The sequence below is a fragment of the Silurus meridionalis genome, chromosome 22, assembly GCF_014805685.1.
Source record: "Silurus meridionalis isolate SWU-2019-XX chromosome 22, ASM1480568v1, whole genome shotgun sequence".
Lineage (NCBI taxonomy): Eukaryota > Metazoa > Chordata > Actinopteri > Siluriformes > Siluridae > Silurus > Silurus meridionalis.
Window position 1 is genome coordinate 6,489,308 of NC_060905.1, and position 69,532 is coordinate 6,558,839.

At 37.4% G+C, this 69,532-nt stretch overlaps 2 protein-coding genes across 2 annotated transcripts in view; both read right to left on the reverse strand.

Moving 5' to 3' along the window:
- Positions 1 to 12,488: 12,488 nt before the first annotated feature.
- On the reverse strand, positions 12,489 to 60,035 carry baiap3 (BAI1 associated protein 3). The gene is made up of 34 exons (XM_046835334.1): positions 59,721 to 60,035; positions 47,708 to 47,861; positions 37,488 to 37,575; positions 33,398 to 33,475; positions 31,787 to 31,894; positions 30,751 to 30,810; positions 29,273 to 29,339; positions 27,713 to 27,926; positions 27,487 to 27,531; positions 27,286 to 27,363; positions 27,087 to 27,192; positions 26,548 to 26,655; positions 25,452 to 25,544; positions 25,230 to 25,333; positions 24,934 to 25,051; positions 24,601 to 24,725; positions 23,922 to 24,012; positions 23,759 to 23,815; positions 22,811 to 22,908; positions 22,463 to 22,514; positions 22,220 to 22,371; positions 21,837 to 21,960; positions 20,587 to 20,730; positions 20,376 to 20,471; positions 19,889 to 20,104; positions 18,926 to 18,994; positions 18,735 to 18,814; positions 18,430 to 18,538; positions 14,729 to 14,800; positions 14,564 to 14,647; positions 14,152 to 14,272; positions 13,825 to 13,948; positions 13,524 to 13,729; positions 12,489 to 12,733 (listed from the first exon to the last, which is right to left on the reverse strand). Exons 2-34 carry the CDS (start codon positions 47,845 to 47,847, stop codon positions 12,630 to 12,632), a joined length of 3,531 nt encoding a protein of 1,176 aa, XP_046691290.1. The 5' UTR covers positions 47,848 to 47,861; positions 59,721 to 60,035; the 3' UTR covers positions 12,489 to 12,629.
- Positions 60,036 to 67,956: 7,921 nt separating this feature from the next.
- ube2ia (ubiquitin-conjugating enzyme E2Ia) overlaps positions 67,957 to 69,532 on the reverse strand; it is an 18,393-nt gene continuing 16,817 nt past the window's right edge. The window contains exon 7 of the mRNA XM_046835129.1: positions 67,957 to 69,532. This exon is cut by the window's right edge and continues 965 nt beyond it. The gene's annotated coding sequence lies outside the window, so the exon portion shown is untranslated.

Below are 69,532 nucleotides of genomic sequence, written 5' to 3' on the forward strand. Positions count from 1 at the left end.
CAGATACATTCCTGATCATCATCCTTTCTCTGCTTGTGTTCTATATGGTGGATGTTCAGCCTGGATACATTCATTAGGTAACAACATTGGAATTTCCTTTGTATTACAGTTTTTTCAGTTGCTGTCTGTTTGTCATTGTTCACAAACAAGATCATCAAAATGCTTAGTCATGTTGTCAGTATGATGGTACACAATTCCAGTATTTCTTGATATAAACTACGGTTTGGATCACAGTGACTGAAAATGATTAAAGTTAAATTTCTTCTGTTTGGCATTTATGAATTTCAGCAGCAGTAATGTATTTATTTGATTGCATATTTGATTTATATCGATTGCAAGAGACCGGACAGGATTCAGACTTTTACTCTACTGTATTAGTGTCTGTCTGTTTCTTGGTTGTTCATCCATTTTCAGAAATTGTTATTCTGTGTTTTGCACAAGATTCACCTTTGACCTGTTTTAGAGAACTAGTTGATTATTGGTTGATCTGATAGCGTTCACTCCCCTTCATTAGTGACATTCAAGATTCAACTGCACAATTCATTAATTCAAGAAACATTTACATAAAAAAAGTTTATTAGAAATTTTAGATGACAGATTCTGACAACTGGTTTAAACATTTTGAATGCAATGACTTTTACAACGAACTGATTCTAAAATGTTTTGGGGGTTAAAACTATTCAGGTAAAACCAGTATAATATATTTTGATCAACATGAACATAAACAACTGACAATGAATGAACACAATCAATTGAATGAATGTACAAAAGCATTCACGATTTGATCGAAGCAACAATAAATGTTTTTATGATGAGCACAAGTGACTAAATGATGTGGAGGTTGAACGAGTAGTTCTGAGAATTTCATTCCTGATCTGAGAAATGCTCCAAAACAACTTCTGACATCTCTGCTATGATCACATAATGAAAAGAGTTTCTGTGCAAGAGGGCTTCTGTAGTTGTTCTCGGAAAGAAAGTTTCAAAACAAAAACCAAAAAAAAAGATTGTATAAGCATATATGAGTTGCTTATTTGAAAAATAACATGATATCCTTCATCTTTCAGTGGGAAATGAGAAAGCTGAGCAGGATCATTACTGAAACATTGTGTTTCTGTGTGTTTTGAGATCATGCTAAACATTTGGACAGCTTCTCAACTTTCATCAGAAGTCTTCCATTAGCTTCTTCCAGTAACTCTGGTTGCACAAATGCCCCCTGGAGGCCAGCTAAGGAAGGGACAGTTCAGAGATAATGGTGCCCTCTGGCTTTCGAAAGTAAAAGGAGATCTTTTCATCTAGGATGTTTTTATTATTATTACTAGTAGTAGTAGTAGTAGTAGTAGTAGAAGTATTTCATCTAACCTCTAAATCAGACCTTTCTGAACTTGCATTATGATAACAGGTCATTAAGACCAGAGACTTATTTTCTGAACCTCACACACGAGCATCATTTCCACACTTCTATGCAACAGTCCAGGCATTAGAGTCAAGGAGAGCAGCAAGGTCATTTTATAGTGTATTGTTTGGTAATGTTTGGAAAGGATTGCTCACATAAATTTTTGCTCTGCGTTGCTTTTCTACTCCATTCAGTAGAAAAACTTCCTAATCGTTACAGAATTCAGGAGATCGCCCATGCAAAGAAGATCATTTTAACTAATGTGCAGAAATTGCAAAACCAAGAAACAACAACCAGGAAACAAAACACTAAGCAGAATCGTAAAAATAAAGCCGAGTCTGCGCTAAACCCACTATAACAATGAAAGACAAACATGAGACAAAAAGTGTGGTGAAATGTGACACATATAAAAGTGCAACTTACAAGACAATGTGATTCAGCTGTAAGTGATCAGTGAATGCAATGGGACCATCATGTGAGGGTACAGTGGCTAATGGGACTCCTAGTCCACTATACACATACGCTATATGGACAAAAGTTTGTGGACACTTGTCTATAAGATTGATTTGTGATTTTTGAATGTCCTATTACAAAATAGCCCCTTCTGCTGTTATAATAACCTCCATTATTGTTGGAAGATGAAGAGATTTTGCAGTGTGTTTGTAGAGATTTGTGCTCATTCAGTCACATGGAATTTACTAAAGTCAGTTACTGGTGTAGAGTAAGGAGGACTGGTATGTAGTCAGTTTGTTATTTTGCTTTTTTGGATTTTATTTATTTAATTGTTTATTTTTTTGTTTATTTATTGCTGGGAAAATTTTGTATACTGCAAATGGATCTTAATAGTTAAATAGCAAACTTTGTAAAAATAACAATAAAATAAAATTGATTGGCTCCTGTCTGTTTAAGCATTTCAGGTGGGTGAGCTGCAGAGACCCTTTACTATATAAGATTTTATAAGCTTCACTGATTTTTGTTTGTATTACTGTAAAAAGCAAGTACAAATTTTTTGCCTCTGTCTCATATCTCTGTATGAGGACCACTAATGTTTATCTCCTGACTCTCTGCTACCCCATAACCTGCAAACTAAGCAAAAACTAAAATGCACCATGGCCTAATTAGAATGCTTTTTGTGTAACTGTCTTTGATGCTCCAGCATGATTAGTCACACTTTAGTCGAGGATGTCTGCTGACCTCAGGGTGAACCAGGAAACTGTAACCATAGTGACCAAATGACATTCTTCCTCTTTCTGTTCTTGTGATCGTGGAGATCTTTCTGGACAAAACACCAAACATCAAAGGAAAGAAGCTATGGATCTTTAGCGACTCTGGGACTGACCACTTGACCCACAAATGCCCTGCTTGTGGAGAAGCAGGACAGGAAATGAATTCAAGATTACAGAATTACAAAAATAGGGTTCTAATTACAAGCCACTGAGAAGACAGGTGGTGAATAGGGGTGGTCCTGCACAATCAATTAAGACTTGAGTGGACCTTAGAAATGACAAGGTAAAGATTACTGAGCAGGCTTTTTGGAGTTAAACACACACACACACACACACACACACACACACACACACACACACACACACACACAATGAATTGTGGGGAAACAGTGTGACATCACTATTTAGTTTGATTGTTATGATTTGTATTACTATATAGAAAAGTAGAAAAGCTTTTGCTCCTTATATGCATCTTTATCGACAAGAGTGGCTCATCTAATATGACATACAGATCAAAGCTAAAACGTCCATCTGAGTGAGTGCAACAGTCAAATCAAATCAAATTTTATTTGTCACCCCACCTCGATTATTTAATTTAAGTGACAACTGTAAGAAACAAATGCAGCTGTAAAAAAAAGCCAGACCTTCTCCAGACCTCATGACCCTTATATACAGTTACATTTTCTGAAAATGTATTGCAACAAAGTTCAGAAAACTATTATTTATTCTTTTGAATCTAATTTATTCAAAAGTAAAATAATAATATGCGATAACTATATTTTAATCAGTGATTATCAGTGACAGTGTCTTAACTCCACATACATCATTGTAAGAAGCATTCTATTCTATATGGGTTTACATTTCTTGCCTAATACAGTTGATGTATTCACTTTGAAATAGTGAGGAATGTCATGTTTTTTTCCCTCAAAACTATACTGAGCAAATTATAAACACAAAGCTTTTGTTAATGCCCCAATTTTTTATGAGCTGAACTTAAAGATCTAAGACTTTTTCTATGTACACAAAAGGCCTATTTATCTAAAATATTCACAAATCTGTCTAAATCTCACAGGTGTGGCATATCAAGATGCTGATTAAACAACATGATTATTGCACAGGTGTGCTTTAGGATGGCCACAATTTGCCTGAGGTAGACAGATTTGTGAACAATATTTGAGAGAAATGCCTTTTGTTTACATCGAAAAAGTTTTAGATCTTTGAGTTTAGCTCATGTAAAATGGGGGCAAAAACAAAAGTGCTGTGTTTATAATTTTGTTCAGTGTTCATACATACATTATATACTGTAATTTCCGGACTATTAAGCGCACCCAAATAACCCTCTGAATTTTACAAAGATTTTTATTTTGAACATAAATAAGCCGCACCTGTCTATAAGTCTACACTGAAACTAATGAACTTTACACAGGTTTTAATGAAAGACAGTGTCTGTTACACGGCTTGTATCTAAACAGTAGCCTTCCAAGAAAGTCATTGTTCACTTTCTTCCTCCTTCCTTTCACAACTATTTCTCTCGGAAGTTTATCTTTTGATGAATCTTTTCTCCCGATGCTGTGCAGCTCAGAACACAGGTGAAGTGTTTTTTCATGCCCGGTTGTTTTCAGCGTGACGAATGATTTGCATTTCCTGTAGACAGTCCGAGTGAGTGGCAGGTCAAACATCAGAGGAACCTCATCCATATTTATGATGTGGAGCGCATCTGATTTATTATAAAGAGTTTCATTGGTTCACCTGAACCCGTTCCGCAATTTCATTGGTCTAATGTTATGGTGCTCAGTTTTTTGGTTTGAAGCTTGTGAAACTGGGAAAAAACCCAGGAAAAATCCGTGTATTAGCCACTTCATTGTTTAAGCCACGGAGTTCAAAGCGTGGGAAAAAAGTAGCGGTTTATAGACAGGAAAATATGGTGTATATATATATATATATATATATATATATATATATATATATATATATATATATATATATATATATATATATATTTACAAAAACACATTAAAATGCAGTAAGATAAGTCACCACTGTTATTGAAAGTAATTTTACATTTAACGATGGCAAAAAAAATAAACATTTTGAGTGCTTATTACCAAAACAACTCTTGACTTTTACTGTATATTTTTTTCTGCTGGATTTTAAAAGATTTTGAGACATTTTTATGCCTTTACTTCACTGTATGTCCTCTGAACTTTTTCTACCCCATTATGAAATTGTATATACAAAGTAGGAGAGGAGAAGGTGGAGTTTTTTGGTCTTTATAACCAACACTAAGCTATTTCGCAATTTCTAATTACCACCTGGATTCAGTGGCATAAATGGGTTCCTAACTTCTTTCCCTTAAAAAAGGCTAACCCTCTCTCACTGTAGCCTTTGATGACAGTGGCTATAAGCTGCTTGGTGTTAAAAAGCTGGGGGGATTCCAGTAAGAAAAAGACCAACTTCCACTGAGCAAGTTTCAACATGGCCTAAGCAAAGCAGCCTATCAGTTAATGACAGCTCAGTGAGCATAAATCTCTCGAGTAAACACATCTGCTGCAATATCATGACCATAATCCTGTGCTTGAGGGGTTTGATGCAGGTAAGAAAAGAGCAGCCTTTCGTTCACTGCAGGAATAATCCCATAGAGGAAAGAAAAGCAGCACCGAGCTGGATCACAAACAGCCTCTTTCAGTGTTCGATGTCTGTAGGAGGATTAGATTTGCTTCACAGCAGAAGAAGTGCTGGAGGATCAGAGTCTTGTTAAAAGCAGGAGCCACCCCTGAGCAGGGCACTCTGCCAATGTCCCTCCTTCTCCCTCCCTGCATGTTTAAGTTCAAGAGAAATACTATTTTAGAGATAGCTGGACTGTTAGACCTTTTGTTAAAAGATAATATGTGCATGATAATATCCCACCAGTGTTTAGCACCCATGCAGATTCTTACCACTGATATAATGAAAGCAGAATTTTCCTTTTGGTCAGAGAGCAATAGTAAACATTTTTGAAGTTTGCTTTTCAAAGTTTTCCATTAATCTATTAAATCATTTTCCATTAAATCATTATCCTCAATAATTTGATTTAAAAGTAGAATCTCTGAAATGTTTATATCGATTATTTAGTCCATCCCCTTTTTGTCCATTTTCAATGTGGTCTCAGAATTGACCCCATTGTACACTCATGTCAGGAACAACAAATGCATTGAATATATTAAAGCATGTCTTTTTTTCAATCAATTTTACATCTGCATTCTGGTTCCCATTCATCTTTTCTGCACTTTGTCCTGGTCTCTTCTGAACACTGTCAGAAAGCATCAGCTTGAGCTCTGCATCCCGACACCTAAACAGTCCCTAAAACACTTATTCAGATAGTCCCCTCCACTTGTATTTTTAATCCATAACAGACCCTGGCCATCTTTTACATACATCCTAATGTGTGCCACATGTTAAAAGTGATAATTCACTGCTCATGATCCAAGATGAAAAGGCAATAATAGCTCATCATAGCTTTCTTGTCTCAGCCTAACAGATTATAGCGATTACTTTTTCGGCATGTAGCAGACACCTTTGTCCAGAGCAACCTACAAAAGTAAGAATTAAGAACCCTGATATCTGGGCAAAACATAACTGTACCACAGGTTGTTAGTCATCGTGAGGTATCGTGAGTATGCAGTCAAGGAGCCGTGTGGTGTCCTGAAGGACCCACGTACAACTTGTAAAACCTAACAGGGCCTATCCACCAGCAGGAGCAACTTAGAAATTAATAGCCCATAGCTTACTATGAGCTGCTGCCAGTCAGCACAGAAAACATTAACATCTCAAAGAGTCTCAAAAAAACATATTCCTCACACATGTACCACACTGGACCAACCCAGAGTTCACTATATAACAAAGAATGAGAGATGAGCTGGAAATACATTTCCAAAACTTACACTATACGGACAAAAGTACTGGGACATCTGACTTTTCCAGCCACAGCAGGTTCGTCCCCAAACTTTCTCCACAAAATTGAAGGGACACAATTAAATAGCAATACCCCTGTGCATAAAGTGAGCACCATGAAGATATGCTTTACATAAGTTCTAATGGAAGATCTTGAGTGGCCTACTATAGAGCTCGGATCTCAACACCTTTAACATCTTTGGGATGAATTGGACTGCAGACTGAACCCCCGGCCTACTCACCCTACATCAGTACATGATTTTAGTAACGCCCTTGTTGCTGAATCAGCAAAAATCTCCACAAGCACACTCCAAAATCTAGTTGGACAACTTTCCAGAAGCATTGAGGTTATTCTATGAGCAAATGGGGAGTAAGTGCAGAATAAGATGTTCAAAAAAAGTACACATGAATCTTATGGTAAGGTGTCCACAAACTTTTGTCCATATAGTGTATCAACAGCGGGTTCAACAAAGGACATTTCCTTGCTGGTCAGTGTTTTTTTTTTTTTGCAAATTTACTGTAATGAGAGACTGAGCACTGCGTAGTGAATATTAAACAAGATTTTCAAATATACAGTAGATTAAGATATTAAGTAAATATACGCTTAAGTCTTTGGACAACAATATTGCTGAATCGAACTGCTGTATAGGGAGCGGCGAGCAGATGCAAGTGCGGATATTCCTTTTTTGTCAAGCGCAAACATAAAATAGCTAATACAAACACAAACCCCAAGTACCAACAAAAGATGTACATGAAAAGCATAATCTAGGCTGACAGCAGACCACTGAGAGGAACCGCAAAAACCTACTAATGACAACCATGAGACAAAGAGTGCTACAAAAAGCATGAGGTTTATATAAATGCTCATTACAAGACACTGTGATTCAGGTGGTCAGACATGTGATCAAAGTCATGTGAGGGTACAGCAGCTGATGGGAATTGTAGTCCAGGGCCATAATCTTGCTACTGACTCCATAATATAGGCATTTGGACAGAACTAGCGTTGCATTTTTCATGTATCTGTACTTGTATAAGAGTAAATGTCATTTTGGGAAACTAAAAATTATTTTTACTTCACTGGATAAACTGGGTTAAATGAAAACCTGTCACATTTTGACAAGAAAATACACATGAAAGGAAAGTTTTACAGGAGTCATAATTAACAGTGGATTTAAACTTTTACTGAAGTAAAAGAATTATGTACTTCATTCACCACCGGACAAAACAAAAATCCTGCTGTCTTATAACCGCAAGACACTGTTTACCTTCACTAGCTGTTCCAATGGATTTTGGAGTGAGTTTGTGGAGATTTGTGGTCATTCAGCCACTCGGGTGTTAGTAAAGTCAGGGTGAGGAGGCCTGGGGTGCAGTTGCAATTCATCCTGAAGGTGTTTATTAGGGATGCAGTCAGAGCATTTGTATCATGCTGCATAGTTTTTTAGCATAATTGCATTGGTGAATCAGATTTTTGGTGAAACGAGATGCGAATCGCATCAGCCTCCTTTAAGGAGATGCACATCCCTAGTGCACAGACTTGTGTCTCCCAGTTCAAGTGAAGAGAAAATCGAATGCTATCGCAATTAAAGACATTCTACACAATTGTGTGCCTCCAGCATTGTGGTAAGAGTTTGGGGAAGAACCACATATGGCTGGAAAAGTCAGGTGTCCCAATGCATTTGTCCATGTAGTGTAGCACACAGGAGAATAATTAAAACGCTTTACCTGTACAGCAACATTTTTAAATCTTGAAATATTCTTCTTTTAAAATCTAATTGGCTGCTTGGAGAAAATGTGATACAAACAACCAAAAAGGCTGCAATTGAGGGTTTTTTTCTTGGAGGTACAACAAAAGGCACTTTAGGGCACATTACGCATATCAATGATTTATTGATCTAATAAACTATACATTTTGTTATGAGGATAAATTGGTTGTTAATCAGAGCAATTAAGAAATAATGTCATTTTCTTAGTTTATCATTTTTAGTTTGTGTATGTTTTGTTATTTAAAATGTTGTCTTTAATTGAATTCAATGTACCTCAATGTGTGAGCTGCTTCTGTAAAATAATATAATGTATATAATATTTTTTCCATTAACAAACTGCAGTCCATAAGGACTGGTGTGCATGTGTAGACTGTATGGCTGATTTGTTTTGTTTCTGTTTTACTGCTTCAATATCCATTCAGTGGAAAACACCAGGGAACACGAGCACCTGAATCTGGAAAACAATTTCAGAGCCAGATTAAATTGTGTGTGTGTGTGTGTGTGTGTGTGTGTGTGTGTGTGTGTGTGTGTGTGTGTGTGTTAAATAAGCACATCTGATTATTGTGTTGATATGTAGAGTCCTCAAATTGGTGACCAAAATTGAGGATAATAACTGTGTCTGTGCTCAGTCTTAATGTGTTTTCATAATTGCAATGCAGCTCTGCGAGTCTCACACACAATGTTGTGTTGCAATCATTTTCTGGGGGGGAGCAACATGTCTGACAAGAATGTTATTAAATGTTGTATAAGACAATACAACAAATCGTTATTCACATAAATCTAGGAGGCTTCAGTTCCTGGAATCTGCTAATACCCTTGTTCTCCTCTTTATTACGCCATCTAGTTTCCAGCTAAATAAATAGGGGGTTGTCTTTTGTGGCTCTTTGAGGACACCTAGTGGTGAGTCCAGTGTCAATTCTCATGCCTGATCACGCACCTGTATGATAATACATCAAAACATTACAGCTGAAATGAGGCCTAGAACTTTCTATCAAAAGTATTGATGTCAACGATGTCATTAGTCATAATGAATCTAATAATTCATAATGTAATAAACAATTCAATACCTATCTAGTACTTTTAGAACAGCTTTTTTTGGGATATGGTATCATTTTAAAAGGGATTAGATGTTGGATGTTGAGGCTAGCATGACCTCTTTGGCATACAACTCAATTCCATTCAAGTTTAATCACAATGGGCATTGTCCTGTAGATTTTTGAGAGGGGATCTCATGTGACAACTGTTTCCTTCAAAAGACCGAGGATGCATCAGGTGGTACAGTGAAACTACTGTCAGCTCTCCTGAACACCACATTTCTCAGAGTCTGACCTGAAGAGATACGGCACACAACAGAACTGCGAACTTACAGGAACATGCAGCTCACCATCCCCAACTTAACCCCTATAACATTCCTCATTTACAACAGATTCTGCTTGAAGCTTTGCTGGTTGCCTTTTTTGTTTTAAAATTTTTATTGATACACGCACACACACACACACACACGCACACGCACACATGCGCACACATAATACAGCATTATTCAAATCACACGGGACACAGTGAAGTGCCGACAGTTTCAAGTACTACCGAAAGTGTTAAGCGCTGACAATGTGGTGAAAGCATATCTTTGCCCTTGATTGACAGGGTGGACTTCCAGGCTTGTCTGTGTTTTCAGTATATAGAAAGGAAAGCATGCTTGGGAGAAAAGGAAAAGCTGTAAAGGGAGAACAGGGATTGTGTAATATGTTTGGTATTTGGCATAGTGGATTAATATTGTAATGGTGTATCTTGGAAAGAACTCTGAAATACCAGAAGGTTACATTATACATTAATGGCTCCATGAGTGAGTGGAACAGAGCCATGCTTGGTGAGCAAAGCCATCAGCCCATGACCCCATTTGTGGAGCTTATAACAGTTTGATCCAACCCTTCTCTGCGATCCAGGTGTCCCACCACCCAATCTTAGAAACACAGTATATCCTTCCACTAAAAATAAAAAAATTGCTCAAAATATTGATACTGTTCTACAATGAGGATAAGAAACACTGCTAATACTGGCCACTATTCAGGATAACGCTTACTCTGAATCTGCTCTTTTTTTACATTTGCGGCATTGGGCAGACCTCTTTATCCAGAAGCCCTTACATTTATCTCATTCATACAAGTGAGCAGTTTTGGGGTTAAGGACCTTGCTCAAGGGCCTAAGAGTGGCAGCTTGGTGTGACTGGGATTTGATCTCATGACCTTCTGATCTGAAGTCCAATACGTTAACCACTAAGCTACACCCCTCATCCTGCACATAAGAATCACTCACTCACTACAAAGCACGTGAGCTGAAACATGGAATTTAATCTGTAAAATCCGGCTTGTTTCAAAATGTTTGCGGGTGGCAATCATTTTAGTGCTGCTTAGGAGATTGAGCGTCAGATGCCCTTTAATAAAAGAAGGTGCCCCTATACTGCACTGCAGTTAGCTATAATTGATCAGTCATGTAACAAAGCCCAAAGTGTTTTTCCTGTGCAATAATGTTGTCGACCATGTTGTCGTTTGATGTAAACATGAAGCTCTTGATATGTATCTGCTGGACATTATGCACTGTGTTACTACCAGTTCATTGGCTGACTGCATGAATGCCTATTAAAGTGAATGGCGAGTGTGTCTTCTTAAGCATGCCAACCATTAATAAATTGGTTTTGGCTGCTGCCATACTCAAAGTTTAGGTTGCATTTCCATGCAACAGCGGTGCTAAGCTGCAAGCATGACATTAGAACAAACCACACATCACCAAAATACTCAGTTGACTAAAGTCAATAAGCAGACTTTAAATTTTAGTGATGATAGACATGATGCCTCCGACCCAAAAGCACAGCCTTGAAACAAGTTCGTATTACAGACAATGATTTGATGCCTTCTGGGTCTGTGCACTAAAGACCCTTTCAGTTGCCAGTGGCAGGTGACTGTGCTTTTATCAGGCTTTAGGCAATAGTGTTTGGAGCAGCCAATTTGTTTTCTCACTTGCACGAACAATTGGAATAATCTACTACAATTCACTGCTACTGTACGTCTTCAATTGCTTGGTTAGGATTGATGACGTTTCTATTGCACAAGCATTTATTGCCATCTAATTAAGAGTCAGGAGCAACTGGATTCGACTGATGTTCACCCTTAGCATTTTAAAATTCACAAACCTGTGCCAGCTCCTTCAGTATCACTCTGGTAACCTTAATATCAGCCTGCAGCGCAAATTAATCTGCACCTGCTGTGCCAGTGCTACAATACACTGACACAAGCAACAGGCATAAAGAAGCAGAGTGGAGACCTTTTATATACTTTGCTATTTGTACTCGGCATGGAAAGGAGCACATGCAAAAATCCCACTGGTTTCGTAAGAAAATGCCTTGGCAATCTGGGGAAAAGGTAATATGCCTTGTGGTGTGCGCCAATCAAAATACTGCACAAAATCAATCAAACAAATGATTAGTGTGTTCAGTGTTGCAAGGTGGGAATAGTGAAAAGGGGGTTAATAGTGAATATTGTTAAAACAATTAACCTGCTCCACCACCTCTATAGGTTTGTCCTGCCAAAAAATAAAAAGTAAAAGGAAACCACTTGGGCCTATGTAAAACTCTTCTTTCTGCTCAGTGCAAAAAAAAAAAAAAAGGGGAAAAACATCTGAACATTGAAACCAGTACATTGAAGAACCACTTAGCATAAATAAACATTCTTTAAGAAAGACAAGATCTCACAAAAATGCTACAGTCAAATTGTCAACATAGTTCAGTGTGAGTCCAGAACAAATGTTCACAGTTCACAGTTTTTAAGACAGATTTTGTGAAAGCGGTTTCCTCACAAAAGAGTTTTTCATTCGTTACTAAGACCCTCTCAGTGATCTTACTGTACCATAAACATTTTACAGTTAATAATCTTTTCCGAGCATTAAAACCGATTTGAGCCGAACACCGTAATATCTCTTAAACTTCAAGTCACAAAACTATACCTTAATTAAATAACTTTACAAATCTAGTTTGACAGCTTACCATCTAAACATACTTAAAAATATACTATTGATAAATTATTAAATTAATATAATTCTCACAAGCTCCTCTGGTGAGCCAAATACATTAAAACACAGCACACAAAGTGCTGAACAGCGACAAAATACTGATCTTTAAACATCTTTTCATATAACTCACATATATTTCTTGGGACAACAGTTAAAAATACACATTTAAAAGAGTTTCTTTTTTAAATAGCAAACATAGTACAACAGGTATAAAAGCACATCGTTTGGCAATATTGTAAACCACGGATGAAAAAGTTACTCTTCCTCCATCGACTTTTCGATCTCCTTCAGCCTTCGGACAAACTCTTGAGCTTCTTTGTCTCCTGTTCTGGCCTCAAGCATCTTCATGATTGGTTTCTCTGGATCAGAAAACAGATTGAGTAAAGAAGGAATCTAGTCAAAGCACACATTACAATTGATAGCTCATAAAATATCTAATCATATATTGTCAGATTTTGCCATAAATACCTAAACAGAAAGCAACCAGTTCGATGTTAAGCCCTATTCAGATTGGATTTGTTTATTAGGGGGAGGTACGGAATAAATTTTTGCTTAATCTACTCAGTTATAAAAGTCACACATTTGGATAACAACAGAAGGAGGGTGTTTTTAGTGTGGTGTATTAACATTTATATATGTCTGGCTTTGTGGCCATATGATAACACTCCATTCATAACATGCCGTCCGATCAAGCAAAGAGGAAATGGAGTAGAGATAAAATGCTCTTAATCCAGTTGGAACCAAAGTCCCAGCAACAATCTAAGAACACGAGAAACATCCTTTTATTTTTCTGCGATTCTGGAAGTGTTTAATATTTGGGAAGGGAGGGGCTACATGTGCTAAAGTACGTTAACAGCAGTTAGACATCTTTTTTTTCCTCAAACATGCACATATGCCAAACTAAAAATATCATATGAGTGCTGAGGAAAATAAACAGTAGGTAAATTGGCCTGTTTTTTTCTTAGCAAAGAACAGAGAAAAACACAGACAAGGCCAAGCCAAATGCGAATAAAATCACAGAGAAGCTCCTGCAAACTGGGAAATTACCCCCCGGATCCCATGTAATTGTTTTAAAAAAAGTTCTATATAGGGATTTAGTAGTTGCTTTTTCTTATTGTCCTGCATGTTCTGTGAAAAGGGATCGCATACCGCTTGGTTTCTGACGAGACAGATGTAGAATAAAAGGCTGCAGAGTTTTCCCTGCAGCAGTCGCATTGGGTCGACCTGGCCAACAGAAGTCGCTCAGGGGGGCCACTGCTTCCCCAGCAAAATCGTTGGTTGATAGCCAGTCATAATCCATCACAGTGAAGGTGAGACAAGCGCACCTGTGTCTATACTGCTCAGGGCTTACATGACTGTTGAGAGATCATCAAGGAGAGAGAATGTCTATTCTGGAAGATGATGTGGAAGTTTTCTTTATACAACCGTGTACACTAGCAGTCCTACTTACAAATAGAAGAGCTCATCAAAAACCGGGTGCAGAGTTTTGAGCTTCACTTGTGTGCGTTGACTCCTGGAGTTAGGGAATAGGTGGTGAGGACAGAGCTCCACTATGACAAAAGGATCACTCAGACCTGAAAGAGCAAAAAAATAAAAGACATATGATAACACAACCACACACATCATGGTCACTTGGTCAGTATTAATATGGTGAGAACCATATGATTTTGTAAACCAAATGACTTGAACATGGGCCATTTTCATTGCATTTTACATGTAAATGACTGAGATGAGATCAAGCATGTTAGTGTGAAGGACAATCCAGGCAATGGTTCACCATTAGCATCCAGGGCAATGAGATCGGCTGCATGAAGTATCTCCACGGTGAGTCTTTGTTCAGGTGCATCATAGTAACATTTAACACTAATGCGCCCAAATCGACTGTGCTTCAAGATTCTCTGAAATGTAAATAGTAATGATCAACAAAAGAACTGCAGATCTAAGACAGAGTAGAAATATTGCTAACTGGATTGCAACAAAAAAAGAAAATCACAAAACTTATATCTGTTGATAAAATAAACAACTGAAAACAAATTCACTGTAATAAGTCTGGTGCAAAAGACATTCATCTAAAGAGCACATAATCAAGAGAGGAAGGAAACTCTAATCTTAACTTGTTTCAACTCTAATTAACACCTTATCTCTCTGCAGGGTGCTGGGTGTCAAACCCCAGCAGAGCTACAGCCTACCTGCTGGGATATCTTCTCCAGGAAGTACTGCTCGATCAGCTCGAAGGAGGTGCACTTGTTCAGTCGCAGCTCTTCCTCCAGGACCTGCAATGGTAAAAGGGTATCATAACTAGCTATTTAGCACTTCTTGACACCATCGTTTAAAAAAGAGATTCTAGTTTTTACCTTGTAATCCCCAGATTTCAAGTCCTCCAAGAGCAGCCCATCACCATTTGCATGGAAGAACCTCACCAAGGTCTAAAGAAAAATACAAGGTCATTTGTTTTGTCCATATATGGCCAAAGGACCTCTGCAACATTATCCGCTCTGCTACTAAATGCCACACCAGCTCTCATTAAAATTAATTAGAAACTGTTCTGCCAGTGAAGAATTTCTATCAGACCTGCACAAACACTTGTAGCAGCATGGGATTCCTGATATGCTAATAGACCAACTATATGGAGCGCAGCATGTTCACCCACGCAACCTCGCAAATCATGACTTTTCATACAAATCTGTCCTGCTTTCCTGCCAATTCCCGTCACATGGAATAGTACTACTAGCACATTGTCATTCTTGTGAGTTCTTCCTCTTAGAAAGGTGGCTGCCAGGATGACTGATAATAGGATGCCATGATGAAGAGAGAGGAAACAGTGAGTGTTAAAGGAATAGTTTGACCAAATATAAGTTAAAGAGGTTAACTCATTTGACGATTTGCCACCTGGTAATTGTCCCTATTTATTGTTGCTAGTTTAGTCTTTCTGATTTTTGATTGGCTTTTCCTCTTCCTGATTCTGACATTCCCTGCAATTCCTTGTCTGCTTTACCTTCATGAGCTCTGCTTGTTTGTTTAATTTAATGCTGCCAATTTGGAGCTAAGGGGGACATGGTGGCTTAGTGGTTAGCATGTTTGCCTTGCACCTCCACGGTTGGGGGTTAAACTCTTCTCTCTACCTTGTGTTTGTAAGGATTTCTTCCCCCAATCCTGACGTGTTGTAGGCTTATTGACCTTCCAAATTGTGCAGCAATTCATATCTTTTGCCACCTCCACCTATAAGTCTCTAGAGGGATTTAATTCTCTAATAAATGAAGTGACGTCCACAAGCATGGAATCAGATTTGTACCTCTATGCACCAATTACTAATGTGGACCCCCTATTTATCTGGCTCATTTAGACTTTTGGTATTCATTTAGCATTATTACTATATCAGATGAAGGTTATCAAAATTGCTCGTTTGGCATTAACTACAAAATTATGGAATCTTTTTTGGGATCTCTCTGCACTTTCTCCAGCTTTTCAGTTGTTTACAATATTAGGGAAATGATTGAACACTATCATTGACAGCTCGAGTTGTTTTCACTCATAAATACTAATTTAAAATGAAATAATGTTGGCTATTTTATTACAGTTTTATTTAGTATGGTGCATAAATCCTTAGACACGAGGAAAGAAATGCTGTAAAGATAGCAGGCCCTTAAAATTCATTCACGAGAAAGTAAATCTACATATAAAAATGTACTATACAGAACACTAACCTATTTGTTTTTAGAAATCCTTCAGTAGTTTTTGATACTCTATGGATATTTTTATTGAGGAATTGTACATTTTTTCCAATGCACATTGGAGAATCTGCTACAATTCTTCTAAAGATGCTGTAACACTTGGTTCTGTTTTTACTGATAGAACCTTCATTAGTTTTTTTTGAGTGATATTTTAAGTGTCTTGCAGAATAATATTTTACAACCTGAATGACAGAAATGTTTTTTTTTATTGGAATAAAATGATAACTAAAAGACTTTTAAATCACATGAGCCAATATTCTATTTACAATAGAAGAGAAATGTTACACTTAAATGCACAAAATTAGTTTATTTCTGCTACAGGTCTCAAAAAAGTTGGCAACAAAGGGCTGCAAAAGCCAGAAAACTTGATAATATTTAGCTGGAAGAACATCTAGCAACTAATTAAGTTAATTGACATCAGGTATGTAACTTGATAAACTATAAAAGGGATGTTTTAGAGAGGCAGAGTCCCTCAGAAGTAAAGATGGGCAAAGGCTCTCCAATCTGTGAACGAGTGTGTAAAAGTGGAATACTTTAAAAACCACGATCCTTAACCTCAAAAATGCTTTGCAAAAATTTAATCATCAACACTACATAACTTCATCAAAAGATTCAGAGAAACTGGAGAAATCTCAGTGCGTAAGGGACAAGGCCGAAGACCTTTTTTGGATGCCCGTGGTCTTCGGGCCCTCAGACGACACTGCTCACTCATCGGCATGATTGTGTCATTGACATTATTAAATGGAAACAGGAATACTTTCAGAAACCACTATCGGTAAACACAATCCGCTTTGCCATCTGCAGATGCTAACTAAAGCCCTATCATGCAAAAAGGAAGCCATATGTGAACATGGTCCAGAAGCGCCGTCATGTCCTGTAAGTCAAAGCTCATTTAAAATGGACTGTTTCAAAGTGGAAAAGTGTTCTATGGTCGGACGAGTCCAAATTTTCCATTCTTGTTCGCCATGTCCTCCGGGCTAAAGAAGAAGTAAACCTTCCAGCTTGTTATCAGCTTTTGGTTCAAAAGCCAGCATCTCTGGAAGGCACTACTAATTTTGAATGGTATATAAAGGTTTTAGAGCAGCATATGCTCCCCTCATGACGATGTCTATTTCAGGCAAAACCTTGTGTATTTCTGCAGGACAATGCAAAACCACCGGGTGCTGAATTGAGCTGCCTGCAGTCCAGATCTTTCACCTATAGAGAAGATTTGGCACATAAAATGTTTTATTGTGAATAAAATATTGGCTCATGTGATTTGAAAGTCTTTTAGTTTTCAATGTATTCAAATGTAAAAAAGCATCCCAACATTTCTGGAATTCGGATTGTACTTGGCTAACCAAATAAAGCAGATGTTAAACTAGATCTTTATACCTGTCTTAAGTTACTGTGGAAAGATCACTCCAGGCAATATGTTGTTTATTTAAATGTGCATCACCATATTAAAATTGGTATCAAGCAAAGCAACCTGCTTAGTGTTACTGGTTTAATCACAGAGTCTACACTGGCCAGTGTGATATAATGGTGGCTGGAATGGCAGGTCTATAGAGTCTGGAGTAAAGCAACTCAGGTGCCTGATAAAGCTCTGTATGGGAAAAGACCCCTGGATGTGGTCACAAACATCCTGTCTTGGTGCCTAGGAGGGCTTGAACCCCAAGCTATAAGGTGGGCTCCACATTTGAGCTATACTTTGTGGCTTTAGCCATAAAATAAGTGATTTTGAACCAGAGATTGAACCAAAACCAGAGTGAGCTGCTAAACAATAATGACAACACTGTATCTACCTATCTCAGCTACAGTAGAGCATTAGCTAAAATTCTAAACTAGCATCTACAGCACTCCAACTAGCAATCCATGGTTAAGTGCTGTGGCAGAGAATGAACTGGACACATTCACTGAGAAAGAGGTAGAAACAGAGAGGAAAAACCTATATATCACAGCTTGATTGGACAGAAAAACTGTAACTCTGACTGAAATCACTAGCTGCACAGGACTGCTCAAACCCAACATGTGGTCCAGCAATGGATTTGTTGGGTTGAGAAGTGACAGGGTATAAGGTATATTTATAGCTAATACTGAATCTCCGTCAGAACAGCTTTTTGAAGGTCTCAGCATGGTGCACACAAGCACAAGGGCATATTTAGAGGTGAAACAGAAACAAACCAGCAGTAGTAATAGCGATGTGCCAATTTGGTTTAGGGAGCTGGTCTAGCACACTGATACCTGAACACTGGGTACCTTCTCGTCACCATTAATTTCTGCCCTGTGTTGGCTCCTTGGACTGAAAGATATATGTTTCAACTCTGTTTTAAATGATCACTAACCTCTATAGTGTATTGGAACCGTGTGTAGAACTCAACTTGGACACCTCTGTTTTCTGCCACAGAATCCAGGATCATCCTCAGCAGCAGCTCCCAGAGACTCCAGAGAACTCTGTATTAGGTATCAGAAAACCTTTATCTATCTCAGTACACAACCATTCAAACAATACTTAGATAATACATTTCATTTTCTTAAAACATTTACTAATAGATTAAACACAACTCCTTAGTCTTGTTGTTATTCACATCATTATCACAAGCTTTATCCATCAGGAGCTGCAATTATATGGAATTTAAGAGGCAATTACCTTGACAGGTTCTCCTTCACCAATGAATCACTGAGAATGACTAAGGTGGAATCTAGATATTTCATCAGCGGAGACACAGCCTAGAGTTTACAGTAAAAGAGGACACTAATGTTTATGTTCCTGTATACATTAGCATACACTATCACATACAAATTAATCACAGGGGGAAAATATATATACATACTACTCACATCGTCATTATTTATGGTGTCTGGAGAGAGGCTGATGTGCTGAATGTATCTCCTAAGCTCAGGAAGCATCTACCATAGTAAACAGAAATGAAGAATTTTACCAAAAGCTGGCAAATAACAAATCTCTACACCAGAAGAGTCAGCAGGGATGGGCTTTGTAGGCTGAAACTTTCCCCCGCTTCAGCTCATTATAGTATTTACTGCATGCAATTACAGCAAATCTGTTTCTCACAGGAACACTTCAGATAGTCATCATGCATTCACACCGGCAGTGATTTCTTTTTTCCCCCCTCATGTCACTCTAGTCACATTAGGGTGGGTGTTCCTGTCTTGAACTGCTGCCTGTTGCCATGGCATCATGTTTAGGGCCTGGCTTGTGCAACATGAGGACATAAACTACATACTTACTTACAGAACATATTCTGGTTTCTTCCTGCTACCAAAAAATCAGGATGGAAATGGTTGAGTGTATATCGCATCAGTGTAGTGCCTACTAGTGTCAGAATTAACTAGAAACATTTGCTCTTTGTGGCTGTGGGTGTCTGTTTGCAGCAAAACCACCTTGCTGTAGTATTTTAGGAACATCCAGGACTTTAGGTCCTTGGCATTACCGTTTCTCACAACCACCGCAGAAATTTTATTTATTTCTTTGCCTTGCGAAATGTCACAGCAGAGAATTAAGCATCATTTCTGAACGTGTTTTACTTGTCGAAGTTGTTATTAAAGTAAAAGAAACAACAACAGATGTAGAGTTAAAAGTACAAACAAAGTAATGTCATGTTCACTATTAAAAGATGTGCATCATTGCATTATTATTAATAAATGGTTTTCTTATAGACAGCCCTAAAACCTATAATTCTTAAAAAAAAGTTTGTCCTAAAATGTCCTTGTCATCTCAATCAACAACTAAGAGAATAATTAAATATTCAGCTCAGGTTCTGCAGTCTGATGGTACAGACCTACCTTATCAGTGAGGTGTGTGATCAGCCTTTTAGCCTCTCTCTGCAGGTCCAGGTCAGCATTGTACAGCTGGCCATTTAGAGCCTTGTTCACTTGCTCCTTGCCTTCAGCACCACAGGACTCCTCCATAGCCTGCTCAACAGCTCGCCAATCCAGCTCCCGTGGCAAGCTGGAAAGATATGCGCGCACATGTTCTGTGTTGTTTAGTGCCACCGAGAGCTGCAAAAAAGCGGGTCGGGAAAGCAAGAAGAAGAAAAGTGGAAAAGAGTGCAAGTAAGAAAAGTTAAAATTTTAAAGGACCATATGCAGAGATCAAAAGAACTGAGAAAATAGCAATAGGACCAAAATAAAAAATACAACACATGAGCAAGCATCACAGCACTAGAATTCCACAGAGAAAGCAATGTTGCCAAGGAGATAGAATCTGTACTGACATTTACTTCCTGTGAAATGAAAGCCCATTTCCCTCTCCAATACTCAGGAGCAATACCTGCATGATAAAGGTCCGTTGATCCTGACCCAGCTGGTTCCTCTCAATTTTGCGCTTCAGAAGCTCTGAATAACATACCGCCTCGCTGCACAAATTCTGCATTGAACAACATCCGGAGATCATTTCTGTACTTCTAATACGATTCAATTAAATGTTTTTTGTTTTTTTTTAACTGTGTGTTCATGGAAAATTTTCAAAGATGTGAACTTACGTCAGTCAAGCGAGTGATGAAGATGAACGCCCCTGCTGAGTCAGGCCAAGCCAGCTGTGTCCAGAACTCTTGCACCTGGCTGAAGCATGTGGTCACGTCCACTGCCGACGCACTGTGTTTGGCATGCTGCTGGACTGGCTCGAACTGTACCATTCAAAGAATACACACACACACACACACACACACACACACACACACACACACACACTGCAGGGTGAGGAATGAATTAAAAAATGAATCCAAATGGCCACCCAAGATTTCCACTCCAAATCTTGTAATACATATATTATACAGTACATCTACATTTAGAGATATATGGCCACAAATTTGTGGAAACCACATATGGCTGGAAAATTCAGATGTCCCAATACTTTACATTTTTTATATCAAGTTTGCATTTAATCTTTATATCAAGTGATGCATAGTTTTTAAAATATTCGCATCTGTAAATTTATTTATATTAATTTTAGGTAAAAGTGCTATACTTTTATTATTTAGAAAGTGACCAATAATTTGTATCCAAAATGATATAAATATAGATTGATTTCTCCTGACAAAACACTACGGAGAACGAGGCGTGTCCTGAGTATCACACATAATACAGATTAACATGGCAGAGGTAGAAACAGAACAAGAAAAAATAATCTGGTTTATTTAATCTTTTATTTTTATTTTGCTTTACAAAGGCCTGTTTGTAAAAGGACCATACGCAAGAAGTCAGAAGGCACTTAAGTAAATTTATGATTTGCTGTCTGTCTGAACCAAAGAAACAAAATTAGATCTGTATCGAGTTTTGAGTTGCATGACATCATATCATACCATCATATATATAATTTTTTCATTGAATCATATCGCATTAAATCGTTTAGTATTGAATCGAATTCAAATCGCACTGCATCATAATAGTGGTGATGCGTATTGCGTCGCACTGTATCGCATTGCTAGCTGCTTTATATGTATCGTTAATGTATTGTATCGTTGGCTATGCATCGAGATGCGATGTTATTGAGATGCACTCCCTCAAACTCTCAAAGTGAAACTACACATACAGTGAAAAAGTGATTGTAGGTCAACACTTAAAGTTCAACACTCAGGGTTCATTGAGCTATATATGGTCTAATAAGAAGGAAACTTCAATTTTCACACTAGACGAACTGGAAATCAGAGTGATTACAGCTTATGGACTATATTTACACATCTCAAAGCTTGTGCAATCAGTCCAAAGAAATTCTGTATTTTCTCCAACTTGCCTGGTCCAGCTCCACAGCCTTGCGGATCCTGTCGATAGATTTCTCATGCACAATCTGCAGCCATTTATGAATGGAGGATTTAAACCAGTTATGAAAGCCTGTTAGTGCCAGCATCTTAGTATCTCTATAAAGCACACACACACACACACACACACACACACACACACACACACACAGATGAGATGCCAGTGTCTGAATCACCATTTATAAATAGAACTTAAGAATCGTGACCGAACATTCAGCATCAATTCAGAAGATACAAGAACTTTCCATCTATCAGCCACATATGCTCACGATGACTCATGTTCTTTCGAGTAGACTAGTTTACGAGGCAGCAAGCATCTGATCCTTAGAGATGGATCTGAAAGATTGTAGTGACTTACTTGAGAGGCAGGAACTCCCTGAATCGTTTGAGGGTCTTCAGCGATATGAAGAGCTCGAATAAGGTTTCCCCCATGGTCTGCGAGAGCCGATAATTCTCCTGTTCCAAAGTCCCGCAAACGCGCTCCATTGCAACGCTTATGTCATCCGCCACCTGAATATAGACCACAGTCTCTCTAATAAGCACATCAAATCGTGTCCATGCATTGAAAAAGAACTGTTTTTATTTGTGTATGTGCACACACCAGCTTCTCTAACTGCCGGTAGGAAATGCTGAAGAAGTCCACCTTTACAGAGCTGGAGAAAATACAATAAACTCAGTTTCCCTCTAACAAGTGGCTCGAGAGGATGCTGAAGTATTTAACCTTAGCTCTTAAGCAGTACTCTACTGTTTCTCAAGATCTATCCGCTGAACAGTTTAATTCCAACCCTAATCAAACATTCATGGCATGCATCCAGTGAGGCAAGACCTTTAGAAGTGGATTAATACTCAAATAAGACTGTTAAATTTAGATTGTAATTAAAGCACAAGCTCATGCAAACAAAGCAGTGTACGGCCGGGTCTCCAGAGCATTCGAACGGTGAGGGGTTACTTATGAAAGAGCTTGTTGTAGACGTTCTGCCCTCGTTGTACATCAACACACACTGCATCCACCACCAGGACCAGTCTCTTCAGCTGCTCTTCCACAGTCTGTATCAAAACAGCATAATCACACTGTGAACAAGGATGTCTTTATCCCTGCCATCACCACTCTCATGGCCTGGACATGATGCTATAATATGTCATTGGGATCTTTCTTTGTAATTTCTAGCATGAAAACACTAAAGATTTGTATTTCCTGAAGAATTTTGGGGTTTCACCAACAAATAATGGTATGAGCAACAGTAAAATTTAATTGAAGAGGTGAGATTACTGTGCTGACTTCATTGTTTACAGGATATGCTGCATTCTAATACTACATGAACTGAAATAATGTATGAAGCTATTATTAAAGCTTTTATATATATATATTATAGCTGTTGAAGGAGCTGGTGAAGTGTACATGGATTTGTAATTCTGAAACTTTTGTTGTGTTGTTCACTAGGTTCAGGAGATATGATCCATGCTTTTGCATTGGTCTCCTCTGTTGCCAGATCCAGCTTTTAAATGAAAGCGTCTTAACCTGCAGGTTGAGGCTAAGGCATTATGCATACTAAGATTAGATTAGTGGAGTATTAGTGTATGCCATATCTTTATAGAGGTCAGGGATACTGTCATGCTGGAACCAGTTTGGCTTTCCTAGTTTGAGTAAAGGGAAGATTAAATAATAGAATGTCCAAAAATATCTTATACAGTTTCTCTGGAAAAGAACCACATACGACTGGTACAGTCCGGTGTCCCAATACATTTGTCCTTATAGTGTATAGCTTCCCTACAAATGAATTGCCAGCGCTACAACTCTACAGTGCAGTAAATAATAACGTACTTGTACTAAATGTACTTAACTATAATATATGCCACAATACCTTCAAAATGTATACGTTTATAATTTGGAGCTTACCCCTTCATCCGGTTTAAAGTGTGAAATGGTGGCCTCATACCATTCCACTGTGCCTTTCTGTAGTGACATGGACAAATGCAAATACAGTATTTCTGAAAAATTCTCAAACTGCCCAAATACTTAACAATAATGAGTCAATGTGGTTATTGAGGTTTAATTATACCTTTATGACAGTTGCTATTTCCAGGTGTAGCTCATTGCGGTTAGAACAAACTGCCTTAAATGCTTGCTGCAGCTGGATCTGTCCAACAGTCCTGAATTCCACACAAAGCCATAGAAAGCAAAGAAATGCAGAGAAATTTAATTATTTTATTGCAGAAAATCAAATGTATTCCTTGCACACATTCCTGAGTTAAACCAAGAATGCAATACTCGCATGTGCACTCTTTTACAGACCAGACTGAACCAGCTGCCGTTTCTATCAGCGTACTTAATCAGACTGTAAAATCCTGGCACCTGCATGTCTATGCGTTTGTGTTTGTGTATGCTCGTAAAATTGACTTGTTAACAGAGACTAGTGCACTATACTACATTTAAGAGCAACCCTGGGGAAAAAAAAAGCTCCACAGGATATCAATTCTTCCAAACCCCTCTAGCCGATACAGACCCCCCTAGAGAAATATAGAGCCAGAAAATGTAAAAGGGCACAGCAACACAAACTCCACACAGACAGCTAGCTACCATATTGACAGCTGGGAAAAAAAATATTTCAATTTGTATTTGAATAGACTCCCCAGGCCAGACCTTTCAAAACTCTCTCACACACTGTGTGTGTTTGTGTTGTTTGTGTGTGTGTGTGTGTGTGTGTGTGTGTGTGTGTGTGTGTGTGTGTGTAGATTTACCTCAGCATTATCTCACATCGAGTGATGGCAGCAGGGTTGGTGCACGGGAATACATGCCTCATGCTCTTTATAAGAGACAGGCCGTAATCACAGTAGAGTTTAAAGCTCTCAGCAAGGAGGCTCTCCTGTACACATCATAATATCCGCTATTAATGCTCATGTTAGAAATATTGCATTTAGATCATAGTTAGCAGTCTCAAAAGCACTAAAAGTTCAATACACTCTCGGTATCTAAGCACGAGGGCCTTCGCGAGCATGAGCAAGAGTCTTTTTTACCTCCTTGAATGACTATTCCCTACCGTTCCGGATCAATGAGGTGTTGTGAAGACCTACCAGCTCCTTATTCACATCTCCAGCCTCCCATTCGGCCTCTACGGCCCTCAGCAGCCTGAGCAGTAGTGCGTAACACATCCTCTGAGAGAGGTGATGGCTACTGTAGCAGTGCCAGCGACTAAAATACAAAAACAAAAATTGTGAATGTTGAGCTGAATATCAGTTTGCATGTCTACAAATCCATTGAAAATTTATTACATCCAAAACACAGACCAATTTGCTGTGAATTAACATCAGAATGTGGATTATGGAGAGGTGGAATGAAGAGATTAACAGCATCAAGATTTAATACACACATGACTGCCTGTTGCAGTGGAGTAAGATCGGCCTGAACAGCGTGATGGGAAAGCACGGTCCATGCTGCTGGACACACCTGTCCATTCCAGTTATAGGGTTCTTTCTGAAAAGGTTTTAACAAAATAGCATGCAGTTACTTTCATTTTTACGTTTTTGGGGTTTTTTTTCTAAGCAGCGGGTTTATTTGTGAAAGTTGAACACTATAAATACAGAATCCAAACCTGAACTTGCTTGTGCTCATACTCCAGAATTTGGCTTAACATCTTCTGATGAATGATCACATTCGAGACCACCTTGCTCAGAGCAGTGTTCCTCTGTTGGACAAATAAAGAAAGCATAAATGTAAATGTATTGATAACAGAAGTCTGATTGCATGCTGTTGTGCTTTAATGATGGTGTTATTTCAAAATGAAAAATCCGCCTCGGATTTGTAGTACTCTGCACACTAGCAAAAACAACCAACAATGCCTAGTCACTAAATAATAAATAATTAATAAATAAAAAAATATGCTAATTTTGAATAGAGGTGGTAAAGATCTAATTCAAGACTTGGGAAAAACCAATGACATTGCTGTCTTAACTTTAGAGTTCTATTTGAACGGTCACTGTAGATTTTTCCACTCGTAAGGAACGTAACATCAAAAATCTAAATGGCTGCTCAGAGCATTAGTAAATATTACTTGTCTTAGATTAACCAACTTGCATACATTCACTTTCACATTCGATTGTTAAATCTATACCCATGCAGATAAATAATAAAAAAGAATAATACGCATTGCATATAGTGACACAACTGTGACTACTGACCCACTTCTGATGTGTCAAGAATATATTGTATGTATTGATTTTTTTTTATATTTCAATAAAAAAATTTAATTTGTAATATGCCATTGTACAGAAATACAGAACTATTTTGTTGCATAATTTGAAGCATAATTTTTTTAAACATTTTATGACATGAATGAATACAATCTTCAAATTGTATAATTTTGAGAGATGTACACACTGGTTATTGGATAATTGTCTATTATAAATATAACTATATATGAGACATGGTCCACTACTAGAACTAGTCATCTAAATGAAATTTAAATATTTTATAACAAAGTTTTGTCATCCTCAAGGTTCATTAATAACAATTTATTTTTTGTTTAATAATTTTATTTTCTTAATTTGAGCCCCAGGGACCCAATACAGAGTTCTAACTTTCTTCCTTTAGAATAAACTCAATTATTTTTCATTAAATGATTTATTACCAAACCTCAATGTGCCATTCATGCTGGGTTTTTCAGAAATGGAATAGACAGAGATCTCTACCTGGTTAGTGAAGAGTCTTAAAATGAGGTGACATTCTCCCTGCACTTTAGACGCACTGGACCTTGGCTCTAACTTGAACCACTTATCATAGCCAATAACTGGGATCTCCTGTTGAAAGATATGAAACAATGATTTTTAATGTATTTACTGCATTTTATTGTATTATTTTTGTAATGGGTTTTAATCAGTTTATTTCCTTTCTGACACAATAAAATCTATGCTGAAACAATGATAGTAGAAGGAAGGAAAATAAACGAAATAATGGTAAATACATGAATGGATGCATAAAATATAAAATGAGTGAATGAATGAATAATAAATAAACAAACAAATAAATCAAATAATCTTATAAAATAAACTTAAATAATATTAAATATAATCTAATGAACACAATATCCATAAGGAAAGAAGAACCTTAATCTAATATTATGTTCCTTATATTTTAACCAGGGCTACATTCATGGTCTTTGAAAATTACAGATGGCATCTGCACCGTTATACTCCCTGCAATATATTAGTCTGTTGCATTCGTTTCTTACGCTTAATGGGATGTTCAGACAGCCGAGAAAGTCGTCAGCGTTCTCTTCGCTTACTGAAGCTGATGCTCCATTGGCTCTCACAGATTTGGCAATTTGCTTGAAGTATCTAATCAAAAAATGCCATAATCCATGCAAACATAAGTAAATTGTAGTTAAACATTGTGTTTTTAATTGAGCATTTAAGGTCAGCATGCTGTACCTGCCCATTCCTCTGAACCCACTGATCTCATTTAGCTTACGACACGCTTCAGCCACGGACACGTCGTCATCATGATCCCTAGTTAAAACAAAAAGCTTATTTAATATTCTGAGCTAACAATCTTTAGTGAAAGTTTGTTTGCACTTTCATTTGCATTGGTTTGAGAAGTGCAGGTGTAAACAGTTTTAACAACTATCTTACCATATATCCAGATGTAGAAGATCATTTTGTACATCATCGATGTCACTGTGCGAAGAGAAAACATTAAACGGGCTCAAAAACCTATTCTTGTAAACATGCAATCATCATGTACCATCAATAATTATACAAGCATCCTCAGCAGCATGTTCAGCATTGTGCATCGCATGCTTTGTTAAGCAGACTAGAGAAAAAAATGCTGGAAAAAGAATCACATCGTTTTACTCACAAAACAAAATGTTCGTTCCACACAGGGTTCAGAGTTTCAGGTTTGACTTCAGTCACTTGGATGTCTCTTGCTGCCAGCACTTCCTTGATGCTGGAACGCTTTTCTAACTTCTCCTTCCTCTTACGGAAGCTGAACTTTCTCTCTTTTTTCTCCTCGGTCTCACGTGGGCTTTGTCCCACAAGAATACCCAGCATGCAATAGGGGTCACTGTAACCTACCGAGTCCCCAAAATAAATGTTCCAGGAACAACAGACAAAACATCATCCTCCAAAACACCATATAAAAAGTTCTTAGTATCTTAGTATTGCTTTTTTATCTAAGCAAGGTTTCTCCTAAAGAAAGGCACCTGCACAGGGATGGACAAATGACTGAGAAGTTATATTCAAACAAATGTATATGCAATGTGTCACAATCATACTATGTTGGCAATGGTACTGAAATGGTAGTGAAAGTAAAAAGTACTTTATGTATATATTTTTCAACATCTTTTTGTCTGAAAATATAATGCAAGTCATCCTTATTTACCATTAGCTACGATTTTACACTGTCAGTAAACTTAAGTATATGTTAGATGGCACATTTGTTATTTGCACTCAAACTCAGTCACATGTTAAATTAAAAAGCAAACAACTTTTTAGTCCTTTACATTTTTATTTAAACCTTCAAGGTAGTTGTAACAAATCACAAATGTCTCTTCTTTTATTCAGCTAATATGATGATCTACAACTAAATACTTTTCATAATTATTTTGGCTCAGTTTAGCATCTAGTGGTAGTGTGTAAGATGTTGGACTTCTGTTAAGAAAGTTGTGAGTTCACATCCAACACCACCAAGCTCCAATTGGATGGCTTTTGAGCAAGGCCATTAACCTGCAAATGCTCTTAAATAAGACAATTTCCAAAATGCTGTAAATGTAAACCCAATTAGGCATGTTTTTAAGACAAGGCTTTTGTCACTATTTGTCACCTATTAGATTAATTTACCTCAGGATGCTTTGATAGATGATGGAATGGAGATTATGCGTTTTAGAGCAGGAACATTTTACTGAGGTGATATCAAGGACACTAAAACTCAAGTTCCACCCAAAGTCTTGTGGATTGTCTGTATTTAATAACAAAGCATTAGCTTTAGCTACATGCAGTATCATGAGAAGGTTATGGCTGGTGATGACAAGTTACTAAGCTTGATAGTTAAAAAAAAAGAAAAAAGAAAACGAACGGGATGCTAAACTCAAAGTATTGTATTCTAAACTGAGCTAATCACATGATGCATTAGCATGCAGTTATTAGCTATATGAAAGAAGAAGAGGCCAAAATCTTTTTTTTGTTTGTTTCTTGGAACTAAGTAAGACCACAAAAAGAGTTCAGATTCATGAATACTCTGTCAAAGTACAAATATGTCAAACGAATCAAACTCAAGTATAACAATGAAATAAAGCTACTCATGTGTTGTTTATTCCTTTGCCTATGTTTATTGGAGAATTTTGTGGCATGTTCTAGAAAAACTCCCATCCTATAAATGCCACAGTAATTATAAACGTGCAAAATCAAAGTCACTCACCGTTGGCATCTTTCGCCATGAGATTCTTGCCTTTCATGACAGAGACTCGTAAAGAAAAGCCTGGTCTCTGTAGAAAGAAAGGGTCAGACATGTGGATCACAAAAGATCTGGACGAGTATCTTAAGCTCTCATCAGTAGCTTTGTGCTTGGTGGGGATTTTTCACAGTCAAAGCTACCGTTAAAGAACCAATGGGGCCAACGAACCAAACAAAGCAAGTGTTTCACCACTCACAGTAAATTTCACTGTGCTTTTACATAAAGCAATACATCATGAGCATTTCCGTGTACTATTCTCTGGCATACTGTGATAAATAAAAAGGCTGACTTCAAATGAGAAGAATGAACATTAACACTTTTCATTAACACAGCCACACAAAAAGTTCACACTTAGTATTTCTTTATGGCAGCCCAACACGATTGTCCAACCTCGTGGCGGTTTCTAATTTGTTTTTTAACACCTTTAGCCACGTGTCACAGTCCACTTTTAGCATCCTGTGGGTTTTATACAATGAAGCCATAGAGATATGGCTGTTTTAAGTGAAGACCTGGGTGGATCCAAGCATCCCACGAAAACAGTTATTCATCTGCAGAGGGAAAATTCTACTGCATGCCTCAAATTCTCTTCTCTGTCTATTGGCCAAGCAAGTAGAGACAGATTTTTTTTTTCCAGAAGTGGGCATAAATAAAAAATAAAAAAATAAAAAGATCTCTGACAGGTGTAGAGATGCAGAATTTAGATTCAAAGAGAATGTTTAAAAAAATTGTGACAGGAATAAACTTTTACTGTTCCTTTTACTCACTCTGGACAACAAGCCATGGACTTTCCCCCTACTGTCATATGCCACATTCTAACAAAGAATGAATTCTGTGAGCACATATTCAGAAACCATCATAACATAAATTACAACTGAGCCCAATTTCTCCATAATGTGCAATATTCAAATCTACACAGTACGGCTGATTCGTATCATAAAATAGAATAAAAAAATATATAATAATAAAAGAATAAAATCAAACATAAATTAAATAAAGTTGCAAAAAAATTACAAATAAAATTTACAATAAAAATAAAATGTATAATAAAAAAAACTTTAAATATATAATTTATAATAAAAAATTTAATGTACAATAAAAAGGTAACAAAACAAAAAAAATATATACAAAAAAATTAAAGTAGTTTTTACTATACAAAATGCAAATAGAGATTTCAGACATTTAATTTGCATGCAGCATTTACGTATAGAAATGTGCATTAATAAAAAATCATTGTGATTCTGATGCAAGCCAAGAAACAAAGATGTTTGTAACATATGAGATTTCAAAACACTTACAAATGACAGAGTAAGCCAAAAAAAAACATGGGGAAAAAAGCACAATCACTCTTTGAAGCCTACATTTTGCTGATGGAAAAGAAGTACATGACATGGCTGAAAATCTGCATAGATGCCTAGAGAAGAAAAATTCACCAAATGCCTCACCTTAGACTCTCTCACTCTCTGGAGAATGATTTCGTGCTCCTCTTGGCTCATATCAAATACCTGAGATAAACAGGAGGCATACTGTTATCCAGGGAATAGACATAAATGATTGTTTTAAGGCAGGCATCTGAGATGCTGCTTTGGAACAAATGTAATGGATCTGCATTTGGCCATAAAAAATATTTATTTCAGTTGCTTCAATAATGTATATGTGCAGGATTCAGGCGTTTTTTTCTTCTATGTTAGGACCCTGAAATGTCAGATAATCAGTCTTACCCATATTGGAGAAACAGATTAAAACAGATATATAGGTTGTTAGGCCAAGTAAAGACTTGGTGTTACAATTCTAGGGTGAATATAATAGTAATGCTGAACACCAATAACAGCAGAAGAAGGTTTTGTTATTTAATCATGTTTTAGAGCATCGGATACGAATCATGATACCCTAGATTAATTAAAACAGCCCATGAATCATTCCCGTGTACAGTAAAGTATGTGTGTATGTAACTCTGTGTGCATATTTGTAAGAATGTGTGTAAGTATAAAACATTAGAAACATGCTACTGAATATTTTTCCATACCAACCGCTATGCAGAAATCTAACAGAATATAACTATTTATTTCACATCACATTTGCAAAAGTAAAATTTTTAAGCATTCACTGAAAATTTGGTGAGTTTTTGTATATTATATATTACAAAAGCTTTGCACAGATGTATTTCAATCTACTGACCTAACCATTTCTTTGAGTTAATATCTAGTCAAATAACAAGTGAATATGTAAAAATATAGAGATACTAAGTCAAAAAATGCTAGATAAAAAATTCTAAATTTCAAGATACCAAGTATTTATAACAAGATTTTAAATTATAAAACAAGATAGTAAGTAAGAATAGCAAGATATTAATTCAAAATAACACAGCGATCAAAATAAAGTAAAAAAAAAAAAAAAAGAAAAGGTAAATCAATAAAATAAGATACTAATCAGAGTAATAAGATTAAAGGTAACAAAAGTTAAAAGAAATAAGGCCTCTACCTTCTGTAGGTAGTTAAACAAGTCCTCTTCATTGTTTACATATTCCGGTGATGGTACCCCGACCCGATTAACCACTGTGTAGACCACTTCCTCGTACAATAAATCAAGCTGAAAAAAAAAAAAAATGTCACATTTCATTTTATTTCATTAAGTATTCACAGTGCTTCACTTTTTCCACATTTTGCTATGCCTGTTTTCAAAATGGATTAAATTCATTATTTCCCTCAAAATTCTACAAACAATACCCCATAATGACAATGTGAAAGCAGTGTGTTTGAAATCTTTGCAAATTTATTACAAATTAAAAAACAATAAAAAACTATATGTATTTACAGGCTTTGCTCAATACTTTGTTGAAGTAACTTTGGCACCAATTACAGCCTCAAGTCTTTTTGAGAATGATTCTACAAGCTTTGCAGAACCTCTCAAGCTCCAACAGTTTGGATGGGGAGCAATAGTGCACAGCCATTTTCGGATCTCTTTATAGTTGTTAAGTCTGGGCTCTGCCTGGGCCACTTAAGGACATTCACAGAGTTGTCCCTAAGCCACTCCTTTGTTATCTTGGCTTTGTGCTTAGTGCTGTCCTCCTGTTGAAAAATGAACATTTGCCCGAGTCTGAGGTCCAAAGCACTCTGGAGCAGGTTTTCGTCAAGGATGTCTCTGTATATTGCTGCATCCATCTCTTCATCCTAACTATTCTCCCAGATCCTGCCACTGAAAAAAAAACCCACTTAGCATGATGCTGCCACCACCATGCTTCACTGTAGGGATGGTATTGGCCAGGTGATGAGAGGTGCCTGGTTTCCTCCAGACATGACACTTGGCATTCAGGCTAAAGAGTTTAATCTTTGTTTATCATGGTCTGAGAGTCCTTCAGGTGCCTTTTGGCAAACACCAGGCGGGCTATCATGTGCCTTTTACTGAGAAGTGGCTTCTGTCTGGTCACTCCACCATACAAGCCTGACTGGTGGACTGCTGCAGAGATGGATGTTCTTCTGGAAGGTTCCCCCTATTCACAGAGAATCCACACTCCTTCTCCCCCAATCACTTAGCTTGGTGGGGAGCCTGCTCTAGGAAGAGTTCTGGTGGTTCCAAACTTTTTCCATTTATGGATGATGGAGGCCACTGTGCCCATTGGGATTTTTAATGCTGCAAAACATTTTCTGTACCCTTCCCCAAATCTGTGCCTACAATCCTGTCTCGGAGGTCTACAGACAAAGTTAAACTTTTAGGCAACAGTTTGGGGGATAAAAAAAAAACACATGACTGGAAGGTCAGGTATCCCAAAACCTTAGACAATTTTTTGGGAAATCAGTTAATAAATGTACAATTATAACTATTAAACTCCTGGGAATTTCAACGTTTTGTTTTTTTTTACTTTTGGTTCCACATCAGTTGAGCATATTAGTTACTATGCATGAAGCATAGTAAATGTACAGTACATTGTAATTGTATACATTACATATGTGTGGCTTGTAAACCGTCACACAAAGGTTTAAAAAAACCCTGCAAACATTTATATCATATATACACAAAAAAATAAAAATAGTATATATGTATAGTCTTTATAGTTATTCCAGTTTTTTTCAGATGTTGGAAAATATAACTCACTTCATTCCTAGTGGTTTTCTCAGGAACCAGCAGTTGGTCTGTACACTCAGGTGGCGGTGGACCTGCGATAATCTCCTCCTTATAAAGTGTGACAAAGTAAAGTAAAAAGACAAAAACAATGATGCTGTGATGTATTGAAGGTCTCATGTGTGAAGCCCTGCAAATTTAACTGTTTTATTTTTAAATAAAACATGCATACTGCTTCACTTTACCTGCAGTGACGTCTACGCATGAACAAAATAACACACGTTATCCATTTTTTGCAGTTTCCCCATTCCCATTACTGAACTTTCCAAACTCACATTGTAGCACGATCAGCTACAACACAAATCCAGCAAGTGTCAAAATCACAGTTCAAATTGTAAAATATTTACACTGAGACCATTCTGAATATTCTGAGTATTTATAGGTGCTTGACTTTTTTAAACTAATTTTTTGTGCTGCATGTTTATATTACCCATGTGCAGTGCAGGCCTATGAGGCCCATAATAAGCTGGCATGATTATTCTTGTATAAAGCTCTCGGGACAAGAGATCTTCAGCTGTGTCTAGACTAAAAGCTTACTCTAGTCTGTATCTTAATATTCACTCATGAAACAGATTCAATATTTAACCTTAATTACAATATGTATAAAAGGAGGAGACGGCATAAAATGCAAATGAGGTAAGGAATAATTGATGGTTTGTTAAATAATTCGATAAACTATGCACACCCGAGGGTAAAATCCAGGGTGTGTGCTATTTTTTTAATAATTTGATCAACTGCAGTCAATTATTCCAAATTTACCAAAGTATACGATCTGACCATCTCCTTGCCATAGTCACCACTGGCTTGCTCATTAGGAATAAACTTACAATTATAAGGAACAAACTTATACATTCTTTTATAACCGTTTTATCTGTGTAAAGCTGCTTTGAGACAATGTCTATTGTTAAAAGCTCTATACAAATATAAATGAATTGAATTGAATATAATTAGATGAAAGCTTTGAATAATCCTCAGTGGTGTCTAATATGTGGAAATGGAAACTTGTTATGATTATAAAATTTTCACTTCCATTCATTCAATTGAATAATATATTAAGATACGAAATGTATGGAAGAAAATAGCATTCGAAACAATTCTTCCTATTATTACTTATACTTTGTATTAAGTACAGATACGAAATGCAGAAGTGACCAAACTAGTCACAAAAATATACTTTTTCTTATTTAGATAGTGAATTGGAAGCTCAATTTAATGTCTCCATTAGGTCAGGAAATCAGAATGTGCGTACGCAATGTACTTTTTCATGGTTTCCGTGTGCTATTTTGAGCTTTAGACGTGATTAATTGTACTTGTGCTCTCGGTTATTTTGCACTCTGACCAAGCAGTCATATTCTTACAGTTCATTTTGAATAGGCTTTTATAATCAATGTCTATAAGATACATTACCCATCCAAAAGTTTATGGACACCTGATAAAAATACTCATATGCCTGTTAAGATCTTAGGCTTGATTCATTCCCCATGTGTTTACTGTTATAATAACCGCCACTCTTTTGGAAATGTTTTTCACTAGATTTTGGGGCATGGCTGTGTGAGATTTGTGTTTATTCAGCTTCAAGAGAACTAGTGCGATCAGACACTGATGTTGGATGAAGAATTCTGGGGTGTTTGTCAAGTCAAATTAAGAAGATTTAATTGTCATTTCAATCATATATAGCTGACGCAGTATACAGTGAAATGAGACGATGAGAACCCTGGTGCTACATAAACACAACATAGAGCTGCATCACACAACATATAGTTACATAACCGAAAACACAGAGCTACATAACAGAACACAGAGCTACATAACAGAGCACAGAGCTACATAATAGAACACAGAGTTACATAACAGAACATAGAGCTACATAATATAACACAAAGCTACATAACAGAACACAGAGCTACATAACAGGACACAGAGCTACATAATAGAACACAGAGCTACATTACAGAACATAGAGCTACATAATAGAACACAGAGCTACATAACAGAACACAGAGCTACATAACAGAACACAGAGCTACATAACAGAACACAGAGCTACATTACAGAACATAGAGCTACATAATAGAACACAGAGCTACATAACAGAACATAGAGCTACATAATAGAACACAGAGCTAAATAACAGAAAACACAAAGCTAAATAACAGAACATATGGCTACATAACACAACACAGAGCTACATACCAGAACACAGAGCTACATAACAGAACACAGAGCTACATAACAGAACACAGAGCTACATAACAGAACATAGAGCTACATAATAGAACACAGAGCTACATAACAGAAAACACAGAGCTAAATAACAGAACATATGGCTACATAACACAACACAGAGCTACATAACAGAACACAGAGCTACATAACAGAACACAGAGCTACATAACAGAACACAGAGCTACATAACAGAACATAGAGCTACATAATAGAACACAGAGCTACATAACAGAACACAGAGCTACATAACAGAACACAGAGCTACATAACAGAACACAGAGCTACATAACAGAACACAGAGCTACATAACAGAACACAGAGCTACATAACAGAACACAGAGCTACATAACAGAACATAGAGCTACATAATAGAACACAGAGCTACATAACAGAACACAGAGCTACATAACAGAACACAGAGCTACATTACAGAACATAGAGGTACATAATAGAACATAGAGCTACATAACAGAACACAAAGCTACATAACAGAACACAGAGCTACATAACAGAACATAGAGCTACATAATAGAACACAGAGCTACATAACCAAACACAGAGCTACATAACAGAACACAGAGCTACATTACAGAACATAGAGGTACATAATAGAACATAGAGCTACATAACAGAACACAGAGCTACATAACAGAACACAGAGCTACATAACAGAACATAGAGTTACATAATAGAACACAGAGCTACATAACCGAACACAGAGCTACATAACAGAACACAGAGCTACATTACAGAACATAGAGCTACATAATAGAACACACAGCTACATAATAGAACACAGAGCTACATAACAGAACACAGAGCTACATAACAGAACACAGAGCTACATAATAGAACACAGAGCTACATAACAGAACACAGAGCTACATAATAGAACACAGAGCTACATAACAGAACATAGAGCTACATAATAGAACACAGAGCTACATAACAGAACACAGAGCTACATAACAGAACACAGAGCTACATAGAACACAGAGCTACATAACAGAACATAGAGCTGCATAATAGAACACAGAGCTACATAACAGAATACAGAGCTACATAACAAAACACAGAGCTACATAACAGAATATAGAGCTACATAACAGAACACAGAGCTACATAACAGAACACAGAGCTACATAATATAACACAGAGCTACATAACATAACACAGAGCTACATAACAGAACACAGAGCTAAGGACTAAAGTCAATTGTACTAGGTGCATCGTGTACAACCCAGTGCAAACAGACAATACAAGAGAGTGTGGGACATATACACAAAACACAAAATAGCGGCATCCAGCAAACCTACTGTATAATGTGTTATACAGTACAATGTTCATAAAGAGAACTATAAACAAGAGTGTAATTGTAAACATCTAATTTTAATTTAAGACATCTCTGACAATGATCTTTATACTATTGATTACTCCACAATATTATTTCTATATGTTTAATACTGGATTTGCATATTCCTCACTATATATGTGTAAACTTGTCTCTGATTACAGACTTTTTGTCGTAATTGTGTGTACATACATTATCTTCTTTTAGCACTTAAGAGCTGGAATAGTAAGAGAAGAGTACCGCATCCTGAACCTCTCAATCAAACAGATTAAATGAGACGTTTGCATCGTTGTTTAGGTGGAGCAAAGGCCACCAAGAGCAGTCTATCATAGCTGATTCTTTCTTCACACTGCTATTTACAGCTCTATGAGCCATCTCTTCACTGAGTTGCCTTGCCTCGCTTTAGTACGATTTGAAGGGGTGGAAACGATAGGGTCTTGCCAGGTCTCGGGGGTGTGTGCAGTGTCCTGTGGATTCCATACTCACCTCATCTTGAATGGAAGCCAAAAGACTGTCTTGCTTCTGGACAATTTTATTCATTCTCTCAAAGAACTCCCCATTCCCTTTGGCAACCCTGCAACATGTAAATTGACTTGTTTAGTAAAAAAAAGCATCTCACACTTGTAAAGAAGATCTTCGGCTCGGAATGCAATAGGAGATCAGGGCGGCACTTAAAGGTACAAGCAGGCAACCTTTAGCAGAATGTTCCCTGCAGTTGATTTGGGATTGCCAAGTTGTCAGTCATGTACAGCAATAAGGCAAGCCAGAAGCAGGGGATTTAAGTAAGGCCTTGTTTTTCAGTAACCGGAATCCCTGTGGTATTTCAGCATTGACCAAAAGGATCAGATGGAGTTGGGATATAAAACAAACAAGCCTTCCCACCACTAGAACTCTCGTAGTGAGTCTGTTTCATCTCATATATCTAGTCTTCTCCTTCTGCTTTACTGGAGAGGCAAAAGGTTCCCCATCTCTGTTCTAAAGCAGAAACAATTAACAGACAGAGGCTAATCCTGTAGAAACGGATCCCATGAGACTAGAAGATGGACATATTGTAATTCCTGTCACTACTTCTCTAAAAAGGGATTTTTTTCTTGCCTCACGACAGCAAGAACCCAGTGCTTTCCAACTCATTTTATTAGACAACCGATTCACAAGAGAGGGGGCTGATGCATTTCTCCCGTGAAGCGGGATGAACTCGTGGACCCCTGCCACTTGTTAATTTCCCAGCCTCCGTCGTCATGGTGATGATAGCACGTTCATGGCAGGATCAGTCGGCATGGTGGAGAACCTTGGGAATACCCCCACCCAACAGACCAGCTCTCCCAGCTCACTCACCCACCCCCTACCAGTCATCTAATCCCCTTCCCTCCACTCAAACACACACATGCACACACACACACACACATTCACCCCCCAGGCATCCAATCTACTGTGCCCTTCTGACTCTCTGACTCCAAGAGTAAGTGCAGGAATGAACAATTCTCTCCGTTCTTTCACTGTATCTGTCTCGCTCATTATTTACATAGACTGTCCACTGAGGCCTATGATGTTTTATTAATGTCACCACAGCAGGTGTTTGACTTATTTCCCAGTTCAAGCTGGCTGTCTCCTGAATAAGGGAAGGCGGTGATGAAAGAAACAATTTCTATTTAATACTTAGTTAAAACATGGCACTTGGAGATTTCCTCTATTTAGGACCTTTTTTTTTTTTTTTTTTTACGTATCCTTGATGAGTATATTTTCCTGCTATTGCTTGATAGAATAACAATGGGAAGTAAAGCATAAAAAAAAAAATCAATATTACAATTTGAAATGATTAATAAATGTTTACTTTATAATCTCTCTTTATTCACCAAAGTCTACAATAAAAATTGATCAGAAAACCAGCAACCTTACTTTTATACCTGGCCTTCTTTAGATGTATTATACACATCCTTTATACATAACCCTCTTTACAACTTAAATGATCAATATCATTGAGCCAGTGCTCTAGTTTCCTAAAGGAATTTTTTGAAAAAAAAAGTTAATCAAACAATAAAAATGTCTTAATGATGGCTGTTTGTTCTTCTGCTGAGCCACATGAATCCCATGGGGTTAAATGTACAAGGCTCTTACAAGGCTATTAGCTTTATAAACATATAAAAAAGCACAAGGTTAACCAACAGAAGAAAGGGAAAAATACAATTAACAAGGTTTTCTCTGTGAATTTCAGATCTCTCTGTGAGGAATTGAGCAGCAGCACCTTGCTTTTTAATCATAGATGGTTTGAAATGACATGCACAGATACATAGGAGTAAGCAGAAGACATATCTTTGAAAGAAAGTTTAGACCTAAACAGATTTAGGTCTAAACAGCAAAAAAAAAAAAAAAAAAAAAAAAAAAAAGAGAAAGAAAAACAAGAAATGCAAAAACAGCTTATACAAAGCTGCTTATACAATTTTTTCAAAGTCTTCTCTATTTGATGACCCCTATTATGTTCATTTCAAAACCAGAATAATGTATAATTAATTTTTTTTTCCCTTTCAGAGAAGTCTACTGTAGAGTCCCCACATTAACATAATAAGCCATTTAAATGTAAAGGAGACTGTGTGTGTGTGTGTGTGTGTGTGTGTGTGTGTGTGTGTGTGTGTGTGTGTGTGTGTGTGTGTTCCATTTTTTATTTCCTTGCATCAAGCCTGCAGCCAACATGGGCAAGTAAACATTTCTAAGTAACATATGTTTATTTGCCTTTTTTTAATGAACTTATTTTAAATATTAAATACTTTAAGGCACTGGAATAATTGAATTAAGAATGTTTCAAATTAAATTCTTCCAATTGCAAATGAAAGCACTATAGGCAGACCACATATTTACTGTATGTTTTACTGAATATGTCAATCTTCCAAGTGCACATGCTCTTAATAATGTACTCATTTACGCTCAGAGTGAGCACTTAATTACAGTTAAACAAAATGTAGCTTTCCATAATTTACTGTTCTTCTGTGTATATACTGTTTGTTATATTGACAAAGGTTTATGGACACCTGATATAAGATTTGTATCCTGATTTTTGGACATCCAATTCCACATTTGATAAAGTCCACTATTCTAGAAAGGAGTTCCACTACCACATTTTGAAGTGTGTTTGTGGAGATTTTTGCTCATTTAGTCACAATGGTGTTAGTAAAGTCAGGTACTGACAGTGACAAACCATGTACTTGAGTAGTAGAAAAACACTAGATAAAATATTACTCCAGCAAAAATAAAAGCTCCATTTAAAATTTCATTTGAGTTAAAGTACAATAGTATTTTTCTATCACTCAATAATAACCTAAATATCCAAAGCACTGTGATTTATTATGGCTATAATGTTCCTATTATCATTTTTTCTCTTTCTTAATCAACTCAGTTTATGTGAAAAATCTATTACTCTTAGCACACCAATTTATTAATAGAATGAAAATATTACTCAAAAACTGATTGATAGCTATTAAAAAAAATATCATAAACCCCAAAACCTTCTTTTTAACTACTAAAATATTGTGTAAATAAGGCCACGGGTGTTGTGGCAAGTTCGAGTCAGGAGTTACTTCCATCATTTATTTCTCTCAAAATGTTCTGCTTGCTGTTGAACTGATGCTGAACTGTATGTTGGATATAAGTAGATACCACCAAGAGGTAATCAAAACAATTTGAAAACAGAGCACGTGCTCGACTCTGATTGGTGGCTTGCTGCGTGTTTGACCAGTAAAGTTTTATCCACTCAAAAATAAAAAGTGACTGATTTTACAAAATGTATTTGGGTAAAAAGTAGGATATTGGACTTTAAAATGTAGTGAAGTTGAAGGTAAAGTCTTCCTAGTGGAAATACTTCAGTAAAGTACAGATATGTGAAAAAGGTACTTAAATACAGTAGTAAATTACATTTACTTTGTTATTGTCCACCACTGGGAACTGATGTAGAGTGAGGAGACTTGGGGGTGCACTCAGCATTCCAATGCACCCCAAATGTGTTTATAGGGTTAAGTTTAGCAGGCCACTCAAGATCTTCCACTCCAACTCACGTAAAACATATCTTTGTGGAACTGTTTTTGTGCACAGTGGTCACAGCTGTCATGCCCCTGCATTGGTTTTGGTCTATTAGTTAATGTGAAGTGAAAATATTCTGCCACACCAATTGTGTTCCTCCAACTTTGTAGTAACAGTTTGACAAAGAACCACATATGATGGAAAAAAATGATCTAGTACTAGAATCTCCTTAAAATTTATATTATAGAATTTCTGTATCAAAAACACAACTCTCTGATACTTGTGTTTTTGTTGTTCAATAAACCCCCAGTGCATATTCACTTCACATTTACACACATAATGTCTTTTGACTTTGTAGCTATAAGGATGAACTGAACTGAATACTATGCATTTACAAACATAAACAAAGATATGTTTACACAACTAAATAGAAAATTAGGATTAAAAAATCATACTTTTTTTTGTCAACATTAGTGCTAGTACGCAAAGGTATTATTGGCTATTACAACTTCTTCTTAGTAAGTTGCCTTCAGTTCCTCAAGGTTACAAGACATTTGACTGAATCTCAATTTAAAAAATTCCTAAAATTGTCAATGAGATTAAAAAAGATCACATTTCCTTCTATGATGTGTAATTATGTGCTGTTTTCACGGATGTAGGCCCGAAGCTCCCACCACCATGTTTCACCATGTTCTTGGGATTATATAATCCTGTCTGCTACTGTTTAAAGATTTTTTTTCCTACATGCTTTTAGATTTTCATGTTGTTTTATTATTGTCCTTTGTGTATATGCTGTTTCTGCTGCTTTCAGATCAGCCTTGCAAGAATCTTTCAGTAACTGCTGGCTTCTTTTCTTACTTTCATTAGTTCACAGATGAATGTTCATGGCTCCATGAACTCTCCACTGCTATATTATCGAGCCAATTGTACAGAAAGAGATGTTGAAGGTCTTTGCTAGCTCTGTAGCTCTGAGGTTTTTTTCCCTTTGCCATGATTGCTACTTCTAGCTTTAAATCTTTCCACCTGTAGGCGACGTCTTTTATAACCACACCAGGTGCAATTTGTATGTGAATTTTCTGCCGCAATTATATCTTGAACTCCAAAGTGTTATTTAATCACTGCATATATATATTCTTCCCGACTTTTTTTTCTTATTACGCTGTGTGAATGTGAACATGAATGTGTTTTTGTTCATATCTCTATGTACTGTACAAAGTACTTTGTAAAGTTTTAAAGTTTTAAAGTGGATATATTCACTGGACGTACATGAACTAATCATCATTTCTTTACAAATTAATCCATGTGGAATGTATGGATGGATTGGTGCTGCTGGTTCATACACACTAAGTCACACAAGTGACCAACACATGCACACACATGCACACTTTCGAGAGCAGCTCCTTTCATGTTGCTAGGAAACAGACTCTCCCCATAAAGCCAATTCATTCTTATTATGTGTTTTGATTTATTTATTTTGATTATTCAGTAGATGTATGAAAGGGTGAGTATGTGAGCACAGATGAGTAAGGTGATCATAAATATAAGATAACATAGTATAATATAAGATATATTTATAAATATGAGTGAGCTTCTCTCTCACACACACACACACACACACACACGTCTGGACTTCAGATGAAGTGCACAAATTGAGATTTGCACTTATGAGGGTTCCTTCTGATATTAAATGTTAAGTGTGCAATAACCATTCTTCGAGCTGGCTAGCATTTGGAGAAAATGATTTTTTGCAGGTTATTACAGAAAATAAAAGTAACACTTGCCCACACAACAGGAAATAAAATTTGGATGGAATTCATTTCCTTTAGATCCTCTATGGGGTTATAGCATGCTGCCTGTGATTTAAATGATCTCTAATGCTGTGGTTCATTCCACTTCTCCTACCTCACCTTCTCTCATCCAACCAGGACTACTTCAAATCCTAAAAATACTGACCTTTCCCTTTGAGATATTTATCTTTTCTTGTATCGCAGATCCAAGGGCTCACTTTCCTGTTATCTGACTCCATTATACAAATGTTGAATAGTATACGTGTATAGTATAGAAAATTCTTCTTCTTCTTCTTCTTCTTCTTTTGGCTGCTCCTTTTAGGGGTCGCCACAGCAGATCATCCGTCTCCATACCACCCTGTCTTCTACATCTCCCTCTTTCTAACTAACTACCTGCATGTTTTCCATAAACCCCATCCATAAACCTCCTCCTCCTCCTTTTCCTCCTTCCTGGCAGCTCCATCCTCAGTATTCTCCTACTGATATACCCCATGTCCCTCTTCTGCACATGTCCAAACCATCTCAATCTTGCCTCCCTCACTTTGTCTTCAAAACATCCTACATGTGCTGTCCCGCTAATAAACTTATTTCTAATCCTGTCCATCCTTGTCACTGCCAATTAAAACCTCAACATCTTCAGCTCTGCTACCTCCAGCTCCACCTCCTGTCTTTTACTCAATGGCACTGTCTCTAAACCATACAACATCGCAGGTCTCACCACAGTCCTGTAAACTTTCCCTTTCACTCTTACAGATACTCTTCTATCACAAATCACTCCTTCTATCACTCTTCTCCACCCACTGCACTTTTCTTTACTTTTCTAACACACTCTCCATTACTTTGCACTGTTGACCCCAGGTACCTGAACTCCTCCACCTTCTCCACCTCTTCTCCCTGCAACTGCACCACTCCACTGCCCTCCCTCTCATTCACACTTAAGTACTCTGTCATAAAATATGTATAGTTTAGGAAACTATATGAATATAATAAATATTACAGTTTGCTGTAGCCTGTACTGTGTCTTGGTCTTTATTCTAGTGATGAAACAGGAATACAATATGTAAAATGTGTTTTGTTCCTGGAAGTCTCTGAAATTACCATCCTAATTCATCAACAAAACAGTACCTAAGAAAGATGGCTTGCTATTTTAGGGAGCAATAAATAGGTGCAAACACTGTTAAGGGTTATTTAGTTGAACTGCAATTAGGGAAATGGAAACTGAATTAACAAAAAAAACCCCCACAAACAACAACAAACCAGCCGGTTCTGGAGTCCTTTAATTTAGTTTTATCCCTAATGTCAGGCCATTGATTATGAACCCTGCCTGAATTAAATAAGGTGGTTAAGGCCGTTACAGTTCCCTGTTCCCTTATTATTAAAAGGATATGAAATACAATTTATGTCAGTTCACCTTCAAGAGAAATAACAAGTCCTGGTATATGATATAATGAAATTGGCAATTTTTAGAAAAAGAGTCTACACTTCTGTAAAGGCAGACAAGCAGAATCATTATTATCATCATCATCAATATCATCAACATCAATCATCTAAAACGAGGTGCTTTTTGCATCTTAGTAATCGCTATATGTTCCATAATGTAGGAAGCCTATTATCTGCCTGTTGACTAATCTTGTGTTAAAGCCATGAAAACTTCAGGTAACAACCAACCACCAATAACCCTCACCCAACCCCCAACATAGCATAGAAACCCCCCCACCATCACCACCACCACACACACACACACACAAACACACACAAACATACACACACACACACACACACATATACACATACACATACTGATACCAGTGGACCTGAAAACAAATTGCCCAGTCGGGTTCTTGAGGTGAGCAAATTGCTGTCTAGAAAGAACGCAAGTCAGCTCCTTATGATCAAAGCAAAACTTAAGCAGGAGAGAAGCAGATCTCTAAAATACAAAAGAATATGGATAACGAATCTCCAACTATAACAACAGTCTCTATTCTTTCTGCATGTGGAAATTTATCTCCATAAAATCATTCCAAACATAGCTGTCAGGACTGGGGACCTTTCCTAAGCACTGCTCTGGGTCTTCTAGGCTGCACATTCTCTTAATTGCATAATGTTAATATGCAAGCGTCTGGATCAGGACATTAGATTTCACTGACACTAACGAAGGATACAAGCTTCCTGAAATTGTAATGAAGGCGGCTGCGTCACCTGCATCCTAATGCACTAAACTATCATTTTGGTATAGGTTACAACTTCAAGCTGATCCAAACCAAGAATGAGTGAGTTTGGTGCAGGGGGCAGATCTACCGGGGTGGCATGGGGTGGCATCTGCCACCTTGTAAAAAAGCATTGCCACCTCATTTGGCAAACCAGCACTGGTATCACATAGTATAAAATATACATTTAATCAGTTTCCTCGACTGATTTACAGCAGAGGCGCTTCAATTCGATGAAAAAAAAAACATATACCTGTAAATAACGGCAAAAAATCTTGTCTTTTTTAAAAACGTAGCCCAAACAAACGACTCTTATGAACTGCTCTGTTTTAGTGAATCAAACACATTCAATGCAACCAGCCTGATCGATAATCACAAACAAATGACTTTAACCAGCTCTTTTAAAGAATCGAAGCATTTGTATAAGTTAAATATACCTAATCGTTTCATTTCATTTATGTCTTTCCAATCGAGATATCAGCTTCAGGTAAAGTCAATCACACATCAGTCTTTTTTACATTTTTATAGAACAATATAAAAATGTGTGCCCTACTGAATATGTATATCTTTCCTTGAATCAAACACAAGAATTATGCTAGGATGCTTGCTTACATGTTGCCACCCCTCCCTATTCTTGTGCCTTTTCCTTGCCACCCCATAAATAATTTTCTAGATCTGCCCCTGGTTTGGTTATAATTGAGTGATTTGCAGGAGAAATAACTATCCCTCATATGAAAAAGTCCTTGTATATGCTATAAGCCGGTTAAGCTAATCACTCAACATGTGCTTTCTTTGATACCATTTTGATAAAGACACTCATTCTTTTGATAAAGACACCAATTATTTTTAAAATAGGTGTGCACATCAAAACAGGCAGAAGAGGCAGTCATGCCAATCTCACAGACAGGACCAGACATTGACCACACTTATCTGCCAAGGATTTTGAGCACAGAGCCAAGGTGAATGAAAATACACCAAATCAAGCACGAATTAATAATTTATTTTTTTTCGGAGGAAGACTAATTTCTCCTAGACAGACAACAGGCACTTATAAAAAAATAATAAAATGTCTCTTATTTTTAGGAGCACCTGCAATAAATAAAAAAACCCTCCACATTCTTAGTTGCTATAGAAACCTCAAGGTTAATTTGCCTTTACTTTCAATACTGACATGAGCCATGATGAAAATAAAACAAATCAAGGACAACTCAGACAGAGTGGCTGAATAAAAAAAAAAGAAGAAGCAGAAGAAGAAGGAGAAAAAGAAGAAGAAAGCCATTTTGCTTAAATCCACCTGTGTTTGCTCAACAAGTTGTTCTCATTTGCGGAAATTACTCGTGGACAAACATAACCAGCTCTCATTTAATCTCACCCAGATTCTGATTTAGGCTAATTAAGATGTCTATTTGTCTGGAAAATAAAAAGCCTGACAAGCTCGAAATGGTGCATACGCTATGTTCTTGGCATCGTCTTTGCTTAGAGAATAATCACAGTTGTTTTGAATCGTCTACATGAGCAGAATATAATTACGTAGACGTTATATCTTAAAAGATTTTTTCAATTTTCTCTCATTTTATTTCCACATGTGTTCCCGAGCCTCCCACATCACATTTTCCTTTCTACTCCATCTGTACTATCTAGAAATTATCTGAAGATGAAAGATTAAAGGATGCTAACTTTCCCAACTAATGAGCTGCAAAAAGTGATTGTAACTTAATCCTGACCAAAGCGTGGTTTCTGAGCGGTATTCAAAAACACCAGTTAATCTAAAATGTGCAATAGCGAGGTGTCGAGAATTGAGTCCCTTCCAGAGCATGAATACAGTAAAGGCCCAGTGGGCGTCTGTGAGGTCTGTGATTCAGTGTCCGACTCGCTGACAGTCATCCTGCCATCTGTTTTGATAGGTGGGGGAAAGTAAATACATCAACACAAACCGTGACTACAAGCGACAGTACAATTTTGGGGGAAAGTGACAGATCCGGTTCTCTACATGCACATGTATTACTGATGGTAAGATTCACCGAGTCGCATCAGTGCATTGATATAACACTTAACAATGTGTTGATTTAAAAATATGTGCATCGACAGACACACATGGCAGAGGTAGAGCTGCATCAATGTCTGGTTTTATTCAGTCATATTTCTTCTGGTTTTTCTTTGCACTACAAAGGCCTGTATGTAAAAAGGACCATGTCTTAGAAGTCAGAAGGCACTTAAATAGATTTTATGATTTGTTGTCTGTCTGACCCAAAGAAATAAAGGCAAACTATTTGTACAATATTAAATTGCAGAGCATCAGATTTTTTCCATTGCATTGTATTGCACTGAATCGCATTGTGTTGAATTGAGTCGAAATCGGATCGCACTGCATCGTAATGGGGCGAATCGTATCACATTGCATAGGTAGCTGCTTCGTATTGTATCGCTGGCTGTGCATCAAGATGTGAATCGCATCGACCTCATTTATGGAGATTTACATTTACGCAATTTAGCAGACGCTCTTATCCTGTGCGACGTACAAAAGTGCTTTGAGACTCTATCAATGAATAAATCAACACTGGTTCGCTAGATTACAAACTTAAAAGCCCATCAGCCTATAACTCTGTCGAGAGGAATCATAACACCCTTTTTTCTTTAATAAAAAATGTTCATTCCTAACATGTATGGTGGATGCACATCCCTAACATGTTTGGTGCAGACTCACCCAAAGGGGACCCTGTCAGATTTGCGTGGGAGTGTGGGCGGGCTGGCGGTGGCAGGTGGAGGCTCCCTCCTGCTCCTCAGGGACTGGCTCCTCTGCACCTGCCTCAGCACACTGCTCTTTAGATCCAGCAGCGTCGACATTGCTCGTTCACCACCTGTGACAGAAACATAGCAATTCGTATGAGCGACATCTTTTTTTTTCTGCATTTCCATTGCTTTCTCTGAATTGGATGGAAACAAAAGCAATTAACCCGATGTCCACCTCGCTGACCAACCTTTCGACTGGCACGCAGAGAATATAATGAATAATTACTGTAATCACAGGCCTGCATCCAGTTCCGCGTGCATTCTGTGCAGAGCATCGCAGAGATCCTGCGTGGTGTTAATTGACGTGTGTGTGCCAGGCACATTTGTCTGTGCCACAGTGAGTGATCAGTGGTGTAAGATCAAAAGGCAGCAATTACGCACCACCTCCATTACGCTTGCAGATTTCTGACTAATCCGTTTTCCAAATGCGAGGAGTTCAGTACACTCTCGTAATTCCTGTGTATCTGTGTATCTGTATAAGTGCATTCTTAGAAAGAAAAATAATTGCTTTCTGAATCTGTCTTAACAGAGTATTTAGACATGTGGCCATTCAGATCTATGTGTCAATATGGTGTATGTTTAAAAAGCTGTATCTTCCATGTTTCCGAATGACAAGAAAAAGGTACGGTTTAGTAAATGATTTTTTCCTGCATGTTTTCATTCTCCTTCACCTACAGTGTGCGAGCACTGTGAGGAGCAATGTGTGACAGGGCAAAGCAACATAGAAGGAAGAACCAAAGAAAAGAGCAATGAAAGGAATGATTCAAAGAAAGTGAGAAATGAAGAAGATGACAATTACAAGGGTTTTTTGATGAACCGAGACGTCTCTAATAGACACGCAAACACCCTTTTCAGAAAACTGACAGTAAAACGTTCTCTTCTGTTAAACCTAAAGGTTATGGGGAGGAGCTCGGAAGCCTACTCACGCTTCATCGTCTACATGACGACTGCATAAGAGGAAATAGAAAAAAAGAAGCATAAAAGACAACAATCACTTGGAGGGCATTTAGAGTCTATCCGAGAGCTCCATAGGCTGACTGACGAGATTTTTAAAGTGCAAAAGGTTTGGGGTTTTCAATAAACTCTACTGCAAAAGGTAGTCTACACGTTATGTAAAATCTTCGTCATAAACTCATGCAGATACAAGTTAAGAGCTTATGTTAATGCTCACATTAAACATCAAGGAAAGAAATTAGATCTTCGTGATGCTTGTTGGTGTTAGAAGAGCAGATTTGCAGCATGAACCTGCAGCTGGCAAATATGAAATAGTGATGATTCGTATATGAACGAGTCCTTAATGCGACTCAGAAGTCTCAAAAAGTGATTTTTTACTGGATGCACATGAGCAAAGCATCACAAATCTCTGTAGGTTGTGTGCAGGAAACAGGATTAAGTCTTTCGTTTATTTATCATGTGAGTCCCATAGACACTATGCAGTGCATTACACAGGAAACAGAATTGAGTAGAGTCTTATGAGTCTCATGAGTCCTCTGGTCTGAGTCAATTGTTCTGTTGTCACTTGACTCCGATTGACGATTTGCTACACAATGCAAAAGATCAGTTATTTTTAGTCCAATTTTTTTTTTATCATTGCTACGATTAATTATAGGAGTCACGTTAAAACAATAACAAACAATACGGACCAGAAGATATGAGAGGTGAGCTACTTATGCTGTTTATCATAATTTGTCCATAGCTTCAAATTTTATATTATTGGAACTGTAGTCAAAGTTGGTGCATGTAGAAGTGTTGGGGGATCTGCTTATTGAAAATGATTGAAAATTTAACATTTTATTTTATTTTATTTGTGATTAAAGGAACGAAATAACCTAAATGGCTCAATAAAAGAATTGTTCATTTTGATGAAAGTGATTCAAAGAACCAAGTCACTAAAATGATCCGATCTTCCCTTCACTAATATCAAATCAATGAAATCATTTTAACACACACCAGAATCTGGTCCAATATTACTTTGATGCTCCTAGTAAAGTTCATAGTTGAATGTTCCTGGGGTGCATATTATCCCTAAATGTCTCTAGATCTACTGAAGACCAGGAGGTTTTTAAGTCAGCATTTCGACTTCCAGCTGCTGTACAGACGTGACATTTTCCCCATGATCCTCATGGCTGACCGGAAGCGAGGTCAACTTTGATTTGTTCAATATAAACAAACATCAGAAATGGCATTATTTATCCTGGGGGTTTGTTCTGACCTTCATTTTACGCCCTGTTTCCACCTGCTGTATCAATATCTGTAAATTTGCGCAGGTTAGCATCTGTTATTGAATTTTTTATTTTTTTTTCAAACCCTGAAAGCCTGCCTGCCTGCCTGCCTGCCTGATCCAAGATGTTTGTTTTAGAACAGGAACAGCAGTTGAGCATTTAAGCAAATGTGAAGCTCCAAGCCTCAATGCCATTAACCCAGCGAGACAAAGTGCAAAGGCAACAGCACTCCACACCACCCTAATAGAAGTGGACGTGCATTAAGAAAGGTCAGGTTTCCAGAGTGAGCTGCACAGTTTTCTCTCACCTAATAGCTCTAAAAAAAGAAAAAAAGCAAAAGAAAACTAGAAAGAGAAAGAGAAAGGTAGACAATTCACCAGAATTCTATAGCTACTTAGAGTCTGTACTTTTGAGGTCATGACTGCTATCGGTGGCAATCAGCAAAGAAACTGTAAGCAGCTGCCTTCAAGGCAAACCGGTTTAAATTAGGCATTGCCCAAACCAGACCGGGTGTCATTGTGTCTTAGCCGTCAGCCCCCGTGAAAGCTGCCGTGCCACCCAACACATGGCATCAACTGCCAGGGGAGCACTGGCACAAAAACAAAAGCACAAATACTGGCATCAAAAGCCTTTGCACGTGCACACACATTCAGTCCTGGCCATTTGAATGACAGTGATGCTTAGCAGAGTATCTTCAATGAGAGACAGCCAGGCAGCCCCAGCTTCAACTGCTAGGGATGGAGGGGTCTCTATGGTAACGGCTGAGCCTGAAGCAGGTACACAGGAATCCACACAGAACAGACTTTGCGCTATTATATCAGTATTTACGAAGGTAGTAAGTAAGCCGAGAAAAAAGGAGACACCCTGGATCTTCGGGAACAATTTGTCTTTTTGAGGGAATTTCAAATAAGTCCTCTTTATCAATCGTGTCAGCAAGGCTGCTTTTTATGGTTTCTAGCTGTACTTCCAAAGCTTCTTTCACGGTACTCAAATTGATATGTGGCATGGATTTGGCAAGATAGAGGCAGCCGTTATCATCGAAAAACCCACCACCCCCTGCCATGCTGATCATTCGTATGGCTTAACCTACCGGTCTCTGTCAAATGAAATCAGCCAAGGCTCCTGCATAATCCTCTCATTGGGCTGACAAGCTGAAGTCAGCAGCACATATTCCTTTCAGTCTTATGTGCTTACAGTCGGAAGCGAATTTTTCCTGACATGATGTGACATCTAAAGTGGGAAAGCTTTCACACAACCAGTCTTCTTAATTTGTTATTTGTTTGGTGTGTCGTTCGAGATAACCAGCAAGCTAATCCTAATCATGCCGTGATCTCAGATATTGTGTATTAATTAAATCGCCCAAAGTAAAAAAAAAATCTCCTACTTAGTTAATATTTAACACAATTTTCTGAGCAGCTGATCAGGTTTATATTTCACTGCAAGTTGTATGCTGTATATAACTATGTGACGAATAAAATCTAGAATATTTAAATCTGACTCTCATTAATTAGCCCTGCTTTCTGTATCATTTCAGTATTGGTGCTGTTTGTGCAGTCCTCCACAACCTAATTCAACAGGCATATCATTTTCCCCAATTATTAACAACGAGGCCTGTGATTGTGGTGAATGCCAATTGTCCTCTCTCAGTCCTAATGCTTTCAGGATAAACAGCACTGCTGAAGTCAAGCCAGTGCTTCTAGAATGTGGGAAACGTCCCAAATGTCACATAGTCGGTTTTTTTATTCTGAGCCACCAAACAGTGGCGCCAAAAGGTCAACAGTGGGGTGGGGATTTAGCCCAAGCCGTAACCAAATCGTACATGCAAACATTTTGACCTTCAAGCCACTCACCAGATAACCTAATCAAATCAGGTCTTGAAAACACAACACCTTAATCAGACTGCACAAAATCCCTTAAAAAGTGCTCGAAGGGCTGGCACACTTGACTCAGGGTGATGGGTCAGACTGTGTGTTTTTGTTCCCTTCATGGCACCATTGTGCATGAGAATGAGTCAGTGCCACCATCTGTTTTGAAACCTGAGTAGCACTTAATAGACATACCCATTATCATGCAATTCTCAAATTACAAGGGAACGGTTGTGGAATAAATAGTGGATCTCTCATATAAACCTTACCTTATCCAGGTTTGGTTTCTGTGCTATACTATATCAATATGAAATATATATAATTATACCTAAATAGCAGTCATTAGCAGTTTTCTAATCAGCCAATCACATTTCAGCAGTGCAATAAATTAAATAATGTAGATACAGGTCAAGAGCTTCAGGAATAAACATCAGAATAGGAAAATAAAGTGTTATTTTTGTAGCCTTACTGTGAAATAGTAGATGTCTGGTTGGTCAGTTTGAGTATTTCAGAAAGTGCTGATCTCCTGGGTGAGTTGGTGTCCCTGATAGGCTGGGATTCCTGTACTTAGCTGACAGGAGTGGAACCTGATGAGGTCTCCTACAGTTATAGCATTCAGGTTTGGATGTTTTTATGTGTTCTAAACTATAATCTAATCTACTATAATTATCATCAAGGTAATTCAGTCTGCAGACCCTCTGCTCACTAGATGTTTTTTTGCATCATTCTGTGTAAACTCTAAAGAAAGGTGCTTCATACCTGTCACAAGTACGTTACAGCACAGTGAAATTCTTTCTTTGCATATACTAGCACCGCTAGGAGCTGGGATCAGAGTACAGGGTCAACCATGATACAGTGCTCCTGGAGTGTAGAGGGTTAAGGGCCTTGCTTAAGGGCCCCAAGGGTGGCAGCTTGGCTTGAGCCCTGACATTGAGATCAGTAAGCCTGAGCCGTAACCACTGAGCTACCACATCCACATTTCTACACACAGTAATGTGTAAAAATTCAGCAGGAGGTGAGCAGTTTCTAAAACTCTGAAACCAGCCCTTCTGGTACCAACAACCATTCTGATGTTTGATGTGAACTTAAACTCTTAACTTATTAACTTAACTCTGATTAGAGTGAGTAGACTGATTAGAGTGCATGTATGTATATATACTATTTTTATTACATTGCACACTGATTTGGAATCAGATGCTGGATAAATATTGTTGATTGGTGCAAGTTTGGTATAAAACACTGTGAGATTTGGTCAAGCATGTAGCACGGAACTACAGCGCTTATCATTAAGATCAATAAGCAGATAAAGACTATAATCCCCAGGGCTGCGATAAAAGTTCCAAAAGAGCGTTTGGGATTTGGTGCTCCTTTAAATCCTTGCTCCCCCATTCCTATCTCCAACCACGATCGAACCAAACGTCAGCCATGATACCACTCACGCTTCGCAATGGAGATCGATTTACCGAGCAAGAGCTGTCAGTCTGATCACGAGAGAAAAGAAAGTAAGAATACGAAGTGCTGTTAGCTGTTCAGATTCACTATCATTAGAGTCGTGAGAAAGAAAATGCTGAAGGGCAGTCTGACACGCCTTTTTACTGTTACAAATTAGAATGGCATTTGACGCTCATCTTTTTGAGAGTGCAGTGTAATTGATTTTGATAGAAATAGACAGCCAGTGGAACTTGCATTTTCGCTGATTCTTGCCTGCAGCTGTGGTGAGATGGTAGCTTTTGTAAACGACTCAAGCCCACATCAACTGCTATTGTCTGCCTCTGCTGAATAGAATGGTACTCATTCAGAGTGTCAAGAAGATAGCACAATATATAATGAACTATGTTACTGTTTAAACATGATTGAAAGGTTGTAAGTTTGAATATTAATATCATTATGCTGCCATTGCTGGGCCCTTTAGCAAGGCCCTTAGCCCTCAACTGCTCAATTAGCTAAACAGAAGTCACTTTCAATAAGGGTTTCTACCAAATCACGTTTTTGACTAATTCTGCACAGAAAAAATCAAGACTTCTGTTTAAGCTGAATCAGTGAACGTTATTCTCTGATAAAAGGCCTATTTTGAATAATTGACAGCGTGCTGTGGGAAGCTTTTTCTTTTACATTACACTTCGTTCATTTCATTTCTGGAAATATCTTTTTAATGCTAATGGATCATATGGTAAATCATGTTCTAATAAATTATATAGCTACATGGCATCCTAAAACAGTTAAGAGTTTCCTGTTCCGATGCATTAATTAAACAGAAAATACTCATCATCTAACATTAGCACTCGTGATCAACTTTTCAACTCAACCAGTGATATAATCGACACCAAACGAGCTCTATAGAGTGTCCTGAAATTGAGACTTAAATCTATTACACACATGAGCGTTGATTAAAATGGTCATGGATGTTCGATGGTGATGCATTTACAACTAATAGAATATATCCTCTGTACAAGTTGGTAATATTGCTTTTTCCAGAGAGCTCCACTTTCCAGTAGGTGTTCTACACTAATTACTGAAGTGATTTGTTAGATTATAAAATAACCTTGAACTGTGTTATGAATTATGTTTTTGGGGAAAAAAAGGATAAAGTTACAGTATTAAGTAAAACGTAGCTTATTATATTACAAAATGTTGCAATACAATCCACTGCCACACTATTAAAACATGCAGCTAAACTGCTATCATCATTACAGCTCAGTTGTTCCATAGCCAGGTAGGTGTTATTCCCTCATTATTTCACTTACAAGTAAACAGATAAAAGGAATAGAGTTGACTTCAAGTGTGGCATCTGCTTTCAGAATCTTTTGCTGGTAACTTACATGAAGTCCTTAAAAACATCTTTCAAAAAAAAGGGAACACTGGTGAGCTCAGGAACTCCAAAAGACAGATGACAAGAATTCTGGTGAAATAATCCCTTCACAACAGTTTGCCAGATTAAGAATACCCTCTAGGAGTATCAGTGTCAAAGGCAACAATCAAGAAAAGACTTCAACCGAGTAAATCTTACAGCGGGTTTACATCCTCTACACAAGATTATAGTGTGTTATGAATAAACTAATGAAGCATGTAATTTCTACATGATATAATCACTCTCTTCTCTCTTCTTTTTATATTTGCTTTCATTCTCTTCTCTTCTCTTCTCTTCTCTTCTCTTCTCCTCTTTTCTCTTCTCTTCTTATTTCTTCTCATTTCGCCTCTTCTCTTCTTTTCTCATCTTATTTCTTCTTATTTCTTCTAATTTCACCCTTCTCTTCTCTTCTCTTCTCTTCTCTTCTCTTCTCTTTCTTCTCTTCTCTTCTTACTTTCTCGTCTAATTTGTCATCTTTTCTTCTTTTATATTTACTCTCATCCTCTTCTCTTCTCTCATTTTCTTTTCCTCTCTTCTTTGCTCTTCTCTACTCTTATATTTGCTCTCATTCTATTCTTTCCTATTCTCTGTTCTCCACTTCTCTGTCATTCTCTTCTTTTTGTTCTCTTATCTTCCTATCTCTTCTCATCTCATCTCATCTCATCTCTTCTCTATTTTTATTCCTTCTTATTTCTCCTTCTCTTCTCTTCTCTTATTTTATATTTGCTCTCATTCTCTTCTCTTCTTTCATTCTCTTCTCTCTTCTTTGTTATTCTGTATTTTTATATTTGCTCTCATTTTATTGTCTCATATTCTCATTTCTCCTCTTCTGCTCTCCTCTGTTCTTTTCTTTAGTCTCCTCTTCATTTCTCATCTCTTCTCTTCTCTTCTCTTCTCTTCTCTTCTCTCTTCTCTTCTCTTCTCTTTTTCTTAAATATATTGTTCTTTACTCAAAAAGCCAATCAGAGAATGTTGACTGAACTGGAACATGCCTATGACCAATCACATGGCTCTGTTTAATTTTTCCAGTAAATCTTTTTACATTTCCCACATACATTTCACATTTGAGGGAGTCTGATTTTACTCCCAGATTTAACTTTCCAGTTCTAGCATTTCAAACTGTCACCCACTCACTTTTATTCAGCTGTGTGGACACACTTCACCTCTTCACTAAATATTCTCCCACATATTCCCCATGTGGTTTGCTGTAATTCTCCACTGAAACAGAGACTTGTGGGAAAGAGACTTGTGGCTCTATGCAGACTTAAAAAAAAATCCTGACACTTCAGTTGACACATATCACGGGTCTCACCGATGCTTGACAACAATTTCTATGATTTATTCGTTAAACCTGTCAATCTTGGTGCAAAATTAGCATCCCGAAAACTCGGAAAAAAGAGAATGTTGCAAAAGCTTTAAAGTATTTAGTTTCAGACGTTCAGTAATTCTTTTGTTTGGGTTCACTTTTTACTGTGGAATAGCAAAAAAAAAAAAAAAAACATAAGCAACAAATGCATCGTTTAAATTAAACTATTCCATGGTAAGGTTGAATACTTAAATCTGATTGGCTGAAAGATTGTTAAAATTATCCAGTCAGATTTGCACTCCAACTTGTCAATTTGAACAATGGTATAAGCAGGAAAATCCATTGTGAAGTGTTGTTACACCATTTAAATACACCCTGCTTCATGTTCAGGTGGTTACTTACCTCTTAATGCATGTAGTGCATGTAATAAAACAGCATATCACACACACCTAGTTTTGCTATGGATTATCCCTTACTTATAAACATATTTCCTCCATCTGTTTAGCACAAAACTGCATGTACGTTTCAGTTTCATCACAGTGTATCCGATCACACCTATGGAAACAGTAAGCTTGCTAAACTAGGTAGTATGGCAGGTTTCAGTTTCAGTAGTCCTATGTAGGGAAATACGGTTGGCTTGGCAACAAACCCTCCGGCTCATCCTCTCATGCCCTTTCTAACAGTCCGTTACCAACAACAACGTGCATTTCAAGTGCCCCATTTTGCCCATTGAAATAGATTTTGAGCTATAAATTATGCTAATAAAAATGAACAGAAATTATACGTTATCAAATCACAGATCTTTTTTTCATTATGAGTAGAAAATAATATTTTCTGGGGTTTAGTTTAAAACCTTGTCTTAAGTATTTAGCTGGGTTTTTAGTAAACAAACAAATAAATAAATAAATAAATAATACATAAATAAATAAGAAAAACATCCAGAATTATTGGCATACTCTTACATAAATAATATTTTTTTATTATTATTATTATTCTGTGATATTTCATCATAAATTCTCAAGCCGTGCATGTTTACCAATCGCACAACTACAATTAATGTTTGTTAAACCCTCATCCTGACAGAATAATAGAACCGAACTTGATCCGTTTGTCAAGCAGGACTACTTGTTAATGCCCAAGTCTGTTGCTTCGCTTTGGAATTATGATTGTTGGGGATTTGTTAAGCCTCTGGGAGAGGCAACCATTTCTCACACAAAAATGTATTTGTCAAAAATTCATGATGCCATCAATAATGTGTTAAAAAACACCCCTGGATCACCAGCTCCAAAACATAAACAATCCACCCTTAGACACAGTTTTATCTTAGATTCCACCAAAAATGACTATGCTCTCATCTGACCATACCACATGGTTCCATTTGGCATTATGGTAACACTTTCTTGTAAGATGCTTTCAGGAAAAGCTTCTTTCATGCAGCCTTTTCAAACAGCATCCGGCCTAAAGCTGGATTGGGTTCACTTTTTGTGTGGAATAGCAAAAAAATGTACAAACAGCAAATACAATAATGAAATTATGGCATGGTCATTCTGAATACTTAAACTGATTGACTGAAAGGTAGTTCTCTCTCTCTCTCTCTCTCTCTCTCTCTCTCTCTCTCTCACACATATATAAATTAATTATATTTATCCATTCAGTCAATTTTTTCACTGCAAACATTAGCAACTTCAGCTTGTCAAACGACCATGGTATAAGTTTAATAATCCATTGCTAGGTGTGTGTACTCTCCTTCATGTCATGTGACTAGTCGGCTTCATTTAATGCATTAAAATTGCATATCCCACACATAGTTTTGCTATTATCCCTTACTGCTGCTGCAAAACATACAGCAGCAACAAAGTGACCATAAATCATTCACTTTCACTGAGAACTGGTGACTTCCGTTAACATGAGCATCATCTTATACATGTGGGCGTGTACAACAAAACAACAAAAGTAAGAAAGATTTAACTGCAAATATGGAGCAACTAAGGGCAATAACCACCAATGAGAGTGAAGACAGTAAAGCTTATGTGATTCAACTCCTGATTTGTGGAATGAAAAGCAGTTACTATGGCAACCAGTTGTTGGACCACCTACATCATGCGAATGTGAATGTAGCTTAGTAGTTGCTTTTGCACTTTAACAACCATGAGAATTAAACTTGATCTTTGTGCTGGACTTGTTCTCACTTCTCACTGTGCATTCATGCATCACATGTACATGCATCCAGGTAATTAAAGGTTTTTAACAGTCCAACATTTCCAACAAGAGTTTAATGATGTCAATGATTATGATTAATATAATATTTTTTCACATTGCATTGTACAGGTCAACAAGTAATATTTTATATTGAAAGCTCTTTTGTTTGAATCATTATGATGAATTAATATCCTGTAAAGGTTTCTAACATTTCCAATTTCTTTAAAAGATAAAGAATTAGTTGTTTAGATTATTTTATGTTGAATAATTCTAAAAAAAAATTTCATAAGACCGTTTCCTCAAGGGTGCCAATGTTGCTGGAGCTGGCTGGCTTCATGATAGATCAAACTTATGCAACGTTATTCATTCGATATTATCTATAAAATCAGTCTTGTAGACACTTGTTATTACAGTTATTTATGTGTAAATATATAGTAAATGTATTAATAGATATTTTCAAATAAACAACATGTGGGCAAAACACCACCTTACTTTAACAGCAAAGAATTACAATAGAAAATCACATTTTTTATGTTTTTTTAAGCTTTTTTCCATGTTTGTGCTGTGGCTTTGTGCATAAACAGTCAAAAAAATAAAATAAATAAATAATAATAATAATCAATAAATAAATATATATATATATATATATATATATATATATATATATATATATATATATATATATATAAAATAAAATAAAATAAAATAAAATAAAATAAAACAGTCATCTGCATCTGTGTGTAAATTATGTCTTAACAAATAAACTATGGTAAATGCATGATTTTTCTTTTTCTTTTAATTTTTTTTTTTTTTTTTATCTTGTCATATTGGACAATTTCATATCGCACTTAATGCTTAATTTCTGACGGTCGCTTGTTTTATTTGTTGCTTATTTACTTATAATTAATAGACAGAAATAAAGCAACAGGTTTACTACGTTTCTTTTTCTTTGCTGTTGGTGCGTAAAGCTCAGCATTCCTTTTTTTTTTTTGCACAACATATAAAAACTACACTGACACTGAAACTTGGAAGAAAAAGAACTTGCTTTAAAAAACAAACAAACAAAACCACCAAAGTCAGCATTCTTTATTTCAAAAACAGCTCGGACATAAAGTAAAACCTCGCCCTGAACCTGCCCAGAAATTCTGCATTAATAAACAAAACCACAGCCACCCAGAAAAAAACCTGCCAACCAGAACAACAAAAACACCACAGAAGATCAGAAGGTGTTCAATGTTTTTGATGGAAAGAGGGAAGCTGAGAGAATGAGGATGGAGATTCAGACGCACATCTGTATGAAGCAGTGCGCGGAAGATTTGAACTGCAAAAAAAATGATAATAATAAATAAATAAAAACATCAGCAGCGCGATATAGAGCTTTTTTTCCAACACAAGCATTAAAGTTGGCTTTCTGCGTCGGGATGAATGAGTGTGAGGTGTCAGGAGCTGGTTGTTAGATGAGTAAAGGAAAGGAAAAAAGCGCTCACCTGTGCGCGGCTCATGCACTGATGTGCGGTGCCGGTGTGCGCGCCTCGCACTTTTCCACGCGCACGGAGGAAAATGTGCGCCACTAGCTGGCGACGCTGCTTTAAGATGATGATGATGATGATGATGATGATGAAGAGTGGTGGAGAGAGAGAGAGAGAGAGAGAGAGAGGCGACACGAGACGCTCGACGTTCTTTTGGCTTTATTCGGTGAAAAACGCCTGATTCCCCGAAAGCAGCTTTGTCTCTTCCCTTTCTCTCCAAGTCTCCACGGATCCGTACATGGTCACCGGAAGTGCATCCAGCCTTGCCATGATTTGGTCTGTTGCTGCGGGGACGTCAGTTCTGCGCTCAGGCCGCATTAGACGTGCGCGCGTTTGTGTGTGTGTGTGTGTGTGTGTGTGTGTGTGTGTGTGTGTGTGTGTGCGTGCGTAATTACACGTTTATTCCCGACACCGTGCTTTATTATGCTTTAACTCACCGGCCACTACTGACCCAAAGTAAAAGTATGCGACCACCCGAGTATCACCCACCTACAGATTTCTCTTACAATAAAACCCAGTCTTCTAGGAAGGCTTTATCCCTGATGGGATTTTGGAGCTCCTTCAACTCTTGAAGCAGACCACTTCAGAGACCTGAAGTTTTTCTCATAGAGTTGAAGTCAGGAAATTGAAGTCTAGGCTGAAAACAATGATTTAGTCAAGCTGTTGGTCAGTAGGTTTTTCATATGGAAAGGAGCAGATCTTTAGGGATCATGGATATAGAGGGTTTTGGTGACCTTCAATTTCTGGATGCTCTTGTTCCCTCTTCACTTCCATGCGTTCAATCAGGTTCGTTGATGGCGGTGTGTCTCATATACGAGAGATCCCTCATGTCTGTGTTACCCTCTGGCTCTCCCTTTTAGTTATCCTGCCATAACAGGTCTTACCAGAGCCCCTTTCTATATCCTGATCACACTGTGTCTTTAACGTTTATGTGACACAAGAATATCTAATATTGTGTCTCTTTTTCTGCCACCCCTCTAGTCTCTCTCTCTCTCTCTCTCTCTCTCTCTCTCTCTCTGTGAAAATGTGACCAGCAATCCTGTCTTTTTCTTTCTCTCTTCAGATCTGCCTAATTCATCCTGACACCCTACCTCTGGATGGAGTTCTCTTCAACTGGAGACCACTCAGTGCAGCTGACGATGGTTCCACATGAACAGTCTAAAGATCCTAAAGTTACTGAGCAACTCATGAATTATGAAGATGGATTTGGTCTGTAATTATTATAAACAGTCTGCTACAATGGCTTAGGACTGCAATTTGCATGAACAGTTCTGCATTTTGGGCCCATCACTGAACAGTTCACTCAACAGTGATGGAACTATAATGAATGTGCATTCAATGAGAATGAGGATGGAGTCCCTTTTGAGTCTGGTTCCTCTCAAGGTTTCTTTCTTATTTCTTAATTTTGCTTGGACACTGGCTTGCTCATTAGGCATAAACTTATAAGGCACTTATAATACATACACTTGTATTTAAGAACCTATTCATATTTATAAAGCTGCATTGAAAAATCATCCATTGTTAACAGCTCTATACAAATAAAACTGAATTGTATTGAATTGTTCTTCTACTCCAACCTTCTCAGACCATGTCTACAGGGGTATTGTAATGCTGGAATAGATTTGCGTCTCTGAGCTCCAGGAAAGAAAATTGTAATGCACAGAATGGAAATTCTGGAGAACTTTATGGTACAAAAACACGTGCAGGTGCAATGAGCCGGTGTCCACATACTTTTGACCAAATAGTGTAGAAAAAAAGTATTAACCAACGTATTGCTTTAAGTGTGTTCATCAAACAAAATCAACCAACTTGATACACACAAAATGTGTTTTTCCCACAAAATGTTTACTTTATAATTGAATGCTATTCAAATGACTTATCAGTCTGATATGACCTCAATGTATGAACCTCTAATATGTAAGTTTAATAGGTTTTTCCCTTAATTTAAATCAGACACCAATATATCTTTAAATGTAGAAGATTTAGTGAACAAAATTACAAGCAGAGGAATATAAGCATAGGTTAATATAGTCCATGCATGTCAATTTTTTTTCATTTCTAACAAACAGAATGCAGCAATTCCAAATGTTTGTACTAAATAGGTCCAATCATAGAAAAATGTCTCACGCAAGACTGCTACGGCTTACCCCAAACTTTTCAGGTCTTCAGATAATCAGTCGCAGGGTTTAGAAGTTTATTCTACTGTGGACAGAAGAGGTAGTGAAGAGATATTTTTTGGCCCCCTATGGATTTTAATTAACACTCATCTTTTGCCACAGTTGTGACTTAGTGACTTTGGTTTTAACGGCTACAGTGTGAATGCAGATTTAGTTTTGTCACTATATGAACTGGAACATATAATTTGCAAAAGGTTTAGAATAAAGAAGTGATGAGTATGGGAAATAAGATTCCACCACAGGGTTGTTTGGTTTACAACCTGCTATCCAGTGAGGACTTTCAACAATCCAGGAATGATGAGAAAGTGAAGAGCTGGTGCTTCCTCTAAATTTAGATGGCTTGGGCACCATATAAGAGCATACAGCTCCTGAAAGAGCTATGTCAGGGACATCTTACTGGAGAGAGAGAGCACAGGGCTGACCCAAAATCTGCTGGAGAGCTTATAGCTCACAGCTATCAAAGAAATATTTTGGAATGCCCCAGAAAGGAATCTTTGGCTGGAATTGAGAATTTTAGACTGACCCTCACTTGCTGCTACCGCTCCAGTAGGAAAGACACAGAAAACAAACATTACTAAATTAATTTGTAGCCTGCTAAGTGGAAATTATAGTGATTGAAATGATACAAAGATGGAAATCCTATTGTTATTTTTAGTGGTCAAAGTGTGAGATCTGAAAAGTGGGGGCTGTGGCTGTAGTCCCTGTTACACTCAAGCTTATACCCTTTTCGAGATCAGTTTCTGTTCTATTTAATATCTCTAATATCTAGCTGTCCAATCCAGCACACCTGGTCCCTGTGTTTTGCATTGTTCTTGCACCCTTGCAGATACAAACTGCAATTACAGATTGAATCTCGAAGATCCTCTTGAGAACAACTCGATTGGATCAGGAGCATCTGTAAAATCTTTATCTTCATCATCTTCAGCTCTCTACAAAATATATTTCATGGTCTTCAAGACACTCAAGGACATTCAAAAACTGTCTCGGCTGTTGGCGTCTGGCTGTTGTTGTGCTGAAAGGTAAAGTCTTAAATTATGTGATAATCTCTGAAACCATTTTTCTTCAAGGACATTTTTGTATTCCACTTCATTATTCCCTCCGTTCTGACTCTTATGCAGCATGATGCTGCCACCACCATACTTCGTTGTAGGGATATTATTACTAGTTTAATTGCAGTACTTGGATTTCCAGATGTAGCATTTGGAGTTAACTGGAACAGGGAATTAATTCCTTCAAAAGCTATAGGCTGAGATATGGAATATTCCTGAAGTGCTCCAAATTCCTTAAAGGTTCTACAAATTTCTGCAGAAAACTCCCAAATCTCAGTGACCATTTGAATCCCTGATGGTCCCACAATGATTCTATTGTACGGTATCCTCCCCCCGTGTTCTTAAAAGCTTTAAAATCGAGATTCATATTTCGTCACAACAATTTTTTAATGATCTACAGAGTTCCTTGGAAAGTTCCTTTATGGTCTGTTTTTTTTTTTTTTTTTTTTAACGAAGTACACTGTGAATTGTGGGACATTGCACAAACAGGTGTGTGCCTTTCTAAATCATGCACAAGTAGACTCCAGTCCAGTACTAGAGACATAGTCAAATCAAACAAGATGCTGAGTTTAGTTTTGAGTGCTTTGAGTCTGATTAAAAGGTCTATTTTGCTTCAGTAAACCTCAGCCACCCATGATTCTGTTGCTGGTTCACCACTGTTCCATGCTTGGACCACTTTTGATAGATACTGACCAATGCAGACCAGGAACATCCCACAAAAGCTGCTGTTTTGGAGATGCTCTGACCCAGTCGTCTAGCCATTGCAATTTGGTCCTCGTCAAACTCGCTCAAATCCTCACCCTCGCCCATTTTTTCTGCTTCTAACACATCAACTTTGAGGACATAATGTTCACTTGCTGCTTAATATATTCCACCCACTAACAGGTGCAATGATGAAGAGATAATGTTTTATACACTTTACCGGTCATAATGTTATAATGTCATAATGTTATGCCTAATCGATGTATCATCTAAATAAAACCATACTGTGAGATAAATACAGTATGAAGATGGGAGAGGAAAGAAACAATTCATTCATCAGTTGTCCGGTGGGTGAATCTGGAAGCAAGATAAATGTTTTTCATTCAGTGGTTCAAGATTCAAGAGACTTTAGCTTTATCGTCCACCTGCTTCCCAGGAAAATACAATAAAATGGCATCACGTCTCAAAGCATATCAATCCTCAGACCTCTATGACCACTGTGTGTAACCACCCACCCATCTGCAGCACCTCGCTCGCTATCTTGCTGCTATAAATAGTCTCAGACACATTAATTACATGGCTGCTAGAGTGAGGGGCCTCACATTTCTGAAATTAGCCAGTACACAGGCGTTAAACCAAAGGTAGGCAGTTGCCAAATTGCTGGAGAAAACTCTTCAATGGCTCAGCGTGAGTGAATGCTAGGGAATCCACAGGCACCAGGGACATTGGCTTTTATTGTGACTCTGTTGAATGCCATTGGCCTCCTTACAAAAGTACATCATTCATATTTTCATGACTTACTGAAAATAATGAAACAACGCTGCACAAAGTTTTGACTGCCTGGTAAAGAAGATAACAGTAGACGTTAAATATCACAGTGTTTCAAGCTATAGTGAGAGAAAACTCACTGGTGACTCCATGTCCGTGTTTTTCTGTCAACAAATCGGCCAGCTAAGTGTGATCAGTTATGTATATTACTCACAATCACACATTCCGGTACTCATGTTAGTTCTCAGTCTTCAGTATTTTGTATTGTTTTCAAGATTTATAATCAAACTCTTGATATCACCCAAATGAGGATGGGTTCCCCTTTTGAGTCTGGTTCCTCTCAAGGTTTCTTCCTCATATCGTCTAAGGGAGTTTTTCCTTGCAACAATCACCCAGGCTGCTCATCAGAAATAAACACACATCCTTCACTTTAATTCATAAATTCTATAAAGCTGCTTTAAGACAATGTCCATTGTGAAACGCGCTATAGATATATTGCTATAGATAAACTTGAACTTGAACTTGATTTACCTGCTAAAACATTCAATTGTAGAAAGAAAGAGGCTTTAAACGATCACATACACTATAGCACAGCAGAATTCTTTCTTCACATATCCCAGGGTGTTAAGAAGCTGGGATCAGGCATGATGAGGCAACCCAGAAGCAGAAAAGATTAAAAGCCTTGCTTCAAGGCCCAACTGTGGCAGCTTGGAATTGCTAGGGATTGAACCCCCAACCTTCCACTCAGTAACCCAGAGGCTTAAATATCGAGCTACCAAATCAAACTTCACAATCGAAGATGGCCTTATGTTGAATGGTCTAAAGATACTCCTTTTACATACAGTACATTATACAAAGACCAGGCATAACATTATTTATGTCTGAGTGTGTAACATGAATTAGATTCTGGCAGCAGATATTTTTCTATAGAGTATTATTTTAGTTTTTTGTGGCTATAGGGTAAGTGATAACGAAATCAGTAAGATCCACAAAAATAAACGTAACCTGAACGGTCTTTGGCATCGCTGGCAAATTGTGGTGGTGTAAGGGGAATAAAATGCTTCAGAACATGCATCCCACTCGTCACTCCAGTGATGATCCTTAACCAGTAACAGCACAGATTTTATATTTGATTTTGTTACTAGATATCCAAAGCTTTCGGATCATTATAAATAAATGATAAAAGCGTGGCAACTGGTAATGCAGACTTTAATACAGAGTAAGCCATAGTAATGTATTCACAATTTTTTTTCCCGCTGAACTCCTTTATAAATAGATGATGCGTCTGGTGTCTCATAAGAGGCTCTCTTAACTTCACACCCCACAAGTGAGCCTTTCTGCTGTTTTCATATTTAAATCTGCACAGCGTGGTTGAAAAGATCAAATGGCTATATCTGTTTTAAGATCTAAAAAACAAAAAAAAAGCCCCACAGCATTCATATGTAAGGACGGCATCAAAAAGATGTGAACCAGGAAGTACTCAAGTGACAAAACATGTCTTTGATGATTTTGTTTTGTTTAAAAAAAAAAAAAACTAACCATCACCCAAATATTAAGAATTTTATTGGTGGATTTGGGCATCAGGTCTAAGCTTTCTTTAAGTTTATTTCATACTGAGAGAGAACATTGTGTCTTATGATTTGTCGTGTAACCTGTGAGCCTTTGTTGAGTCGAAATGATGTTCTCGGATATGAAGTACATGGAAGGAACGACATCATTATTGGCACACAATATTTGGTCAAGCGTTGGATGTGCATTCGCAGTTTGGGGAGCAGCTCCAGAAGGATGCTGGCTGTTATTTTGATCAGGAAGAAAAAAGGCTCATAATGGCCCTCTGCGCCGTTTCCATGGGCACATCATTTACCCACCCAGCTGGTGCGAGATTCATGAAGTGGCCGCCTCATGGTATCTTTAAAAGACGGTTGTTTAACTTACCAGCCAGATTGTAAGGAAATGGTGCAACGAGCAGAACATTCTGGTTTTTTATTGAAATAAAGCTTCCTGGAAACTTAAAATGTGCATCTGGTCATATGCTCCCACCTTCTCCCAAAGCATCCCGGAGTCCTTTTAGTAATATCTAGGCCTGTATAATTATTCTTTGATAAAACTTAGCTAATTGGCTTTATCACAAGAAGCATAATATAACTGAAATGCAATTTTCATTCATTTCCTCCCAATTGGAGGCTAAATGTAACAGAGGCCCCTAAGGAAAGGCGCATTTAAAAATACAGAATCCGCCCTTATCACATCAACTTTCTTTTCTTTTTCTTTTATGGCCCACGGGATAGAATAAGCTGGATCTCTCCAGTGTGCAGGCTGATCATGGCAGCACTAATGATTTAATTTGCATTGCAGACCTGCAATTTGCATTGTGCCTTAATTCTGTTTAACCTGCTGTTAAAAGACAGCAATCAAGTCGGACCCTTGAGCTCGAGGCTCTGCGAATTCTTCTAAATGGGACACTGCGGCAGAAACGATTGCAGCCATAAGTGTATACATGCCAGTGTTAATGTGTTAATCATTACCCATCGTTTCATTCGGAAGTACGTAAAGACATTCAATCGAAGAGCTGAACTGAAACACAGGATGTGATTTTTGGAAAAGTTTCTCCTCGATTTGATTCATTTTCCTGCATTAGTGTGGACCAACACCATGCTGCTAAAAGTGATGCTTCTCGTGTGTTCCTTGAAAATAGTCATCAAAGGTGGCCAGCATGAAGACGACTTTCAAATAAATGCAGTAGAGCGTGTGTTCAAGGTCTTTCTAAAAAGCAAAACATCTCATAATATCTAGCATTTCCTATCATACGATTCCAAAAAATTTAATATTACGTCTATCTGGAGATATTTCTACTCATTTCGGGCTTTAAACAGTATTATTCTACTGGAAGATCATTTTTGTCCTTTTTAGGAATATTTAGAAAAATAAAATTATCTGCCAACAGAAGGAGGCAATTTCAAACTAAAAATGGCTAAAAAATAGTTTTAATATTTGGTTTATCATAAAATCATAAAAATATTTTATACCATTTTTATATTGCAAATACACTTAGAAAAAGAAAGAAAGGTAGAAAGAAAAAGGTAGAAAGAAAAAGAATAAAAAAAGAAAAATAGAAAGAAAAAGAAAGGTAGAAAGAAAAATTGTAGAAAGAAATATAGAAAGAAAAAACTAGAGAAAGAAAGTAAGAAACTTTAGTCTGGTCACCTGAATATTATTATTATTATTATTTTTTTTTTTACAGCCGAGTGAACAACTTTCTTCACATAACCAAGTGAAGTCAGAGCGCAGGACCAACCACGATACAGCGCCCTGGAGCACATGAGATTAAGGGCCTTTCTCAAGGGCCCAAGCAGTTGACAGCTTGGAGATACTGGGGTGTAAACCCCTGCCTTTCCAATCAGCAAAACTTTGTAACAATAACACTTTGTTGCGGGTCCGTTAAGACAAAAAAAAATAACACTATACTTGACAATTGTACATATAAACTGACAACACCAGTTTGGCAATGTATAAACATTTTATTTACTCTAAACACTTACAAGAACAAAAACACCAACACAGATCACTGTATATCTTTATTATACTCAGTAAGCTTTTTATTTTTATTTTTTATCTTTATTAATTTTTTTATTTAATTTTTTTTTTATTTTTAGTTGGCCAAGGCAGCAAAAATCTATCATACTGTATATTACAACATGCTGTCTACACTGCCCACACCAGGAATGGAAAGTAATATAGACACTAATTAAAAAAACCATGAAAGTATAAAAGCATCATTTTACAGCAGTTGGAATACTGACATTTAAGTAACAGCGTGTCTTACATCATTAAAATTGTTGGAGAGAATAAAGGACACAGAATGAAAAAGGAGAGGGAAGGAGAAGACCCCAATCCCTCCCCCCCACCCAAAAAAAAAAAAAAAAAAACAACCCAAACAAACAGATGCACAACAAAATTGCCTTCTGGTTTAATCATAATGTTGCAAGTGGATGTAATTTTCAGTGCTCTTTTTTTTTTTTTTTTGCACATATGAAGCGCTGTAGCAAGTACAAACGACATATTCGTAAGTGCTCATCATCTCCTGACCGGGGCAATGTCTCACGAAGCAGGTTAAACGGTAACTGGGTTTCCAACATATTAGACTGTGCATGACGGAAACGTGTCGCTGATGCATTTCGATTTGCTCACCACAGACTGCGTTCTGCTGATCCAAGTTTTCATGATCAACAATCACACGTGTTTGCGTGGAGCACGAAGGGGGCTCAGGCACTGTATTTTGCACAAAAAAATTTATGAAAATATAAAGCGATATTTAATTAACGCCACTGATAAGACCACAAGACAGGATGTGGCAGCAAAAGGCTTTTAATTCATTACAATGTGTATCATTTTGTGGGGCTTCAGAAAGGTAGAGGAGGTGTGTGTGTGTGTGTGTGTGTGTGTGTCTGTCTGTCTTCCCTTTACCTCTACCAAACTCTAAACAAGGTTTAAATACACTATGAATATACACACACTATATGGTCAAAAGTATCTGGACACTCATTTATTCTCAAAAGCATGAGCATCGTTAATGAGTTGCTGTTTTAATAAACTCCACTCTTCTAGAATTTGGACTGCGGTCGTGCAGATGCGAGATCATTTATCTACAAGAGTATAAGCGAGATCAGGCTGATGTTAGGTGAGGAGGTCTGAGGTGAGGTCATTTAGAATCAGGCCTCTGTGAAGGACACTCAAGTTCCTCGAATCAAACTTTAACACACCATTTCTTTATGGAGCTCAATCTGGGCACAGGGACACTGATGCTGGAACAGGTATCCAAAACAAATGTGTGTGTCCAACTGTGGTATCATATTAGGGAAGAATCGGGTGATGGTCAGGTGTCCACAAACTTCATATTATATAAAAAAATAAAACATCCCTAAACACACCTATTCACAATATAGTATAAACAGGTGTCCATATACTTTTGGCTATATAGTGTGCAGTCCTTAATCAAGCTGCACAACACGGTGCTTGCGAGTACCAGAGTTCACTTGTTCACCCTCGCCACGGCTATATACAAAAAGTGGCATAC

Bases quoted from the DNA above. Each gene is read 5' to 3' on its own strand.
- baiap3 (XM_046835334.1), bottom strand. From the start codon at position 47,847: ATGTCGACGCTGCTGGATCTAAAGAGCAGTGTGCTGAGGCAGGTGCAG. The intron at 21,961-22,219 runs GTAAGTCACTAC...TGTGCTTTATAG, and splicing joins AGGGAGTTCCTGCCTCTCAA to AGATACTAAGATGCTGGCAC. The intron at 18,995-19,888 runs GTAGGTCTGTAC...TTACTATGGTAG, and splicing joins TCACACACCTCACTGATAAG to ATGCTTCCTGAGCTTAGGAG.